The sequence below is a fragment of the Canis lupus genome, chromosome X, assembly GCF_011100685.1.
Source record: "Canis lupus familiaris isolate Mischka breed German Shepherd chromosome X, alternate assembly UU_Cfam_GSD_1.0, whole genome shotgun sequence".
Taxonomy (NCBI): domain Eukaryota; kingdom Metazoa; phylum Chordata; class Mammalia; order Carnivora; family Canidae; genus Canis; species Canis lupus.
In genome coordinates, this window is record NC_049260.1 from 44673796 (window position 1) to 44732867 (window position 59072).

A 59072-nucleotide genomic window follows, 5' to 3' on the forward strand; every position below is an offset into this window, starting at 1 on the left:
CCCAAGATTTTTTTTTACTTCAGTTCTATCTAAATTAAGATAATCTACAGACTAGCTCTTCTAGGCTTTGGCTCAAATGTTATAAACTCTGTCTGAGGGTGAGATTCTATTGATTAGTGTCTATGGACTTTGTTCATCTCAGAGGTCTTAATTAGTTCAATTAGGCTGATATCCACAGCCCCCTGTTATTACCACTAACTGAGGAAGGTTCCAACATGATACTGATTTGTTCTTAGACAAATCCAGTACCAGCAACATAGGCGGTGAGTAGGGTTCCAAGCCTTCAAGATGTGGCAAGAAAGCCTATGGACCCACGGTGTACTCTGGAGAGGTGGAGAGATGCTTGTGAGTGGGGCAGGTATGCTCAGAATACAGTTGGTTAGAATACAAGTGATTTGAGTCCAGGGCTTGCCTGTGTGAACCATCACAGCATTCTAGGGTAGCCATTGCTCAGGCAACTGCAGAAAAGCTCTAAGTTGGGCAGCTTTGCTGGAACGAGGTTCTCCTTCGGCATTCCTTCCACACACACAGCCACAGTGCTTCACGTGAAAACAAGTTATGACCCCACCCTTACACCACAGAAGCCATCACAGCAAGATGGTTGTGGAGGTCCTCTGGAAGATGGAAAATCAAAAAGTTTCTGGGTTTCGAATTGAGTGGTCTTAAGTCTCATTTCCTGGGTTCAGCTGCATCTTCATGTATTTCACGAGTGCTTCTCTACTAATTTCTTCCTTTGGTTGCTGGGTTTCTGGATAGTTAACCCATCTCCTGCCTCCATTTTTGTTCAATAGCAATTCTCGCTTTTTTACTTGGATCTTGGGGTAGAATTGTAAATCAGGTGTGCCAGTCTAGGCCTGATCATTACATTGTCAAATTGCTCTCCCAAATCGTGTGAACAAAAATGAATGGAAAATTTCGTTTTACAAATCTTACTTTTATACTTGGCCCATGGCTGAGCACTAAGGAGGCCGAGAGTACGGATGGCAGCGAGGGGTCAATCCACGCCCCGCGTTGGGTCGGCGGTGGAGGAGTCGGAAGTGGTTGGGGTTTGGGGGAGGAGATCCGCTCACACACAGGAGGAGAGGGTTGATCCGCCATATCTGCTGCTGCTGCCGCAGTTGCGAATGCAGTGTTGGGAGTTAGCTGCCGCGGCGCTGCCACTAAGGTTCGTGTAGCTCCCCCTTGGCCCTTCACTCTAGCAGCCTTACCCCCCTGCAGCGTAGCGCGCTCTTTCTGGCGTGTTAACCCCGCTCCCTCCCCGCCGCCCATCAGGTCCTCAGACCATGGATCCCGGCAGCAGCAGCAGCGACTCGGCGCCCGACTGCTGGGACCAGGTGGACATGGAAGCCCCGGGTTCGGCCCCGAGCGGAGACCGAGCTTCCTCGGTGGTGGCCGAGGCTCAGCGGGAGCATCTCAGCTCGGCCTTCAGCCGTCAGCTCAACGTCAACGCCAAACCCTTCGTGCCTAACGTACACGCCGCGGAGTTCGTGCCGTCCTTTCTGCGGGGCCCGGCTCAGCCGCAGACCCCCGCGGCCGACATCACCAGCATCGATGAAACCTGCACCGACGCAGGCGACCCTCAAGGTAAAAGGCTGGGACGGGGGGCACCTGTGGAACATTCCAAAGAGGAACAGTTAGTGTTGCGTGAAGGTTCCAATTCAGCCGTTACCATGGAACTTTCAGAACCTGTTGTAGAAAATGGAGAGGTGGAGATGATCCTAGAAGAGTCATGGGAGCACGATAAAGAAGTAAGTGAAGCTGAACCAGGGGGTAGTTCCTTGGGAGATTCGGGTCCCCCAGAAGAAAGTGGCCAGGAAATGATGGAGAAAGAGGAAGTGAGAAAATCTAAATCTGTGATGGTGCCCTCAGGTGCTCCTAAAAAAGAACACGTAAATGTGGTATTCATTGGGCACGTAGATGCTGGAAAGTCAACCATTGGAGGACAAATAATGTTTTTGACAGGAATGGTTGACAAAAGGACACTTGAGAAATATGAGAGAGAAGCTAAAGAAAAAAACAGAGAAACTTGGTATTTGTCCTGGGCCTTAGATACAAACCAGGAAGAACGAGACAAGGGTAAAACAGTAGAAGTGGGTCGTGCCTATTTTGAAACAGAAAAGAAACATTTCACCATTTTAGATGCTCCTGGCCACAAGAGTTTTGTCCCAAATATGATCGGTGGTGCTTCTCAAGCTGATCTGGCTGTACTGGTGATTTCTGCCAGGAAAGGAGAATTTGAAACTGGATTTGAGAAAGGTGGACAGACAAGAGAACATGCGATGTTGGCAAAAACAGCAGGTGTAAAACATTTAGTAGTGCTTATTAATAAGATGGATGACCCCACAGTTAATTGGAGCAGCGAGAGATATGAAGAATGTAAAGAAAAACTGGTGCCCTTTTTGAAAAAAGTTGGCTTTAGTCCCAAAAAGGACATCCACTTTATGCCCTGCTCAGGGCTTACTGGGGCAAATATTAAAGAGCAATCTGATTTTTGCCCATGGTACACTGGATTACCATTTATTCCGTATTTGGATAATATGCCAAACTTCAACAGATCAATTGATGGACCAATTAGGCTGCCAATTGTGGATAAGTACAAGGATATGGGCACTGTGGTCCTGGGAAAGCTGGAATCAGGATCCATTTTTAAGGGCCAGCAGCTTGTGATGATGCCGAACAAGCACAATGTGGAAGTTCTTGGAATTCTTTCTGATGATGCTGAAACTGATTATGTAGCCCCAGGAGAAAACCTTAAAATCAGACTGAAGGGAATTGAAGAAGAGGAGATTCTTCCAGGATTCATACTGTGTGACCCTAATAATCTGTGCCATTCTGGACGCACATTTGATGTTCAGATAGTGATTATTGAACACAAGTCCATCATTTGTCCGGGCTATAATGCGGTGCTGCACATTCATACTTGTATTGAGGAAGTTGAGATAACGGCCTTAATCTCCTTAGTAGACAAAAAGTCAGGAGAGAAAAGTAAGACACGGCCCCGCTTTGTGAAACAAGATCAAGTGTGCATTGCCCGTTTAAGGACAGCAGGAACTATCTGCCTTGAAACGTTCAAAGATTTTCCTCAGATGGGTCGTTTTACTTTAAGAGATGAGGGTAAGACCATTGCCATTGGAAAAGTTCTGAAACTGGTCCCAGAGAAAGACTAAGCAGTTTTCTTGATGGCCCTGCACAATACTGTGAGGATTGACTACAAAAGTTCATCACCTTCTCTTACTGCCCATTGACAGACTTCTCTTCATATTTTGCAGAGAAAATTCACAGCAAAAATCCATGTTTTGTCAGCTTTCTCATGTTGAGATTTCAGTTATGTCACTGTTGAATTTACCCACGACTTTCCTCCTCCTATGCCATTTTGCTTCCTTGGACAGAACCAGTAATAGCTTTGTAAGTGATGTGGGTGTAATTGTCTTTAACAATGAAAAATTAATATATTTTTTAATTTTTCATTTTCCCTTAGGATAAAGGACCCTTGTTCCACGCAGATCAATCAGAGTGTGTTGGTGTGTGTGTACATGTTAAAAAGACAACTAACATGTCAATAAAATATTCCATTTGAAACTCTTATCAGTATCCGAAATGCTTCTGAATATTTTTTAAAATTTGTACATAATAGTTCTCAATTAGCTTTTCTACTTAAGTAATTGATACATGTCATTACTCAGGCTTTTAAAGACTGTCCTCCACTCACTGTTTTAAACGAGGCATTTACAAACAGTGCACAGCTTTGTGTTAAAGGAAAATTTTTCATTTGGAAAAAAATCTTTTGGAGGGCTCTTCCCAATGAGCTTTGTTTTCTCTGTCCAATTCAAATCAATAAAGGATCTCCTCTGTTTCCCCACTTGTGATCTGAAGGAGAAAGCGTTGCCCAATTACGAATATACCTGGGTATTCAGACCATATGTTGACTAAACTCCTCCATACCCCATCGTCTAGACTCGTGATGTGGGGGACAACACAGCAAGGGGCATGATTGTTGAGAAGATAAATGCTTGCAATAAGACTGCAAGCCATTTACTGAAAAGTGAGGGTTAGTGTGGGCCCTGACTGGGAAATGAGCCCATCCCACCCTTGTATTCTTCAGTGCTTGGGGTTAGTAGGAAAGGCAGAAGGTCATTTTTCCAATCAGATCGCAACCCATTTTTGAGTCAGAGATAAGAGACTTGTTCTCTAAACAGTGTATTGAGGAAAACCCACAACTCTCCATCCTGAGGTGGCTGCTTTTATTGCCAGGACAGTGGCTTTATAACCTGCATAACTATCAACAGCTGCAAGAACTTGCAGTCTTGGTAAGTGCTTAGTGACCCAGTGTAAACACCTGCCTAGTGGTAGACAGGGCCAGTTCCTCACATTCATGGACTGCTTGAACAGGGATGGAGACTGGCTGCCAGACAACCTGGGCCCGTGTTTAGACAAAGACAGTGTTCCCTTCTCTGTGGTCCCTTGGTGGGTGTACCCATGTACCTCCAGGCTACCAGCAATAGCCACAGGTCATCTCAGAGCATCAATAGCATGGTTCTGTGAATCAACCACCATAGATCTTCAGGGGTACCCACATGGGAAACAAGAATTTGTGTTTTGTTCTTTGTCAGCTCACCTAATCCACATGGATACACCTCATATTTTCTTGGACCCCATCCTTTAATAATAGAATGTCAGTGGCAGGGGTACCTGGGTGGCTCAGTGGTTGAGCACCTGCCTTTGGCTCAGGTTGTGATCCTAGGGTCCTGGGATCAAGCCCTGCATCAGCTCCCTGCAGGGAGCCTGCTTCTCCCTCTGCCTATGTCTCTGCCTCTTGCTCTGTCTCTCATGAATAAATAAAAAGAATCTTTAAAAAAATAGAATGTCAGTGGCAAGAGTTTCATCTTTGAGATTCCTTCTCTTGCCTCTGTGCTCTGAATTTTATGCAAAATGCAGACCAATTCAGTGTCTGCCAGGAGTTTTGCCCTGCAGCCACTTAAATTATTTGTCATGCTGCATCAATCTCATTTTTTTACAGTTTTAATAATTTATTGATTGGATTATTGTAGATCTCTTTCACTAATAGGTCAAAGCTACAAGGCAGGACAGAACTTTTTCTCCATCCAACTTGGATAATTTCCCCTTCAAAAACTGGGTCCTACATACCTTTCTCGATAGCTAGTTGAATAGCAACTTCTCCACCAGGAGCTCTGAACTGTGTGTGTATGTGTGTGTACACATCTAGAGAGTTCAGGGCATAAACTTTTGGAAATAGGTTTTAGAAACTAATTCTTTTCATTTCAGTGAGAAACAGATCATCCAGGTCAATGGAGACATCAGACTCTGGATCTTTAGGAAACTGGATATAAACTCATGGTAACATTTCTTTCTAATTTCCTGAATAACTTCCTCTTTAGTTCTTAATATCTTACGGTCTCCAATGCTGCAAACTTGAGGCTGTTGACAAACACAACACTAGTTTTCCCTAGGGCATACTGAGCAGTGTCCTTTCAGAGGTTCCCTATTGTCTCCATTTCAGGCCAATTTAACTGTCTTCAGAGCTTCATCTGGCAACCAAGATAATGTAGAATCTCCCTAAATCAGGCTGCATGCTGTAGATACATTACGAACTTCCTGCTACAGGCTTTCTCAATAAATGTCTTCCCATTGGCTCTTGGCAGCTTTTCCCCCAACCCTCTTCCTTTATTTCTCTGGGCATTATGGGACAAATCTGAAATTCAGGGAAAGGGGCCAACTTACTCTGTATTTTAGCAGATACCCAAAAAAGGAAAGAAAAGGGAAAGTTTGGACTAGGTAGAAGCTAGCAGACCTCCACATAACTCTCTTGGAGCATCTTTCTCTGGTACCCTGAAAAATGGCCAGTGCTTTTAATATCTACTATGCTTACTGTTCCTGTCTTCAAAAGACAAATACTTTCTCAAAATAGACACTCCTTTCACAATATCTTGATGCCAGTTTACTACGATGCAAAAATCTGCTTTTTATAAAGTTTACTTATAAACATTTTACAGTTCAAATATTGAACTCATTTTAGTTAAAATGGACTACTTGGCAGCAGGGAGATGACTAGTCACTGTTTCATGACCGTTAAAAAGGAAACTCTCCATTGACCATGGGAATTATGCCAAAACCTGAGCATTTGAACATGTTCACAATGATCCAGATTTTATGTTGAGTAGAGTTCTTTCTATGTTTTCCATTGAGAGTGTTGGTATATTTCCATTTGTTCTAGTTTTCAGTTACAATATCTACTTTACATACCCTTAAAAATATTGTATGGTTTCTTTTATAAGTTAGTGGGTAAAAGGTTCAGGCTCTAAGAATCCAACATCAATAAAAAGGAGTTCAGCAAAGCCCCTTATTTTCTACAGATTCATATTGAGTAATCAGATCTACTGATCATTTGAAGACATTTCTCAGCCATCTCTCTTTGATTGGTGAACTTCAAAAATCTTAGCAGAGAATATTGAGACCTGTACCCCAGTTTTAGTAGGAGAGGGCAAAAACAACAACAAAAAAGACTTGTCAACAGTCAGGCTGCACACAATCAAGTCACGGTATCTCTCACTTGATATATATCCAAAAAGTAGCCACTCATAGCTCTTTTTTTACACTTGGATAATTTCACACTCAAAAACTGGCTCCTCCTAAAAACAAAAACAAAAACAACAACAAAAAACTGGCTCCTAAATGTCTTTCTCAATAGCCAGTTGAATAACAACTTCTCCAGCAGGAGCTCTGAACACTGAACAGAGACTTAGATGAATTATCTCCTCTGGAGACTGCTTTTGCTAGCTCTACCACAGACTATCAGTGACCTTTTGCCACACCAATGAATTCACAGAAGAATATATTGTCACATGGTAAGTGGCTATGAAAGACTCCAAATGGCTTCTGCAGGTTTAACGGACAGTCCCTGGATTAAAGTCTGGTGTTTTATTTCTTTTGGCACCTTGCTTTAACTGATGTTCATGTAACATATATTATTTAGCTTTCTACACTGCTTTAGCCTCTTTTGCCAGTTTGGTAGAGTATAAGTGAATGGGTGAAATAAAATGTATTAAGTATCTAAAGGCTTAGCTCTGAGTGGTGCTAAGGACAGACTGCTCTGTCCCCATCAGTGTTCCTCAGTGCATGCTAAACCAAAAAGAACTGTGGTCTGAAATAGTAGATGAGCTACAACTATGCATTTCACACATTTAAGAAGGGCACACAGAGGGTTTGAAGAACAAGAGATATATCTAAGGAGGCCCTAACCTTAAAGGACAGTGATTCTGGATGGATGAGAGGTGGCTTCACAAGATCCTGGTGGTGCATAAAACATTGCAGTGACCACAACTTAATGTAATTCAAGAAGAACTGTTTGCCTCTATGGCTGGCACACTATTCAAGGTCCGGAGGGAAGTTAGGGGCATGAAAACTCTGAGAAATTTCATAGCAGAATCTGAACTGGGCCTGCTGGTATTTGGAGGTGGGGGTTGGATGCACATCAAATTCATTCTGTAAGACAAAAAGTTCAAAACTGCTGGCAATACTGGCAGCAAGAAAGCCAACTCTGAGGATAATGACATTGCCAAGACCCCAAGGTACAAGTGTCAGTCTCCACACTATCTACCAATGCCTGACTAAGTTAGTGGGATCCAAGATAACTCATATGACCTGAATGTGCAGACTGCTAACAACAAAAATGAAGGGCAAGCTCTGCTCTAGGTCATCCTAGTGTCTCTTCCTCTGCCAGAAGACTCCATCATTAGAGAAGTGTCCAGCATCAAAATACATCTGCTTCCTACCTAGGCATTAGCGAACTTCTTTTTTTTCCCCCGTTTCTGTTTCAGAAAGTGATCTTGGTAAGCCAGAAAAGGAACTATGACCCATGGCAGAGGGGTAAAGTGATGTGCTATGGAGGCACTAATAAGACCCCCAAACAAGCCACCTCACCCTACTCCTATGAGTCTCTGTTCCCTCATGCATAGCATGGAGATAATGCTGGCTGCCTGTGTTATAGGTTTGTTGTGATGGCTGAACTCGGTAGCAGTTACAGAAGTCCTGGAAATGGTTTGTGGCTCAATGCTTATAAGTTTATTCCCCTCAGGACATTTTCAATCCTTACCCTTGACAGTGTTTTTGACCCAATTAGCTCTGCTACTCCTTCTCACTGGATTTGTTGATTGCTGACCCAATAGCTTTTTTACCAATTCCTTGTGGTAAGAAAAACTGATTTTTTTTTTTTTTAGAAAGAAGCAGTATGTCCAGTCCAGGGAGGAGACTCAGAATTTCTCCAATCAAATCATGGCTATCCATTCCCCTTTGTCAGGTGATGGTTCTTTCCAGCCTCCCTTATACCTAAGCATGGCCATGTGGTCCAGGTCTGCCCAATGAAGGATATGGGGAATGTGTAGGGGATTTATACAGAAAAGGCTGTTTCTTAATTAAAAGGATAGATGTGAGAAAAGATGATGGTACTTGGAATGAGAGAGATACCTGGAGCTGTTGTAGCCATTTTGTGATAAGCATGTGGTCATAGAGTCAACCTGCTAAAAATGGTTAAGTAGGAGGTTAGAAGCTATGGTATTATGACATCTTTGAGCAGCTGAACCAATGGAAGTGTACTTCTGTACTTCTCATTCCCGGGGGGGGGGTTGGGGAAGATAAGGCCCTGTTTATTTATACTATTGTCTCTAGACTTTATTTTTTAAATATTATTCATTTTTTAAAAGATTTTATTTATCTACTCATGAAAGACACAGAGAGAGGCAAAGACATAGGCAGAGGGAGAAGCAGTTTCCACGCAGGGAGCCAGACAAAGGACTTGATCCCAGGATCTAGGATCATGCCCTGAGGCTAAGGCAGCCACTCAACCACTGAGCCACTGAGGCATCCCATCTCTAAACTTTAGCTGCATAGTAAATTCATTGAAAGTAGCTTTTAGAAATACCAATGCCCTGGCTCCATACCCAGAAATTTGATTAATTAGTTTACATTGTGGATATATATATATATCGTCTTTATCCATTCATCCATTAATGGACACTTACGTGTCTCCAAATAGAAGCACACAGCACTACCTATGAGATATTCTTGTCAAAAAGAAGAAGGAGAAGAGAAGGAGAAGAAAGAAGAAAGAAGAAGAAGAAAGAAGAAATCTAACTTAAATCTAATAAAGGCTCTGTTTCTGATTTGAAAATCAGATTTCATAAGTCAGAGAACAACAAATACCATATGATTTCACTTGCATGTGAAATTTAAGAAACAAAACCGAGGAGGGGAAAAAGAGAAACACAAGCCAAGAAACAAACTCTTAACTATAGAGAACAAACTGATGGCTATGGGATGGGGGATGGTTGAAATAGATGACGGGGATCAAAGAGTACACTTATCTTGGTGAGCACCAGGTGATGTATAGAACGTTAGAATGAATCACTATACTGTATACCTGAAACTAATAGAACGCTATATGTTAACAATGGTGGGATTAAAATTTAAAAAGTGGGGTACCTGGGTGGCTCAGTGGTTGAGCATCTGTCTTTGGCTCTGGTTGTGATCCCGGGGTTCTGGGATTGAATTCTGCATCGACCTCCCTGCAGGGAGCTTGCTTCTCCCTCTGCCTATGTCTCTGTCTCTCCCTCTGTGTCTCTCATGAATAAATAAATAACATCTTTTTACAAATTGAAAAACTTAATAAAAAAGAAAATCAGATTTCAAATATTTATTTAAAAATATTTATTTCAACTCAAGATCCAGTTTACTCTCATGCATTATAATTTGGTAATATGCCTATTATGTCACTTTCAATCTATAGGTTGCTCCTTTCTCTCCTTTGTTTTTCTTGCAATTTATTCATTGAAGAATTTGGATCCTTTAATCTCTAGAGTTTCATAGATTTTGCTGACGTCCTCCCTTTGTCATTGTTTAACATATCCATATATCTTCTGACTTACCTGTATATTGGCTGTTAGAGACAGAGCCTTTATTAGATCCAAGTTTTTTTTTCTTTTAGCAAGAATACCTCACAGATAGTGCTGTGTATTTCCATCTGGAGACACATAATGTCTGGCTGTCTCTTTTTTTATGATGTTAGCAAACACTGATGATTATCACCTGGATCTAATATTTCATTAGATTGTAGCATGAAGATATTTTATTTATCCTTCTCATTTATTAGCTAGAATAAAGATTCTCTAAAGAGAATCTTCCTCACATAAATTATTTGATGACACAGTAGATGTACAAATGGAAGGATTATTATTTGATTTTTCCCTTCTATTTATGTTTTAAATTATGAATTTATTCCCTAGTACCTTTAAAGGTTATCACAGAGTACATTTTCAGAATCACTATGAATACAATATTTAGATCCACTTAATATGTTTAAATCTATTTAACTACGTTCTTACAGATGCTCAAATTGTTGCATTTTTAGGCATCTAGGCTCTTCAGATTAGCTCTTAAATCGTTTTTACACAATCACAATAGTCATTCCTCTGGTACATTAAGTTGTTCTAGGCTCACCTTATACATTTCCTAAAATTAGCTAATTCATCACATAATCTTGATGTATTTTTGAGTGGAAAATGCTGGTATAGAGCAAAATTATGTTGCTTGGCTGCATGTTACTGGATTCATCACAGTTTCTAGTGCTTTGTAGGGGACAGAGCTAAGAAATATGTATTTTTGAAGTAAACTATGAGTTTATACTGAGACTTCTCATTCAAATTAATGGCTTCAGGGTATTGACCTTTCATCAATGTATCCTTTCTCTGAAGACACAGTGCTGACTCCCAAGGACACCAACAAAATTATTCTTTACTGTTATGCCACAATTCACAACCAACAATGTAAAAAAAAAAAAGAACATGCCAACAATATCAATAAAAATACTGATTCTGAAAACAGTTTAAAATTTTCATCTGACTCTTGATTCTCAGGTTGTATCCCACTAGGAATTTATAGGACAAATGATTATATTTTACTATTCAAAATAGTTTCTGTGTTGTAATGCAACCAACTTCGTTCATGATAAAGTCCATTAGATTCATTCTGCTTTATATTGCTTTTATCTTATTTAGTTAGATTTTATAAATATGTAAAAGATTTGCATAATGCGAAAGTCAAACCTACTAAAGAACGTATTTTAGAAAAGTCCATCTTGTCTTCTTTTCCCTTTCAGTCTATACCTCCCATCCCATTTGTACATTTTTTTTTAGTTTTTTGATTATAATTCTACATGTATTCACACTCATCATGTGTTATATGTGATAATGTACTATACAGCTTTCCCCATCTTAATTTTTTTTCACTCATCAATATATCCTGGAGAGTTTTCCAAATCAATATGTAGAAATAGTCAATCAATTATTTTATTTTATTATATTTTATTTTATTTTATTTTATTTTTCAAGTCCTCTATTCATGGATATTTAATTATGTCAGTTTTTTGTTATAACCTATGTTGCTACAATCAACAGTAATTTCATATTTTCCCAATGTTTCTTTGATTTTGAGAATTGGGATTGGGACAACAGTTATATGCTAAATATTGCTGAATTCCCCTCCATAAAAATTTTACCATTTTGCAGAGTCTGTCTTTTTAGAAAATGTCCCAGGTGATTCTGAGGTTCCGGATGGGTTGAGAACCACTTGCTTAAGTCGTTTTAGTTGTTTTTTATTCTCATGGTTTTATTTTGTTGTTGTTGTTGTTATTATTATTATCACTGGAGCTAAATGCATAACAGTTGAATGAACAATTCATCATTGAGATGTTCCTACTAGATTCGATACTAGTAGAGATCAGGAACTGTGCTGATTATATCTCTGTATGCTTAGTAGCTTGCACACGGACAAGAACAAAGCAGGTGCTTATTAAATATGTGTTGGGTGTTAAATGAGGTAGTGAAGTATAGTGACATCATACTTGATTGCTTCCATATAAAAACATATTACGGTGCCTGCCTCTACATCAGATGTTTCATTCTCTGAAGGCACGGAGTGTATATTATTCATACATCATGTAGCAAACACTTATTTAGAGTGTACCATGTGACCGGCAGTGTTCTGGGTGGTGTAGATAGAATAGGAAACAAAACAGGTAAATGTCTGTGCCCCTATAGAGTTTATATTTTAGTGGGGAGGGAGATATTAAACAAAATAAGAACTGAATATGAGCAGAGGAGTACTAAGTGTGAAGAAGAAAATTACAGCAGTGTAACAATGAGACAGATAAGGATTTTTGCTGCGGTTAGACCTGCCTGTACCTTTTAGGCAGAAACCTGAATTAAGTGAAAGATGGCTCATCAGAGAGGGCATTTTTGAATATTTATTAACTAAATGAATGCTTATGATTGCCAAGAGAATTTTATGTCTCTGGCTGTGTAGCAGTCCCCAGATCAAAACACCCCTCCTATTCCTGTGTGCTAAGCTCCTCTTTTCATCCCTCTAAGGTGGCCCACAAAGTCTGCCTGGGAGAAACTGAACCTCATTCTACCTAATCAATAAGGTAGATCTTCTGTATATATATCAAACTTTACAACTAGATAATAGAAAAATACCATCTGAAGCATACAAGGAGATTCATAAAATTTTACTATATATGCCAGATCACAAAGACAGGATTATCAAATTCAACAAAGTAGAAATAACACAACCAGCATTCTTTTATCATAACACAATGAAGATGATTTTTTAAAAAGTCTTTCTAACAGAAAATCTTAAAACTCTATTAAGGGCAGCAGAGTTGTACAACAGAAGCATGCTGGGCCCATAAAACTCTATTAAAAGCTCTTGAATAAAAAGGAATATACAAACCAAAGTTTCAGCATTGAAAAAAATGGTAATGGAAACCCTACATATTATGAGGGACATACTTAAACAGTTATAGAGGAAATTTAATATTTGTATCAATAAAATTTTAAAATGAAATTAATTAATTGAATTTTCAACTCCTGAAGTTAGGCAAAAAAACAAAGTAAACCAAAAGAAAACACAAGACTAGTTAATGTAATAAATAAATGGGTAGAAAACACAGATACACAAAATAAGAAATTAATAGAGGAAAAAACCATTAAGACAGAAAAATTTAAAAATAATAACAAAATAATTCTTTGCACAATAAATTGAAAACCTAAATGATAAGTATGATTTCCTAGGAAAAAATAATTTGTCAAAAATAACTCCAATTGAGATGGAGATCTTAAATAAACCAATTTCCATAGAAGAAATAAGGAGACTTATTAAAGAACTACCTCACAGAAATGCATCAGGTCTTAAAATTTTCACAAAAGAATTTTACTAAAATCTTAATCACCAAATAACCACAATGCTACATAAGTCATTAATCCTAATGCTACACAATATATTCTAAACATAGAAAAGTAATAGAAATTCAAATTATTTTTATGAAATGAAAATAGCATTGATACCAAAATCTGATACAGTACAGTAAGTTATAGAACAATTTCGATTATGAATATTGATGCAAATCTCTTATATGTAATCAGTAGACAGATTCTAACACCACATTGAAAAAATAATGTACCAAAGGGCCACCTGGGTGGCTGTTGGTTGGATGTCTGACTCTTGATTAGGACTCAGGTCATGATCTCAGGGTCGTCTGATCTAGCCCCAGGTGGGCTATGCGCTCAGTGGGGAGTCTGCTTTTCTCTCTCTCCCTCAGCCCCTCCCCCTGCTTGTGTGCTTTCCCTCTCAAATAAATACATTTTTTTAAAAAAGAAAAGAATATACTATTGAGCAAATGGGTTTTACTGTAGTCAACCAGGGTTATTCAAAATGTAGGAAATATGTTAATATAATTCACCTTATGATAGCCTAAGGAGAAAAATCATATAAAAATCTCAGAAATTCTGAAAAATAATCCAATACAATCCAACACTTATTCCAAAAAAGTCAAAACAAAACAAAATAAAATTTTTATTTATTTATTTAATTTATTTTTTAAGATTTTATTTATTCATGAGAGAGAGACAGAGACATAGGAAGAGAGAGAAGCAGGATCCATGCAGGGAGCCCGATGTGGGACTCCATCCCAGGTCTCCAGGATCACGCCCTGGGCCAAAGGCAGGCACCCAACCACTCAGCCACCCAGGGGTCCCCCAAAATAAAAATTTTAAAACTCAACAAAATAGGAAATTACAGGTACTTTCTATGTATAAATATATATACATATATATTATAGAGTATATATTTGTGTGTGTACCTAGAGATCTAGATCCACAAACACACACACAAAGGAAATGTCTATTTTATATCAATACTACGTAAATACTAAAATTCATCATGGGAAACAGAAGAGAACTTCCTGCCAACGTCAAGAACAAGGAAAAAGTTATGTTTTTTTTTTATTTACTCATGAGAGACACACACACAGAGAGAGAGAGAGAGAGAGAGAGGCAGAGACACAGGCAGAGGGAGAAGCAGGCTCCATGCCGGGAGCCTGATGTGGGACTCGATCCTGGGTCTCTAGGATCAGGCCCTGGGCTAAAGGCGGCGCTAAACCGCTGAGCCACCGGGGCTGCCCAGTTATCATGTTTTTAAAAAATATTTCAGCTTTCACTATTCAAACTTGCAGTGGAGGTATTACCCAACACAATTTAGAACGAACTAAAAAAATTAAAATAGGAAAACCAATTATAGGCATATGAATTACAAAAGGAATTGAAACTCCAGATTATGATATTGGGACAAGTCAAAAAATGTAGTGATAAAATTACACAAATAATAAAAGATTTGGTAAATTTAGAGGGATATAAATTAATATACAAAAATCAATGACTTTTTATGCATATAAACAATAACCAGAAACAAAATATAATGGAAGACAAAAACCTCAATTATAATAGCAACAAAGAACATTCATAGGAATAAACTTGACAAGAAATGTGGAAAAGCCATATGAGGAAAAGTTTAGACTCCTGAAAGCTATAAAAAGTAGAAAAAATATATTTTGCTTTTGAATGGGAAGGCTCAACATCACTAAAATATAATTAGTGTCAAAATTTAATGCATTCTCAATATAAATATACCAAGAAGCTGTTGCTGTTTCCTAGAGAAAGACGAGTTTTTTCTAAAGTTTCTCTGGAGAAAAAAAATAAACAAGCAAGAATAGCTACAACACACAATGAACAAAAGTAACAATGAAGGGAGACTAAAAAAAAGACAAGCAAAGAGAAATTGAATGATCAACTGAGAGAAAATATTTTCCCCCAAATATATAAAAAGATAAAGAACTAATATTGCAAATAAATGTAATTTTTAAAGTCAAGTAAAAAAGACCATAATCCATTACAAAAATGACCCAAAAACCCAACCCAGACCAAATAGTTTAGAAAAAGAAATACAAATGGCCCTTAAATATATGAAAAGATGTCAAATCCACTGATAGTAACAGGAATGTAAATTAAAACTATTTTGAAAAACCATTTCTCACCTACCAGGTTGTCTGTTCTCTGTTCCTATCTGTTATGATTCATGCACAATTATCTCATGCATATATTATTTTGGGTTTATTATACATTGAATACCAAGCTGGTGCTAATCAAGCTACCTTTAGAAGATAAGGAGTAGAGCTTGGTAGATAGCAAATGCTCAATAAGCACTAGTTAATTTTATTTCAATTCATTAAAATCATGAATAATATATTAAATGAATGCTCCTCCATCACTTCAGAAAGCAATTGCTGTGTTTTATCCAGTATTTCACATTGCACAAATGATTTATATATGCACATACCTGCTTACAATACTAAAAATTACAGAAGCAATCATGTCCAATTATGGCCCCAAATTACTTATACAGTAGTGAATGTCATTGGAAAAATAATTCTGTTGACTCTTTTCTCACTCCATACTGACAAAGGAGATGGTGCTGGAGGCTGAGGAAAATCTGCCTTTGGTGTGTCATGTCTGAACAAGACTGGGTCAAGTGCATGGTTACCATGGCAACAACACAATCAGGATGCATCATCTCCCATAGCAACAGCATTGAGGGGGCCTAATGTCTGAGTAAAAGCTTTCTTTCCTCCTCAGGCCCGGTTTGAATCCACATCTATAGCTATACTCTGGGGTGCTAGTTACAAGAGATACAGAGAGGCCAAAAAGAGCCACAGAAGCAAGAGTTATAAGGCATTTCAGCAGCTTCATCCTTTTTCAGAAAAAAACTGCCCAATACTATTAGATTAAGGTAAAAGAGATTACTTTCAGTCATAGGTGAAACGCCTAACAGCCAAACATGGGAGTGGAAAAAGGCAAAATTTTAGGTTAAACAGAAAAAAAAAATTATCTCCAGTCTGAGGGAGCCCCCATTACCTAAAACTTCCAAAACACACTCAGAAGTTGTTTATCAAATTTTTCCAAAATTAAGGAAGGATAGAACTACAAAACAGAAGTTTACTGTAATATTCTTAATGTCAAATTTGCACACAAATTCCAAAATCTAGGATAAATGAACCCACACTCAATCATTTTCTATCAGTATCCAAATGCTACTAAAAAAATAGGTGAAGCAACCTCAACTAGAACAGAATTGCCGAATAGCCAACTGCTGGAGTAGCCCTCCCAGGAGGTAGTCAAATCTGGGGGTTAAAAGGAGAAAAAAGGATCCTTATATGCTAACACGATGGCCAACTGAATCCTGGCTATAATCCAGTGATTCATGTGTAAGTATTACTGCCGTCTCTAAGAGTACTGGGATAGGTTGAAGGTGTTGTCTAATTCCCCCACATTTAATCCAACACTTCTTATATGCAGCCTGTATTCAAGCAATTGTGGGTACCAAAAATTCACACAACCAGACGTTGTATGATTTATAATGTTCTAGCAATCTTCTGTGGAACTCATTTCACACAGACACAGGAGAGCAAGCTAGCTCTTAGCCCCATGTTAGAAATTGGAAAGTTGAAGTTTGAGGAAACGGAGGCTTGTCACCAAAGGGCCTTTGACGTGACCAAGGTCAAACACTCAGCCTTCAACATGCACAGCCATAACTGGAAAAGCCACTGGATGAAGAAGCAGAATAAAGACATTTGTTGATTTGCTGACAAACTACTTCCATAGGAGTGCTGGGACGGTAATAAGGAGGAGCTGTGTTAGGGAAAGAAGAAATCTGGGCTCTGCAGGGTTCTGGGAATTACAGCAATAGCAGATGATGGCACAGGTGAGCACGGAGAAAACAGTGTGAGTGAGGCTTAATGGCCATGTGAGGAAATGAATTTTGGAAGCCAAAAGATAATCAGATCCATGAGTTGAGGTCACTTGTCCCTGACCACGCCCCCGTCAAAGTAGAAATTTCCAATGAAGAAGAGTGAGTGATCAATTTTCTGATCCTAGGGTAGCACTACTCGAAAAACACCAAAGAGAGCAAAGGGGTCATGTCAGCCTCAAACATCTGCTGGAGGTGGCGGGCACAGTACTGTAATGTTATGACAAAACAATCAAGTATGCTATCAATACACCTCACTCAGTTGTTTGACATACTTTCAGCACACATTTACTAAGCACCTGCTGTGTGCTTGCCCCTGTGTAGGCAGATTCAGATGGAGTCTGCATCACTTAGGGACAAACTGAGTGTCAGCAAGAATAATAACTAAGATGGACCTAAACACATCAACATTGAGTCCATAGTGATTCTAAAGAAACAAAGACCTCATAGTCACCATTATTAAATGCTGGGACGTAAATTCATTATTTTGAAATTGGGTGAGCAGAGGCAAATAATGAAACAATCATCCCATGTTTGGCATATGAAGTGTAACGCTGGTTCCCAAAGAGTGGATGAGGGAAGTTGCTCATCAGAGAAGAATTCCATGTAATACATAAAGAAGAGAAGGGTACATAGAATTAAAATATCTCAATTTTAAGCCTCAAAGGGCGCCAGCGCCCCATGCTGGCATTATAAAAAGAGAGAGAGCCAACCAATCTGTGCCTCCCGAGAGAAACCTGCAACACTGCCTCTGCCTCACACTTGCCAAAATATGCAGACTAGATCAGAAGAAGGCTCTAGCTCTAAATCCCTGTCACAAATGGCAGGATTTCCTTCTTTCTGATGACTGAATTAACATCCCACTGCACATATGTCCTTCTTCTCAAGAAACAGAATCTTCCACAGAAGACACCTACATATGGCCCATCGAGTTCCGTGGGCAGAGCTGGGTCACATGGCCACCACCATTAGGTGTAGAGGAGGCTGGACGTACCATCACCCGGCAAAGGGGAATGGGATAGCCATGACTGCACTGGGATCGGGCAGGATGCATTTTTAAACAAAACCAGTTTTTCTTACAATAGGACATTGGTAGGAAAGACTGTTGGGCCAGAGATCAACAAATCCAGTGAGAAGGAGAGGCAGAGCTCCTAGGATCAAAAACACGCTCCATGGTAAGGATTGAATATGCACGGAAGGGGATAAATTCACGAAGATTAGCCACAAACTGTTTCCAGGCACTTTCATAACTGTCCTTTCATGTTCTGTCCTTCCAATAATCCTATGACACAGGTAACCAGCATCAATCTCCTTGTTATGCATGAGGGACCACAAACTCCTAGAGAAGAGGTGGAGTGGCTTGTTTGGGGTTCTGATTATTGCCTCTATGGCACATTACTTTCCCTCTATCCTGGATCATCGTTCGACCTCTGACTTACTACATTAACTAAGGGAAACATAAACAGGGGAAGGGACACACTTTTAATTCTGGCCACTTCTCTGATGATGGAAGATGGTGGCACAAATGGGGCTGACAGGGTGTCTCAGCACTGATCCTGCCTGTTTTGGGCTAAGTTGTGTGCCCTCCGAATTCCTATATTAAAACGTTTACCCCCAGGACCTCAGAATATGACTGTACTTGAAGATTGGGCTTTTGTTTTTGTTTTCTAAAGATTTTTATTTATTTATTCATGAGAGACACACAGAGAGAGAGGCAGAGACACAGGCAGAGGGAGAAGCAGGCTCCCCATAGGGAGCCCGATGCGGGACTCGATCCCGGGACATGGGACATGGGATCATGCCCTGAGCCGAAGGCAGACACTCAACCTCTGAGCCACCCAGGCATCCCAAAGATTGGGCTTTTGAATACGGGATTGGGTTAAAATGAAGCTGTTAGGGTGGCCCCTACTCCAATCTGACTGGCGTCCTTCTGAGAAGAGGAGATTAGGGCACACGCAAAAAAACAAAAAAAAAAACAAAAAAAACAAAAAAAAACAGCGGTGTGTGAACACAGAAGGACGACATGTGAAGAGGCATCTAAGAGGGTGTCCATGTGCAAGGCAAGGAGCGAGGCTTCAGGGGAACGTGAGCCATATGGGTACCTTGATCTTGGAACCTCCTAACTCTGGAACTGTGAGAAAATAAACTTATGTTCCTAAAGCCACCCAGCAGGTGACATTTTGTTGTGGCAGCTCTTGTAAACTAATACACTACCCCACACTATCCCTGCTGCCCATTCTGCACAGCCTGATCAAAGGTGATATGTGGGGTCATGTGAACTCAACCATGCACTGACACAGGAAGAGTTCGAGGCCTGCCACGCTACTAGGGAAACTGTCTTAGAGTCTTAGCAATCCTACCATACTCAGAGGTAGCTGCCACACTGGTCGTGTTGCCAGCACATCCCACCATAATTACAAAGAATGCATCTGATGTGCATTTGGTTCCACGTGCCTCTGTCATGACGTCAGAGGCCTGCCGGTGTCCTGCCGGAACATGAAAGAAAGTTCCTGGAAGGCCTTTCTCTTACACCCCACACTCCACTTCATGCCAATAATAGGTTGCCATTCACAAAAGCAAAGAATTGTTCTTTTTTTATGTCAGCTTTGCTCCCCCTACCGAGTTTTACCCCATGCCAGAGGGTTGTGACTCAGTTCTCCTCTGTCCTTAATGCCCATCCTTTCAGACTTGTGTTTCCTGAGATGAGGATCCTGCCAACCGAACACTATTCTCTAGTTAGGTAGATGCATGTGGCTCAATGCTATTTGTAGACTGACGAGTTCTTGTTGTGTGAGTCTGTTCTGAAGAGTACTGGGGAGAGGAAAATTCCCCTTATTTTTTTTAAAGATTTATTTATTTATTTATTATTCATGATAGACACACACACACACACACGGAGAGAGAGAGAGAGAGAGAGAGAGAGGCAGAGACACAGGAGGAGGGAGAAGCAGGCTCCATGCCGGGAGCCCGATGCGGGACTCCATCCCGGGACTCCAGGATCGTGCCCTGGGCCAAAGGCAGGCACCAAACCACTGAGCCACCCAGGGATCCCCAGAAATTCCCCTTATTAAAGCAACTCAGGACTTAGTCTTTGGATGTTTTAAAAATATTCCATTAAATTTCTACCAATGTTTTCATATGCCATGAGAAACTCGACTGAGACATCATAATCCTGCAGACTCACCTGTTGACATGTGACGTTTCCTCTTTTCTCTGAAAGCGTATTGTAGACTTACTCGACCCTTCCTAGAAAATCAAGGCACTGAAGGTAAGAAACATACCTGCTCATAGTAGATCCTTGTAGGCGAGTAAGAGCAAGGGCACAGGAGGATGCCTTACCATTATTAATTCTATTATTATCCTCTTGATGGTTCCATGCCTGCCTATTGGTTATAAAATCTGTCTTGCAATAGATGAAGCAAACCCCGTCAGATACCCAAATGAGAAAGGAGGAATAGTGTGGTGGCTGGGTGCTGTCTCTGTCAATTATATTGGGTGCATATCAGAAAAGAGTCACCTGGTGTGAGAGAGACAGTGAACAGGTTGTGTCCCAAACCCCGAACCTGGGAAAAAACAATGTTTGTTTGTTTGTTTGTTTGTTTGTTTTCTTTCCCATAGGAGATGGCTGAGTTCCTTTGATGAAGAGTTAGAAAAGAGCGTACAATTTCTCTGCTCTGATCTTGAAGTAATTCATCCACTAAGAAAAGAAACCTGACCATCAGATGTCTCAGAAACCAGTCTCGATAATTCCTTATTTCATCTTGAATAGAGAATGAGGGTTCTGTGATGAAAACCCCTTTTAGTTCTTTTCTGTCTCACAGAATTGAGAACATCTCACTCACTCACTTATTCCAACAATACATCTTTGACTGGCAGAGTTGTCAGGGAAGGGGACTCTTACTCGATCTTTGCCTAAACTCACCCCTAAATTATCGGAGGTGTGCCTGAAAAGGTGTGCAGTGACTTATGCACATGCCTACAGTGGGATACCAAAGGTCAGTTCCAAATCTTTCTTGCCAACCCAAAAGCAGATGGAAATCTTGTTATTTCTAACCTTTAAAGTGTCTTTAGGATACATGCTACAAGATGGTCAACCTTGAAAACATTATACTAGGTGAAATAACCCAGACACAAGCAGACACATATCTTAGGCTTTTTACACAGATTTGGAATGTGTAAAAGAGGCAAAATGATAGAAGTTGAAAGTAGGGTAGAGGATACCACGGACTAGGTGGGAAGAGTAGAGAGGGGGTTATTGATCAATGTGCACCCAGTGTCTGTTTCAGTAGTAACAAGTTTGACAAGAGTGGTGACAGTTGCACAAGACTGTGAACCTAACTAATGCCACTAAGTTGTACATTTAAAATGATGAAAGTGACCATTTCACACTCTACATATGTTTGTATAACAACAAAAAACTTTTATTTTTTTATTTTTTATTTTGTTAATAAAATAATTTTTATTGGTGTTCAATTTACCAACATACAGAATAACACCCAGTGCTCATCCCGTCAAGTGTCCCCCTCAGTGCCCGTCACACACTCACCCCCGCCCTCCTCCCCTTCCACCACCCCCAGTTCGTTTCCCAGAGTTAGGAGGCTTTATGTTCTGTCTCCCTCTCTGATATTTCCCACACATTTCTTCTCCCTTCCCCTATATTGCCTTTCACTATTATTTATATTCCCCAAATGAATGAGAACATACACTGTTTGTCCTTCTCCGATTGACTCACTTCACTCAGCATAATACCCTCCAGTTCCATCCACGTTGAAGCAAATGGCGGGTATTTGTTGTTTCTAATGGCTGAGTAATATTCCATTGTATACATAAACCACATCTTCTTTATCCATTCATCTTTCGATGGACACCGAGGCTCCTTCCACAGTTTGGCTATTGTGGCCATTGCTGCTAGAAACATCGGGGTGCAGGTGTCCCGGCGTTTCATTGCATCTGAATCTTTGGGGTAAATCCCCAACAGTGCAATTGCTGGGTCGTAGGGCAGGTCTATTTTTAACTCTTTGAGGAACCTCCACACAGTTTTCCAGAGTGGCTGCGCCAGTTCACATTCCCACCAACAGGGTAAGAGGGTTCCCTTTTCTCCGCATCCTCTCCAACATTTGTGGTTTCCTGCCTTGTTAATTTGCCCCACTCTCACCGGTGTGAGGTGGTATCCCATTGTGGTTTTGATTTGTATTCCCCTGATGGCAAGTGATGCAGAGCATTTTCTCATGTGCATGTTGGCCATGTCTACGTCTTCCTCTGTGAGATTTCTGTTCATGTCTTTTGCCCATTTCATGATTGGATTGTTTGTTTCTTTGCTGTTGAGTTGAATACGTTCTGTATAGATCTTGGAAACTAGCCCTTTATCTGATATGTCATTTGCAAATATCTTCTCCCATTCTGTCCGTTGTCTTTTAGTTTTGTTGACTGTATCCTTTGCTGTGCAAAAGCTTCTTATCTTGATGAAGTCCCAATAGTTCATTTTTGCTTCTGTTTCTTTTGCCTTCGTGGATGTATCTTGCAAGAAGTTACTGTGGCCAAGTTCAAAAAGGGTGTTGCCTGTGTTCTCCTCTAGGATTTTGATGGACTCTTGTCTCACACTTAGATCTTTCATCCATTTTGAGTTTATCTTTGTGTATGGTGAAAGAGAGTGGTCTGGTTTCATTCTTCTGCATGCGGATGTCCAATTTTCCCAGCACCATTTATTGAAGAGACTGTCTTTCTTCCAATGGATAGTCTTTCCTCCTTTATCGAATATTAGTTGGCCATAAAGTTCAGGGTCCACTTCTGGGTTCTCTATTCTGTTCCATTGATCTATGTGTCTGTTTTTGTGCCAGTACCACACCGTCTTGATGACCACAGCTTTGTAGTACAACCTGAAATCTGGCATTGTGATGCCCCCAGATATGGTTTTCTTTTTTAAAATTCCCCTGGCTATTCGGGGTCTTTTCTGATTCCACACAAATCTTAAAATAATTTGTTCTAACTCTCTGAAGAAAGTCCATGGTATTTTGATAGGGATTGCATTAAACATGTAAATTGCCCTGGGTAACATTGACATTTTCACAATATTAATTCTGCCAATCCATGAGCATGGAATATTTTTGCATCTCTTTGTGTCTTTCTCAATTTCTTTCAGAAGTGTTCTATAGTTTTTAGGGTATAGATCCTTTACTTCTTTGGTGAGGTTTATTCCTAGGTATCTTATGCTTTTGGGTGCAATTGTAAATGGGATTGACTCCTGAATTTCTCTTTCCTCAGTCTCATTGTTAGTGTATAGAAATGCCATTGATTTCTGGGCATTGATTTTGTATCCTGCCACGCTACCAAATTGCTGTATGAGTTCTATCAATCTTGGGGTGGAGGCTTTTGGGTTTTCTATGTAGAGTATCATGTCATCAGCAAAGAGGGAGAGTTTGACTTCTTCTTTGCCAATTTGAATGCCTTTAATGTCTTTTTGTTGTCTGATTGCTGAGGCTAGGACTTCCAATACTATGTTGAGTAGCAGTGGTGAGAGTGGACATCCCTGTCTTGTTCCTGATCTTAGGGGAAAGGCTCCCAGTGCTTCCCCATTGAGAATGATATTTGCTGTGGGCTTTTCGTAGATGGCTTTTAAGATGTCGAGGAAAGTTAACAAAAAACTTTTAGGGCTTTGGATCAGGAGGCAGAAGTGTCTCTTGAGGGCCAGAGGCAGCCCTCTAGAAGGGATACCTAAGTCTGTCTCTGGATAATGATTGCAGAGCCCAGACAGAGTGTCCAGTATCCAGCAAGGGCGCCATAGGTAAAAGCTGCTGCTTAAACCATCGCCTGTCCTTTTCCTTCTATGCACGAGTTGTGTCTCTGAGGTCCCACGGACAAACCTATGCACCTGTCGGCCTTCTGCTTGCCCTTTCCCTGAACTTTTCTCTCTCCTCTCCCTCCATTCTGCTGGTTCCGATATGCTGTTACACTCAACTGTAGAATTCGTAATGTCAGCAATTGTATTTTCTAGCTTTCCATTTTTCAGTGTATCCATTTGATTGATTTTGAAATTCTAGCGTTCCGATGAAATCTCAAGTTTGCAATCCATAGTCTTGAACATATTAATCATAATGATTTCACAGCCCGCATCTAATAAGTATGCCATTGGGGGTATTCTGGGGATGTTTTTCTCTTCCTCTTTCTCTTCATCTGGTTCTTGATATGTCTGGTGGTTTAATGAAGTGTCAGGCATTCTTTATGGAAAAGTTGATGCTTGTCCCTCCATAGAAGTTTCACCTTCTCCCTGGCAAGCATCCAGTGTAGAGGCAATGACATCAATCCAGACAGTGGCTGAGCTGACTCACAGGTGCTCAGGGCTTTATATGATTTAGACTACCTCAGGTATTCCCCCCTCCCAGATGGCAGCACTTGAGGGGTCCCAGGAACTGGGGTGTTCCTGAGGGCGCTGGTAAGTTCTGCACTCATCTTTTTTACTTCCCTAAACCCTGGGACTGCTGAGAAATCTGTTGAGACTTTTAACAGCTGTCTGCTCAGCTTCAGAGTCGCATGCCCTATGCAGCTTTGGTACAGACAAATGCCTCCAGGGAGAAAACCACCCAATGCAGGCATCACATCTGGCTGCCTTTCTTCTTCTTAAGGTCTTGACTTCTCAAATATTGACTGCTTTGTAAGTTGAACTCCAAGTTTTGTCTCCCTAGCCCCATGAGTTTTCTGAGGAGCTGCTGTCTTCTCTCACTTAGTGGCTGCTTTGTCTATAGAATGATGCCCTGTCACTCAGGGTAGTGCGGCCTTCAGGCCTTCTCCCCGAGGGAGAAAAGGAGCACAAGATTGTTGCATTCCCCTGCACAGCTTCCCTACTCTCCAGATTCCTGTACCCTGATGTGCTGGGCAGAGAAGACGTTCTCTGATGCCTTCAAGCAAGGTCTGGTTCCCCCTCTCCCTGCCTTTACCCAGATTTTGGTTTTTCTCTGTGAGGTAATAGGACTGCAACAAGCTCTTTCTTCAGGACCATAGGTGGAAGCGGAAATGATCCAAAGATGATTTTTAAGTTTATTTCCAGTCGTTTTTTAAAGTCTAAAATAAATATGCAAATCCAGCTCTAAACTACATTCCAAAAGGATATTAATATCAGAGGCTTGTCCCACCAGGTATCAGTAGAATGCTGGGGTTTGAAAGATACATTTTGGCAAAGCAAAACTACAAAATCATCAAGGAAAAAAGTGTGACCTAACAATTTTTTCTACAATCAATCTGTCATTGAAGTTTAAAAACAATAGGCAGAAGATTGTAAGCATGTGCTAGTGCTAATTCAGGGATGTTTATTCTAAGTTTATTCTCTGCCTTCAGGAATTTGGTATGGTATGAACTCAGTCAATAATAAAATAGAAAACCTGAGGCAAATTGGGGCTGTTATTGATAAGTAAATCTTCATAGAACTAACAAATCAAGTGAAATTGATGTGAATAAAACTAACATTTTTAAGGCAAACATGGAGGGATGGAAAGAGGGGGGAAGGATTTTCTGTTTCTTTGATCATAGCCAGGCATTAATAAAGAACGTCTAAAGGACAGGAGATTAGGAGCATTGCAGAGAATCCTACTTATAAAAATACCAAAAGAACTTTTGGTTTGTGGGGATGATAGAATAGACTCACTTCTTCCTGCTCCTACCCTCCAAATTAAAATGATTTCCTTGGAAATATTTCAACAAATCATTACAAAAAGGCTGTAACCGGTGGAAAGGAAAAGGTGGTCTAGCTAGGAACCTAAGGATTTGAATATCTACGCTGTGGTGGATTCCCTGACCTTTGTTTTTACCGCTGTCTAGTCTTGACTCAAGTTCCAGTGATGTGCAACAAAGAAATGCCAATTCTCATGGAAAAGCAGAGGAAGACAGTAGAAACAATTAAAGTACATAGACACACACACAAAAGCAGAGCCTGCTTTCAATGGGTGAACATCAGGAAAAATGGGAGCTCGACTGTGACATAAAGGAGAGATGGACACACAATAGAAGCACCAAGAGGAACTATCTACAGCATTTGCAAGAGCTAGTCCTCGCCTTGGGGGTGGGGCACGTCAACCCACTCTGCCCCCCAAAATGAAGGGGACAGCAGGATCCACCTTCCCAAAGCAGCACCTATAGCTGCTTCTCAGAGGCCTTATCCGTCCCCCTCCCCCCCCCACACACACTTCTCAAGATTACTGCAGGTGTGCCTCAGCACCTGCACAGGGGACTCCAGTAGGCTCCATGTCTCCTAGGTGTCTATTCAATGGTGGAAGGTGATCCAAGGCCAGCATCTCCCTATACTCCAGTCAACAGAAAGTTTCCAACTAGTTATGGTGGCTCATGGCATTCTGCCCTGCTAAACAACACCAGGTCAGGCACTTGCAGTTCCTCCACTCATTGGCAGAAAGCAACTAGGTCTGGTATTTGCACCAGAGGTGAACTAGTTTGGGGGTGCCTCCACACTCCACCCAGCAGCAGATGACCTGGCAGATGCCTCCCTCCCCAGGGTATACTGGCAGATACAGAGTAGGAAAGCCAGTGGTACTGGGTGACTGAAAAACAGGCAAGGGGGAAATGCTCTACATCCCTTAGATCCTGAATCCCATATCCCCCTCTAATGACACCCTATGGCCCACGGAAGCATTTTCTGCTACCACGGGCATCTCTGGCAATCACCCATCAGAAAAGCAGGTGGACTCAGATCAGTGTGGTTCAGAATGCATTGCAAGAGCTCATGAAACTAAGTGACTATGGAATTACAGCCCACCAAAGTAGGCCAGAACAGACAGGCCAAACCTTAAAACAGGGCAACTTACTATGAAAGGATCAAGAGTCTTTTTGTGGCATATCCAATATGTGCAGGTCAATGATAAAAAAAATCATTCTCCCTGTGTAGAACCAGTGAAGTCAAGACTTAAATGAGAAAAGACAATCCCCGACAACCATAGAGATGAATCAGATGTGGGGACTAGTTTGCAACGATTTTAAAGTAGCCAATATAAAATTTCTTGAAGGAGTAATTATGGATTACTGTGAAATTAAAAAAAAAAAGATAGCAAACCTTTGCCAAGTCACAGAAATGTTATAAAATGTACCAAATGGGAATTAAATATTTAAAAAATAGAATAAGGAAAATAAAAAACTTGCTGGTTGGAATCCATTGTGGAATGTAGATATGACAGAAGATGAAATCAGTGAACTTGAGGACAGATCAACAGAACATAGTATTCAGGAAAACGGTACAACAAGCAAACAAACATGAACAGAGAGTTTGGGAGCTATGGGACTAAAGCTGAAGGGCCAACATTTGAATCATCTGAGTTCCAGAAAGAACAAACAGTCAAAGCAATATAGATCCAATTCAGATATGACATAGCAGCTGGAATGATCAGACAGGGAAGATAAGCAACTAAGATAAATATGTTAAGATTTCTAATGGGAAAAGTAGACAACATGCAATAATAGATAGGTAATGGAGGTAGATAGATGGAAACTGTAAAAGTGAACAAATAAGGAATGCCAGGATTCATACTACTGCAATAGCTGTGAAAAATGTCTTTGATGGGATCCTCAGTAGTTGTGACCTGCCCAAGTAAAGAATCCGTGACCTTGAAGAATGGCCAACAAGGACCTCCCAAAGTGAAACGCAAATAGAAAAAAAGATGAAAAAATGCAGAGTAGAAGAACATCCAATATCTGTGGAACAATTTCAAAATATATGACATACACATAATTCGAGTACCAGAAGTGGAAGCAAGAGAAAAAGAGAACAGGAAAAAAATTGAAAAATGATGACTGTGCAATTTCCAAATTACTGATAGGCACTGAATCAGATCCCCAGAAAGCTCACAGGACAGCAAGTTATTAAAACCAGAAAGGCTACCTCATGGACTATAAATTTGAATTAAAGAAAAGGCAAAGAAGGAATCTTGAAGAAAAGAAGACCAAGACACACACACACACACACACTCTCTCCCTCTCTCTCTCTCTCTCTCTCTCTCTCTCTCCCTCTCTGTCTCTCTCTCTCTCTCTCTCTCTCTCTCTCAAGAACAACAGGAACAACAACTAGGAAACTTCATTACCCCTAGAGGAACAAGAAAATTACAATGAAGTCCTGTGAGTGATCATGCAAGCAAGAAGAGAGTATAAGGGGACAGTTTAATGTGCCAAAAGAAAAATAATTCACCATCCTAGGATCATTATATATATAGTAAAATATATTCTGTAAAAACGGCAGAGTAAAGAAAAACTTTTTCTCTCAGACAGAAAAATAGAGGAAATTGTCACCATTTATACTGCAAAAAAAAAAAAATGGAAAAGATTTTATTCAGGAAGAAGAAAAATGGTAAAGGTAAAAAAATTGGATTTTAAAAAAATTTACATTAAAAAGGAAGTGCACCAGAGAAGAAACACAGAAAGGCAAATAAAGTTAATTTTTCATGTTCTTAATAGATTGAAAAGTAACTCGTTTAAATAATAAAATTTATTTTATTCTTGATAAATGGCAAAAAAAAAAAAAAGTTTAAATAATGAGACTTAAGCATAGCCGGTGAGTATTGCAAGGAGTAAGTGAAAAGAATGACAGTCATGTAAAAAAAGGGCAGAAGTATTGTTAAGTTACCTGCTCAGTTTGTCAATAGTGTCATCTGAAGCTGGCCTTACATTAGTTTGCAATGTATATGTAACCTCTAAGGGAAGTTCTAAAATGTTTTTAAACACCTATAATCTATACACTAAGAGGTGCAAAAAAACCTGGCTTTATATAAAACATGCTCAATTAAAACCAGAGAAGGCAGGAAAGTGAGCCTCTTGTAATGAATAGAAAACAGCTACAAACATGGTTGATATCGATGCAAGTATATCAGTATCCACTTTAAATAGGAATGGCGTATAGGGATCCCTGGGTGGCGCAGCGGTTTAGCGCCTGCCTTTGGCCCAGGGCGCGATCCTGGAGACGCGGGATCGAATCCCACGTCGGGCTCCCGGTGCATGGAGCCTGCTTCTCCCTCTGCCTGTGTCTCTGCCTCTCTCTCTCTCTCTGTGTGTGTGACTATCATAAATAAATAAAAATTAAAAAAAAAAAAAAGGAATGGCGTATAAATAGCAATCCAAAGTCAGAGTGGATTTTAGAAATTCACCAGTGTATATTGTCTGCAAGCACCTATTTTTAAGAGAGTGATTCCGAGAGGCTAAATAAAGTAAAGGGATGAAGAAAGACATACCATGCTAACAGTAAGCTAAAGACCTGTGGAGTATTTCTATTAATTTCAAACTGTCAGGGGCATGAAACTCAACAGAAATGACAGAACTGTCACAACTGCGGAAGCCTAAGAAGGTATAAGTACTAAATAGGAGTTAGTATCCTGGATGGGATCTTGGAACTTGAAAAGGCCATTCGAGAAAAGCTGAGACAGTCTGAATAAAGTGTAGTCTTTGGTTAATGATAACACATCAATATCAGTTCATTAATGTTACAGTTGTGCCACATCAACATTAAATGATCGTAATAGGGAATGTGATTGTCGGGTATATGGGAACTGTCTTTACTCTCTTCATAGTAATTCTCTAAGCCTGAAACTGCTTTAAAAAGTAAGATTTCCTTTCAAGAAGCACATTGCTACCATGTTGCAGGAGTTGCAGTCATCTTGAGGCTGTCTGGACAGATGTTTTTAGACATAAAGTGTCAGTGTTTTACAAAGTATACTCAACCCTACTACCACAACAAGGCTGTGGCCAGCAGCAGCCGAATAACTCAAGTGTGGATGGATGAACTTAAAGAGCTTAACGACCATCACAACCCCCACACCCGCGTGGAACCCTTTGGGGATGTGACAGAGAGGAGGCAGCTCCATGCAAAGCTCCAGCGGAAGGATTTCAGGTGTTCTTGGAGAACGTGTACCCAGAATTGCACGTGCCTGATGACAGGCCTGCCTTCTTTGGGATGCTCTGGAACAGAGGACTGAAAGATTACTGCTTTGACTCTAACCCTCCCAGTGAAAACCAAATCGTGGGACGCCAGGTCCTTCTAACCTCTATCATGGAATAGGTCAGAACCAGTTTTTGAATACACGTCCCAGAATGAAATACACTGTGACACCCACCAGCCAGAGGTCTGCATAGCTGTGGACGCAGGAACGGATCTTCTCATCATGCATCTCTGCCAGGAAACTGCCACAGGGAATCAGAAGTTCATCTTGCAGGAGGATGGTTCTTTATTTCACATACAGTCCAATGAATTCGTTCAGGCTGAGAGGAAGGCATTCAGTGACAGTTTCATACCATCCTTATGGGACTGCACGGATTTGGAACATTAGAAATGGCTCTTCAGGGAACACATGTAATAAAGCGTCACTGTACCAACGAGCTCATGGAGGGAGCGGGATGCCCCTGGACTCTGTGTCCAACACAGACTTAGCTGAGTACAGTGAGAGACCTCACCCCAGTGAGAGAGCCCATCCTGGCTGCTCCACTTTTATAAGGAAGTCATTTTGCAGTCTGTGAAAGTGATGTTGGATTTGACAAGCTTTGTACGGATTTTGAAAACTTCAAAATTGCTCCCAAGTACTCTATTCTCAAAGGGTAATCATAAAATGTTAACTCTTGGAACTCCTGGATGGCTCAGCTGTTAAGCCTCTGCCTTTGGCCTGGGGCGTTATCCTAGAGTCCTGGGATCTAGTCCCACATCAGGCTCCCTGCACGGAGCCTGCTTCTCCCTCTGTCTATGTCCCTGCCTTTGTCTCTCTCTCTCTCTCTCTCTCTCCCTCCAATAAATAAATAAAATCTTTAAAATAAATAAATAAAATATTAACTCTTGCTTTTCAGAGAATTAAACCTTTAAGTATTTTTGTATTGTACAAAGAAGGTCAATCTGGTCCAGTATGCCATTCTTAGACATTGTGTTCTTGTTGATGCTGTGTTATGATGATCTATCCTTTGATGTAAGTGGAATGCTAATGTCCCTACTGTCATAACAGTATTTTATCCACTCGTTCCTTTGTGTTTGTCATTAATTGTTTTATATATTTGGCTGTTCCTATGTTGGGTGCGTAAATATTTACAGTTTTTACATCTTCTTTTTTGTCTCCTTTATTATGACATAGTAGCCTTCTTCATCCGTTTTTACAGTCTCTGGTTTGAAATTTAGTTTGTCTGATATAAGAATGGCTATTCCAGCTTTCTTTTGATATCCATTAATATGATAGATGTTTCCTCATCCCCTCACTTTCAATCTGCACGTGTCTTTAGATCTAAAATGCATCTCTTGTAGGCAGCATATAGATAGGTTTTGTTTTTTATCCATTCTGATATCCTATATCTTTTTATTAGAGCATTTAGTCCATTTTCTTTCAAAGTAATTATTAATAGATATGTATTTAGTGACATTTTATTACTGGTTCTGTTAAAGTTTCTAGTGATCTCTCTGATCCTTTCTTGTCTTTGTCACTTCTGATCTGTTCTTCCCACCCAGAGAGTCCCCTTTAATATTTCTTGCAGGGCTGCTTTAGCGGTCATGAACTCCTTTAGTTTTTGTTTGTCTGGAAACTCTATCTCTCCTTCTGTTCTTAATAATTGCCCTGCTGGATAGAGTGTTCTTGTCTGAAGATTTTTCCCATTCAGCACTTTAAATATATTTAAATATATTATGCCACTCTTTTCTGTCTTGCCAAGTTTCTGTGGAGAGATCTGAGGCTAACCTTATGGGTCTTCCTTTATAAGGTAAGTACTTCTTTTTATGTTGCTGGTTTTAAGATTTTTTTCTTTATCACTATTTTTGCAAATTTAATTACAATGTGTCTTGGTGTTGGCCTGTTTTTATTGATTTTTATAGGGGTTCCTGTGCTGCCTTGGTCTGGATATCAGTTTCCTTCAAGATTAGGGAAGTTTTCAGCTATTATTTCCTCAAATAAATTTTCTGCTCCCCTTTTCTCTTTTCTTCCTCATTTCACACTTCAGGGAATGTCTCTGGTGTGTGCAGTGTGTTCTCTATTGTTGTGTTGTGACTGTTCTATCCTTCATGCTAGTCATCTGAGGAGGCTGTCCTTGCCTATTGTAGACAGTGTTTGGTCCTTGGCCAGAGTGTGGTGACTTTTAACATGTGCTACGGGTCTACTTGTGAAATGAGACCTGCCACTATCTCCACCAGAATAGAGGCCCTGTAGAACTCTCTGTTTGGTGATGTGGTATGGGCAGTGGTTTGTGCTTGTCTTCTGGGGAGGAGACTCACCGTGCTGAGACTGAGGCATGCATGACTGAGAAGGGTAGTACTACCAGATCATAGGGTGGTAGGGCTTGATGTAATCAAGTTGGGCATCCAGTGTTGGTGTCTCCATGAATGCTACCTTTCAGGGATACACTGTGAGGGGAGCAAATAATCTCATTGTGTGCCTCAGACATTCTTCAGACTACTGTTTCCATGCTGTCTGATCCTGTGTAGTTTTCCTGCCTTCTCTCCGGGAGCAGCACTGTGCCCGCAGCCTCTATCCCAGCCAAACTCAATGACCTTTGAAATTCCAGGATTTAAGCCCTGCTGGTTTAAGAGCTCATGAAATTCAGCCCTTCTCATTCTCCAAGGCAATGACTTTGGGGAAATGTTCTCTTTGTGCCTTCTCTCATGTGCTTATTTCTCCCCTTCTTTCCCTTCTCCACTAGGGCTGCCTCCCCCTGTAGCACCCACAGTATATTTCTCTCCTAAATCAGATCTCCATACTTCCTACCTTCTTTGATGTGAACTCTTTTCTGTTTAGTTGTAGAGTTTTTTCTGTCAGTTTTCTGGTTGATTTCTGGGATATTTAGGATGATTTGATAGCTATCTAGTTGTGTTCATGTGATGAGGTAAACTTCTACTCTACCACCATCTTCCTGTGTCCAGAGAAGATTCTTTTGTATGGTACATGGGTAATCCACATAACCTATCTTCTGGATCATAATACATTGGAGCCATTAATCTTATCTACATTAGCAATGCAAGTAACTTAAGGCCAAAGGCTGAGTTCTTCTTTTGTCATGAGTGCAGGGATGCGGAAGTATTTCCTTACAAATTAATGATCAGCAAGATATAGTAGAATAAGTAAATGTGTTGAGCTAAGCTCTAAAACCTACAGTACCAAAGCAGTCAGATTCACAGTGTCACTCTGATAACCTAAGTTATGGGAAGAAGCAAGCATGTTAGAAAACTGGCATTGGTGGTATATCCATCATCACTCCAACTCATAAGAAGTAAATGAACGTGGTGAAAGTATTGACAAATAATTTGAAATTATCATGAAGCCATCTTCTTTACCCCCTAAACCTCTTTCAGATAGTGCAGTTATCAAATCTGGATATTGTGTTAAGCAATGGATGGTGATGAAGTAACTGGAAGAGAAGATATTTTTTCAATTGGATAAAAATACAATAGGCTACTTCACATCTGAACTGGAAAAGGAACTTCTCCAGATAATACCACTTAAAGAAGATCATGGAGTACAGGAGTGTAGACAGAGCAATGTAATGATAAGGGACATTCTCTTTGAAATTGTAACATTGTTTTGAACTTTCTATGTGCAGGCTGATAGCCCTGAAGCAATGCACAACTGGACTAAAGAAATCTGTGGAGTTTACTAAAAGAAACCAAGTCCCAGGACTTACTCAATACTTACAACTGATGATAGAAAGTTGAGTTAACCAAACTGCCTTTTACAATTACAGTATCTGACTTTGTCAACACTAATGCAAACTATTTCTCTATAGTCATCAGGGTGTGTAAGTATATTTTTAAATGATAAATTATGAAAAAAGGAACTTTACTAATTGAAAAAAATCACATTAAACTATCTTCTAAAAGTTAATTTACTGAATTGGCTCTAGAGTTCCAATTTCTATGTTTTATGTATTTAAAAAATTTTGACCACACCACTTGAAATGCATAATTGTTTTAAGAGTATGTGCAAATTCATACATGTGTATGCACTGGATAAACTCTACATTACCATAGATTACATAGAATTTTAAATCTCAGATGAAATTTAGTCACCTTATAGGAATCTATAGTGTTTTGTTAATTTGTACCACTTTGTTTTAAAAAAAAATTTGTACCACTTTGTTTTCAAAGTGACTAGTGTCATAAATAAACACAATATACTAGGAACTATATGGCAGCTCATTTGCAATGGTCACATTTAAGGATATATTTACATTTGACTTAGTTGGAAGCAAATTGAAATCAATATTTACTACTGGTAATTCTTTCACTACAGTTTTTTATTACAGTGAAATTCAGGGAAGAAAACTGAATTTGTCAGACTGCCAGACAAAATAAAAGGCTTGAAAAATGTTGAGTTCTGCTAATTAAAGAAATATAAAGAAACATGACCTTTTATTTTTCTTTTCTGCATTTTCATTTTTTGTCCCAAAATATGTGAGATAATTCCTACTGCTGATTAGGAAAATACACTGAAAAAAAAAGTTAAAACTAGTAGGCTCCCTTTTATTTTTTTTAAGATTTTATTTATTTATTCATGATAGAGAGGTGGGGGGGAAGGCAGGCTCCACGCAGGGAGCCCAACACAGGACTCGATCTTGCCTGGGACTCCAGGATCACACTCGGGGCCGAAGGCAGGTGCTAAACCACTGAGCCACCCAGGGATCCCTGGTAGGCTCCCTTTTAAACAAGTTAGTTGCGACCAGAATGCTGCATTCTAGTTTAGGCTGACTGAATCTTCAGGTGGCAAAGCTGCCAAATTTGGCTTTGGTGACAGAACTGGTTTCTGATTAGAAATGACTGTTGAGTGTCATTGCTTTAAACTCACTCCTAAAAATGCATTGCCTTGGATTGAGAAAGACAAATATGGGATGCGTGGATGGCTCAGCGGTTTAAGTGTCTGCCTTCAGCTCAGGGCGTGATCCTGGAGTCCTGGGATTGAGTCCCACATTGGGCTTTCTGCATGAGCCGGCTTCTCCCTCTGCCTATGTCTCTGCCTCTCTCTGTGTGTGTCTCTCATGAATAAATAAATAACATCTTAAAAAAAAGAGAAAGACAAGTACCATATGATTTCACTCATATGAGGAATCTAAAAAGGGCAAATGAGTAAAGAAACAAAAAGCAGAATCAGACTATAAATACAGAGAGCAAAGTAATGGTTGCCAGGGTAGAGAGGGGTGAGGGGAATGGGCAAAATGGGTGAAGGGGAGTGGAGGATAAATATTTCCACTTATTGAATGAATAAGTCATGGCAATAAGAGGCACAGCCTAAGGAATATAGTTAATGATATTGTAATGGCATTGTATGGTGAGACGGTAGCTACACTTGTGGTGAACATAGCATAATATATAAACTTTTCAAATCACTATGTTCTGCACCTGAAACTAATGTAATGGTATGTGTCAACTATACTCAAAAAACTTAAAAAGAAATGAATTTAAAATGCATTCTCTTAGGAAGGAACTTGTACATGTATGCTGCATGGCTCATGCTTCTGTGTTTTGTTGTTTTTTTAGAGAATAAAGTCTCACACTGAGCTACTAAAAAAATTGTGGAATCATAATAACGATTCAAAGAACACAAAACTGTAGCCTAAGTGTTGTTTAATTTATTAGGCTGGATGGTGGGTGCATGGACTACATTGTACAACTCTGTATATATTTTTTAAAATTAAATTTATTTTAATGAAGTTGAATGAAGGCTTCCTTTTCTGTTAGTATAAATATTCAAGCATCAGCATCTTTATTTCTGTTGCACAGTTCAGGTAACAAAGAAATTATTATGAGCAATGGGCTAGACATTGTGCTAGGTGCTTGGGGTACAAAAGTGAAGACAAACACAGTCCCAACCTTTTCTAACAATCTAGTGAAACAACTGAAATAGTTCACATTGACTGTATGCTTATGTAGTATTTATGAGTGATAGAAGTATTTTAAATGTATCTTATTTAATTTTCACAATAGTGCTATGAAGTAGGTATTAATTTTATACTGTTTCTGAGACTTACATAAATTAAAAAGCCCAAGATCACCCAGCTATTAAATAGCAGAGCTGGAATTTAAAAGGATGTCAGCCTGGTTCAGTATGATGTTAGTTAACCTCCCAAAACATATCATTTCCATATAAGCAAGGAATTCCCATATAATGTAGGAAGTGATACTACCTAGCAAGCTGCATAGATGCTGTGGGTGCCAGAGGACAGGCACTGTGCCCAAGCATCCAGGTATGATGTCAGGAGACACTGCTAAGGAGACATGTGATGAACAAAATATCCCTATACTTCCTTTAAAAGATCAAAACCTGGTGAGGTAGTTCTGACTTACAGATTTACAGCAATAATTTCAAAAAATACCAAGAATTCTCACAGAGAAGATCCTAAAGAAGGAGACTTCATGCCTGTTCAACACAGACTCAGGAATCTCAACAGTGTATCTTCAAGTGCCATGGCAGCAGTATGGAAAGTACAATGTCTTCATCTTGAGCCTAGCTGGACTTGCACCTGATTTTTTCTCCCTCCTCAAAACTGAAGAACTTTATTGAAAACAATGACTGATAGAAACTCCAGATTTTTGCTTTAAAGTCAACTGACAACATCTTTCAGATTTTCCTAGTACTGCACATTCTTGTCACTATTTAAAAAACTCTGAGTTCCGGGCAGCCCGGGTGACTCAGCGGTTTAGCGCCGCCTTCAGCCCAGGGTGTGATCCTGGAGACCAGGATCGGGATCAAGTCCCACGTCGGGCTCCCTGCATGGAGCCTGCTTCTCCCTTTGCCTGTGTCTCTGCCTCTGTGTGTGTGTGTGTGCGTTTGTGTATCTCATGAATAAATAAAAATAAAATAAAAACTCTGAGTTCCAAAATCAAATTAACAAAAACTTTGCTGGCAAAGATTCTGCTCAAATATCTAGCCCTCACGCTACTTATTTTTCTAGATTGCACATATGTACCTTTGTTTGTTACTATATTCCCTATGCTGTACATTATATCATTGTGTGTTATTTATTTTGTAACTGGAAAACTGTACCTTACCGCTTAATCCCCTTCACCTATTTCATCTATCCCTCCACCTCCTCCACTCCGGCATCCATTAGATTGTTTTCTGTAGCTATCTATGTTCCCTGTACTATGAACAAAGCTCATAAATAGTTGGTAAATTTGTTAGATTGTTAGTTTGTCTTGTATTTTAGATTCTTCATATAAGTGAAGTCATACAGTATTTGTCTTTCTCTGTCTGGTTTATTTCACTCAGCATAATACCCTCTAGGTCCATCCATGTTGTCACAAATAGGAAGATTTCATTCCTTTTTATGACTAATATTCCATTGTATGTATATATGATCTTTCTCATCCACCCATTTATCAGTGGACACTTAGGTGGCTCTCATATTTTAGCTATTGTAAATAATGTTGTAACGAACATAAGGGTACATATGTCTTTTCAAATTAATGTTTTCATTTTCTTTGGGTAAATACCTAGAAGTGGAATTGCTGGATCATAATGTAGTTCTACTTTAAATCTTTTGAGGAACCATCATACTGTTTTCCATAGTGACTGCACCAATTTACATTCCCACCAACACTATATGAAGGTTCTCTTTTCTCTGCATCCTCCTAAACACTCGTTATTTCTTGTCTTTTTTTTTTTTAAAGATTTTATTTATTTATTCATGATAGTTACACAGAGAGAGACAGAGAGGCAGAGACACAGGTAGAGGGAGAAGCAGGCTCCATGCAGGGAGCCCGACGTGGGATTCGATCCTGGGTCTCCAGGATCGTGCCTCAGGCCAAAGGCAGGCGCCAAACCGCTGCGCCACCCAGGGATCCCTTTCTTGTCTTTTTTATAATAGCCATGTTGACAGGTGTGAGGTAAAATATCAAACTGTTGTTTTGATTTGCATTTCCCTGATAGTGATGTTGAGTATCTCTTCATGTGCCTGTTGACCATCTGTATATTTTCTTCGGAAAAATATCTATTCAGGTCCTCTGTCCATTTTTTAACCAGTTTATTTTTGATACCGAGTTTTATGAGTTCTTTATAAATTTTGGATGTTAACCCCTTATCAGCTATATCATTTGCAAATATCCTTTCCCATTCAGTATGTTGCTTTGTTTTATTGCTGATTTTCTACACTGTGCAAAAGCTTTTTAGTTTGATATAGTTCCATTTGCTTATTTTTGCTCTTGTTGACCTTGCCCAGTGGTAAAAACGCAAGATGGTTTCTAGCCATTGAGAGATCATTGAAGCTGGGAAGTTGGCAGAGATGGTGCAGCACACACCATAGATGATATTGGTTCACAGTGAAGGTACAGTTCCACAGGGTTTGGAAGCTTCTGAAGAAGGTTTTCCAGAAAGTTCAGATATCATGGTTGAACATACCCCATCAGGTACACTACAGCACTACATCTTGTCAAAATTGGTCCATTTCTCAGTGCTAGTGGAGCCAGTGCTCCAGATGCAGGTGACACTGGATACCAAGCCCTCTGTATACATTTTTATGTATTTAACATGTTATAATATTTAAATTACTGATCATAAGAACTTATATAATTTAGTCATCTTTCTAAATTTATAAAGTCATTTTATAATGCCCTTAACATATGTTAAGTTCGCTTTAACAATTTTATTATGTATTATTCAGATATAAGGTGCTCTTACATAGCATACCATGATTTATCATGCATACTATATTTATATTCGTGTTTCCAAATTAGTATCTGAGGTAATTTAGCAATACATAGGTCTATATAAATGACAACAGTGAAATATTAAAAGAGTAGAATAGAATCCAAGAAATTTGAAACCCAAAACTATATTGGGCACAGACTGTAGAAAAATTAATAAGCAGAGGGGGAATGAGCTGTCAGTATGGAATCCAGAAAGTGGTGCATTAAGAAGAAAATTTGAACATTTAATGCCTTTTTGTAGGAGTGATGAATATGTTAAGGTCATTCACACAACCATGAAAATCATAACTCATAAGAGCTATGACTTACTGTGCACCAAGGAATCTTATCATTAGGATTTTATCCAGTGTAGATAGGAAAAGAACATGCAGACACAAAGATACAAATCATTGGTCTACTTGCAAACTAAAATTCTTATTAAAAATCACCTGTTGGAAAAAAAAATCACCTGTTGGTTTATGGTTCTGGTACAAGATAAATTCTTCCCACCAAGTACAACTAAAAACTTTACACATGATACATAAAAATGGATTTAAAAAGACCCTGGAAGGTGGAGAGAATGTCTTACGACTCTCCCCTCCAACTCAACAAAATAAAGCAACCCAGGTCTGACAATTTCCAAAGCCCAAACTATCAGTAGCAGACAACCCAGATAGGTTCATTTCTCCCTTGAATTGAAGTATTATCACCAATATCAATGAGCCAGGTGGCAATGGCCAGGAAGATCTATCAGGAGACCTGCAGATAAGCAGCCAGGGGAAGTGCTTTTCTTCCCTGCTAGGCTACCTTCCCTTGTCAGAGACAAGGGGCAAAAGTAGCTCCACCCAGGAAGCTTCTTCATCCCCAGGGTCTGAGACATCATCCATACTAAAAGTTTTAAAGCAACCATTATAAAAATACTTCAACAAACAATTTAGAATTCTCTTAAATGAAGAAAAATAGAAATCTTCAGTAAAAAATAATACAACTGAAATAAGAAAACTTTGCTTAAGTAGGCTCAATAGTAGAATGGAGAAGACAAAGCATAGAGTCAATGAACTGAGGATATATCCATAGCATTTATTCAATGTGGACATAGAAACAGAGTAGAAGCAAACAAAACAGAGCCTGAAGAACCTGTGACAAAATAACAACAACAACAAAATCTAACTGCATTCGGCTGTTTACAAGAAACTTCAAATTCAATGACATAGATTATAGTGAAAACTGGAAAAAAATATACAATGCAAGTACTAACAAAAGGAAATTTTTTGAGGAAAAGATCGATAACATTGATAAACCTTTTGCTAGAAGAGCAAAAATAGAATGAGAGAATACACAAATCATGATACCAAGAATGAAATTGGGGATCTCATTATAGATCCTACATAATTAAAAACATAACAGGGAATATTACAAACAACTTTATACTCATAAATTTGACAATTTTTTCTTTTTTTTTTAATTTGACTATTTAAAAGAAAAAGAAATATTCCTCAAAAATTACAACTTACCAAAACTCAACCAAGATAATATACATAATCTGATCATCTGATTAGTCCTATAACCATGAAAGATTTTGAATTGGTAATAAAAAAGTTCCAGAAAGAGGAATCTCTATGCCAAGATGGTTTCACTGGACAAGTCTATCAAACACTTAAAGAAAAATTAACACTAATTTACACAATCTCTTCTAGAAGATAAAAGGGAGGGGAACACTTCCTATAATCATTTTATGATTTAACTATTAATCCAATTCCAAAATAAGATAAAAGCAGTACAAAAAAAGAAAACTACAGAGCATTATTTCTCATGAGCATAAATGAAATAAAACAGTAAACTATCAAACTATTAAAACTAAAATCCAAAAATGCAAAAAAGAATTATTTTGACTTATTAATGTACATATGCCTATTCCCACTCTGCACAATGACTGGAACATACCCAATAATACTACAAATAATATTTACCGAAAAGGTAAATGCACCAATTAAAGACAAGCTACCACCATCCAACCACCTAAGCCCCAAATCAAAGGCTGTACAAAATGGTAAATGGCATACATTTTGGACTCAAATAAAATTGCATTCAAATTAAGGTTTGATATTTACCAAATGTGTGAACAGAAACAATTTTTTTAACTCCTCTGAGCTTCCAAAGAACTTTTTCTCACCATTTACTCTCTGACTGCTAAGTCAATGCCATATATTTTAGGGTTTCATGGGTTTTGTTTCTGTAACATTCCACTTCCAGTACCAGTAGCTATTTCAGTCAGGCTAAGCAAGATTAAGTTGTTGTAATAAAATACACCAAACTCTCAGTGATTTGACACTTATTTTTTGCTCACTGTACATGTTTTTCATGGATCAGCTGGGGTATTTTCTCTATATTATCCTTTCTTGGGAACATAGGGTAATGGAGGCTACAACCTCTGAATCTTCACCAGTTACAGCAGCAAGAAGAAGAAAGCATGGAGAAACATTCATCAATTCTTAACTGCTCCCAAAATAAGTGACACTTTTTACTTCCTTTTTAAAAAATATTTTATTTATTTATTTATTCATGAGAGACAGAGAGAGAGGCAGAGACATAGGCAGAGGGAGAAGCAGGCTCCTCACAGGGAGCCTGATGCGGGACTCAATTCTGGAACCCCGGGATCATGCCCTGAGCCAAAGACCAGTGTTCAACCGCTGAGCCACTCAGGTGTCCCTTTTACTTCCTTTTATATTTCATTTATCAGAGAAAGGAACATAGCTATGCCTAACTTCAAGAGAGCAAGGAAATGTGACACTTATCATTGCACAGCATTTCCCAGATTTAAAATTGGTAAGGAATAGTAATATTTACTGCATATTTAATTAAAATAAATATTAATAAGTATTTGCCTCACATGGCATATATGACCCATCGGCAAACCCTGTCAACTCTACCGTCAAAAATGTATCCTGAATATGTCCATTTCTCATCTCCTGCGATATAAACCTCTATCACAGATTGAGATTTTCAGAAAACAGATGCTGACGTGAAGTTGAGTGCAAAAATTATATTGCAGATTATAGTATATTTGTAAGTGTTCAAGCAACAGAACCAGAGATTGCTTAAAAGGAATTGGCTTACAGACACTGGCTGCCTAACTTGCTTATACCAAGCCCCATACTCCTGTGCTCTGTCCCAACTGCCCTTTTTGGCCACACTTACCTCAGTCCAGTGAGGCAGGCCCCTCCCCTCGAAGACGAGCACAAGGACTTGTCCACACCACATCCCTAAAGCCTAGAGTTTTAAACGTTAACAGGCTTGGCTGGGATAGAGCCTAGAGGGCACTGTGTTGCTCCTGGAGAAAAGGCAGGCAAACAACCTGAAGGCAGACAGTGTACAAGCAGTGATCTGAGAAACAATTGAGACACACAGGGGGAGAATATTCCATCTTCTAAGATTGCTTCCCTGAGAGGCAGCATTCATAGAGATGCCTCTCTGGAGACAAAAAGAGCTGTCTGGCATCATTTTCCTCTCCTGCCCTTTAGTATAAACACAGAGCCACCTGCAGTAAACAGCACAGCTCCAACACTGGCTGCCTAACTTGTTTACACCAAGTTCCACAACCTTGTGCTCTGACAGGACTGTCCTTTTCAGCCAAGCTTGCCTCAGTCTTAGAGAGGTGGGCCCCTGCCACAGAAGACCAGTATAAACTCCTGCACATACCATGTCTCTTCACCAGAGAATTCTGCAGGGCTTCAATTCTAGTGGAGGTAGTACCAGATTTCATTTAATAAGCATACCAGAGCACACCTAGTTAACAATCACCATCCTCTGGCCAAGGACCAAACATTGCCCACAGCAGGCAAGTAGAGGCTCTGCAGATAATGGCCCTGAAGGACAGAGCAGCCAAAACACAACAGCAGAGAGCATGCAGCATGCACTAGAGACACTCCCTGAGCAGCAGGTCCTGAACACACATGGCTTCTTCTTTATAAAGCCATTTCTTTCAAGAGCAGGATACACAAATGGCTTTTTTAAACATATTCAGAAAGGCAGGGACTTAGACAAAATACTAAAATGGAAGAATTCATCCCAAATGAAAGACCAAGATAAGACTAGGCCAAAGATCTAAGAGAAACAGACAAAAGTAAAATACCTGATGGAGAATTTAAAGGGAAAATCACTCAGCATAATACCCTCCAGTTCCATCCACGTCGAAGCAAATGGTGGGTATTTGTCATTTCTAATAGCTGAGTAATATAAAAAAATAAAAAATAAAGGGAAAATCATAAGGATACTCACTGGGCTTGAAAAAGAATGGAAGACATCAATGAGAACCTTACCACAGAGATAAATGAGTTAAAAAATTAGTCAGAAATGAAGAACATTATAACTGAGGTTGAAAACAGGCTAGATGTAATGAACAGCAGGCTGGAAGAAGCAGAGGAACAAGTAAGTGATATAGAAGACAAGACAATAAACCTGGACAAAAGAGAGAAAGAGGAATTATGGAACATAAGAATAGACATAATGAACTCAGTGACTCCATCAAACTTAATAACATTTGTATTAAGAAGTCCCAGAAGGAGAAGAGAGAAAAAGAGGGCAGAAAACTTATTTGAGGAAATAATAGCTGAAACTTCCTTAATCTTGAATGAAACTGATATCCAGACAAGGAGGCACAGAGAACCCCCATCAAAATCAATAAAAGCAGGCCAACATCAAGACACATTGTAATTAAATTTGCAAAAATAGTGATAAAGAAAAAAAATCTTAAAACCAGCAACATAAAAAGAAGTCCTTAACTTATAAGGGAAGACCCATAAGGTTAGCTTCAGATCTCTCCACAGAAACTTGGCAAGACAGAAAAGAGTGGCATAATATATTTGAAGTGCTGAATGGAAAAAATCTTCAGACAAGAACACTCTATCCAGCAGGGCTATCATTAAGAACAGAAGGATAGATAGAGTTTCCAGACAAACAAAAACTAAAGGAGTTCATGACCACTAAAGCAGCCCTGCAAGAAATATTAAAGGGGACTCTCTGGGTGGGAAGAACAGATCAGAAGTGACAAAGACAAGAAAGGATCAGAGAAATCACTAGAAACTTTAACAGAACCAGTAATAAAATGTCACTAAATACATATCTATTAATAATTACTTTGAAAGAAAATGGACTAAATGCTCTAATAAAAAGATATAGGATATCAGGATGGATAAAAAAAAAGACAAAACCTATCTATATGCTGCCTACAAGAGACTCATTTTAGATCTAAAGACTTGCAGATTGAAAGTAAGGGGATTGGGAAACACTTATCAAACAAATGGATGTCAAAAGAAAGCCAGAGTAGCAAAACTTTTTTCAGAAAAAGTAGACTTTAAAACAAAGCCTAACAGGAGATAAAGAAGGATATATATAATCATAAAGGGGACAATGCAACAAGAAGATAAAATAATTGTAAATATTTATGCATCCAACATGCAAATATATAAAACAATTAAATGCAAACATAAAGAAACTAATTGATAATAATACAATAATAGTAAGGGACTTTACACCCCACTTACATCAATTGACAGATTATCGTAACACAACATCAACAAGGAAACAATGGCTTTGAATGACACACTGGACCAGATTGACTTAGTTATATTCAGAACATTCCATCCTAAAGCAGCAGAACACACATTTTTTTTGAGTGCACATGAGATATTCTCCAGAATAGATCACATACTAGGTCATAGAATAAGTGTCAACAGATACAAAGAGATTGACATCACACCATTCACCATTTTGGACCATAACATTAAGAAACTAGAAATCAACCCAAAGAAAGATTTTGGAAAGACCACAAATACATGGAAGTTAAACAACATGCCACCAAACAATGAATAGACCAATGAGGAACTAAAGAAGAAATAAAAAATACATGGAAACAAATGAAATTAAAACACAATGGTCCAAAACCTTTGGGAGGCAGCAAAAGTGGTCCTAACAGGGAAGTATATAGAAATAGAGGCCTACCTGAAGAAGCAAGTAAAATCTCAACTAAACAACTTAAGCTTACATCTGAAGGAGCTAAAAAAAGAACAACAAAGCCTAAATCCAGCAGAAGGAAGGAAGTATTAAAGATCAAAGCAGAAATAAATGATATAGAAACTAAAAACCAATATAGCAGATCAATGAAACTAGGAGCTGAGTCTTTGAAAAAACTTAATAATATTGATAAACCTCTAGCTAGACTTATCAAAAAGAAAAGAGAAAGGACCCAAATAAATAAAATCACAAATGAGAGAGGAGAGATCACAATCAATATCACAGACATACAAAGAATTTTAACAGAATATTATGAAAAACTATATGCCAACAAATTGGGCCACCTGGAAGAAAGGAACAAATTCCTAGACACATGTAAACTACCAAATCTGAAGCAGGAAGAAAAGAAAACTTGAACAGACTGATAACCAGCAAATAAATTGAATAAGTTATGAAAATTTTCCAACCAACAAAGGTCCAGGGCCAGATGGCTTCACAGGCAAATTCTACCAAAAACTTAAGGAAGAGTTAATATCTCTTCTTATGAAACTATTCCAAAAAATAGAAGAGGAAGGAAAACTTCCAAATACGTTCTATGAGACCAGCATTACCCTGATACCAAAATCATATAAAAGCTCCACTAAAAAAAAAGAGAACCCTAGGCAAACATCTCTGATGAATATGGATGCAAAAATTCTCAATAAAATACTAGCAAATTGAATGCAACAACACATGACAAGAATCACACACCACAATCAAGTGGCATTTATTCCTGGGTTTCAAGGGTGTTTCAATATTTGCAAATCAATCAATGTGATATACCACAATAATAAAAGAAAAGATAAGAACTCTGATCCTCTGGGACACCTGGGTGGCTCAGTGGTTGAGCATCTGCCTTCGGCTCAGGGCGTGATCCCAGGATTGGGAATCAAGTCCCACATCGGACTCCCTGCGAGGAGCCTGCATCTCCCTCTGCCGGTGTCTCTGCCTCTCTTTCTGTATATCTCATGAATAAATAAATAAAACCTTAAAAAAAGAACTATATGATCCTCTCAATAGATGCAGAAAAATCATTTCACAAAGTGCAACATCTATTCATGATAAAAAAAAACCCTCAACAAAGTGTAGTTAGAGGGAACACACCTCAACATAATAAAGAATGTATCTAAAAAACCCACGGCAAATATCATATATGGAGAAAAACTGAGAACTTTTCCTCTATGGTCAGGAACATGACAGGGATGCCACTCTCACTACTATTATTTAACATAGTACTGGAAGTCCTAGCCAGAAAAGTAGACAAGAAAAAGAAATAAAAGCCATCCAAATTGGCAAGGAAGAAGTAAAATTGTCATGATTTGTAGATAATATGATATTCTATATGGAAAACCCTAAAGACCACCAAAAAAAAAACTGCTAGAACTGGTACATGAATTCAGTAAAGTTGCAGGGTACAAGATCAAGGTACAAAAATGTGTTGCATTTCTATACACCAATAATGAAGCAGTAGAAAGAGAAATCAAGGAGTCAACCTCATTTATAATTATACCCAAAACCATAAGATACCTATGAATAAACCTAATCTAAGAAGTGAAAGACCTGTATTCTGAGAACTATAAAACATAGATGAGAGACATTGAAGAGGACACAAAGAAATGGGAAGACATTCCATGCTCATGGATTGGAAAAACAAATATTGTTAAAATGTCTGTATTGCCTAAGGCAATCTACACATTCAATGAATTCCCTATCAAAATACCAGCAGTATTTTTCACAGAGCTAGAACAAAAATCCTAAAATTTGTACGGAACCACAGAAGACTCCAAATAGCCAAAGCAACTTTGAAGAAGAGAAGCAAAGCTGAAGTCATCAAAACAGTATGTGTTGGCACAAAAATAGACACTTTGATCAATAGGACAGAATAGAAAACCTAGAAATAAACCCACAACTATATGGTCAATTAATCTTCAACAAAGCAGGAAACATTGTTCAAAGGGAAAAGGGACGATCATGAAATGTCCCTTTCCACATGAAAGGGAAAAGGACGATCTCTTGAACAAATGATGTTTGGAAAACTGGACAGCACCATGCAAAAGAGTGAAAATGGACCACCTTCTTACACCATGCACAGAAATAAATTCAAAATGGACTGAGACCTAAATATGAGACCTGAAACCATGAAAATTTTAGAAAAGAACATAGGCAGTGACCTTTTGGCATTGGCTATAGCTACTTCTTTCTAGATATATCTCCTGAGGCACGGGAAACAAAAGCAAAAATAAACTATTGGGACTTTGTAAAAATAAAAAGCTTCTGCACAGTGAGAGAAATAACCAAGAAAACTCAAAGGTAACTTAGAGAATTGGTGAAGATACTTGCAATCCAATAAAGGATTTGTATCCAAAATATATAAGGAAATTATAAAACACAACTCCCAAAAACCAAATAATCCAATTAAAAAATGGGCAGAAAACATGAAGAGACATTTTTCCAAAGAAGACATATAGATGACCAACAGACACATGAAGAAATACTCATCACTGACCATCAGGGAAATACAAATAAAAACTATAATAAGATATCATCTCTGGGGATCCCTGGGTGGCTCAGCAGTTTGGCTCCTGCCTTTGGCCCAGGGCATGATCCTGGAGTCCCGGGATCAAGTCCCACGTCGGGCTCCCTGCACGGAGCCTGCTTCTCCCTCTGCCTGTGTCTCTCCCTCTCTCTGTGTGTGTGTTTCTCTCATGAATAAATAAATAAAATAAAAAAAGAGGTATCATTTCACACCTGTCAGAATGGCTAAAATCAACAACACAATAAACAACAGGTGTTGGTGAGGATGTGGAGAAAGGGGAACTCTCTTGCACTATTGGTGAGAATGCAAACTGGTGCCCCCACTGTGGAAAACAGTATGGAGATTTCTCAGAAAGTTAAAAATAGAAGTATCCCAAGATTCAGCAATTGCACTGCTGGGTAGTTAACCAATGAAAACAAAAATACTAATTCAAATGAATATATGCACTTCTATGTTCATAGCAGTATTACTTTTAATAGTCCAATTATGGAAACAGCCCAAGTGTCCACTGGATGGTGAATGGATACAGAACATGTGGTACATACCCACTATATTAGCCATAATAATGAATGAAATCTTACTATATGCAATGACATGAGTGGAGATAGAGTATTATGTTAAGTGAAATAAGTCAGAGAAAGACAAATACCATATGATCTCACTCATGTGCAGGATTGAAGAAACAAAAGAAATGAGCAAAAGCAAAAGAGAGAGAGAAAGAGAGAGAGAGAGAGAGAGAAGCAAACCAAGAGACAGACTCTTAACTATAGTGAACAAACTGATGGTTACCAGAGGGGAGGTGGGTCGGGGGTGGGTTAAAAAGATGATGGGGATTAAGGAGTGCACTTGTGATGAGCACAGGGTGTTGTATGGAACTGTTGAATTACTATATTGGACACCCAAAACAATTACACTGTATGTTAATTAACCAGAATTTTAATAAAAACTTAAAAAATAACTATCTTCTCTGGTATCCAGTGTGAAGTACCTTCAAAGAAGTTTCCCACTGTTTTCATTTTCCTCAAAGTCATAAAATCACAAATCCAACTGTGGCATTTCCCACAGGTATTCCTGAGCCTGAACATTACACTGAGTGCCCTTGGGTAAGTCACTTTCAACCCTGGCACCAGTTAACTACACCCTCAAAGTGTGAACATAAAGCATGATTCTATGGCACAGAGCAGAATCCACTTCTGACTCCGGGAATCCAGTGCTCACCAGCCCCTCGGCAGACTGGCATGTCAGGTGATGCCTTTCAATGAGAGATGAAATGATTACTCAGAGTCCAATATCTTGGAACAAAGAGAGGCCTGAAGGGGCTACACCATCAGGCACCATCAAGAAGTGCAGGTGCCGAGATGAAGCCCGGAGTTTAGGTTGGCTCTCAGTGTTATTATTGTAGAATGTAAAGTATGTGGAAACAAGGAAGGGAAAAAAACTCATGAAACCAATCATGTGAGGGGCAGCAGGAAACTGCGGAGGTGACTGAACTGTACAGGTCTCAGAGGAGCATTAACTAGGGGGCTGTGGGGGATGGGAGAACTGACCTCAGCAGAACTGGTTATCTATCCACCATCATTGCTGTTTTCAGCATGTACTGTTTTCAGTACAGACTGATGGCAGGAATAATTGGCTTTTGCTATATGCATAAAGCTGTTGCCATTTATGCATATATTTTTTTCTTATTGTTTCTTTCACCCACTGCGGTCTTGCTCTCCCACACCAGCAGATGCCTCACACCTTGCCAAGCTGCTCTTCAAACCATACTGCACTGCAATACTCCACCCATCTATGGCCTTCCACCCATGCAGCCCCCATGCCATTGTGGTTTGGTTTTCACAGGCATGAACTGTTGGCACTATACACGTATTCCTGCACTGTCTCAGCCTCCACATGGTTGGTTGGTGGTGGAGATTCCAGAGCCCACACTCCCAGTCCATGGAGACTCATGGTCCTGGAAATTTTGAGTACAGCATAACAATCATGGGTATTGATGTCAGGCCTAGGTTCTAGTCCAAGTTTTAACTGAACCAGACAAGTCATATAACCTCTTTGAGACTCTGTTTCCTCATCTGTAATACTGTGATAAGGATACCACCCATTGCACAAGGTAGTTGTGATACTTAAGTGAGATCATTTTGTTGATTAAGATACTTTATCACAATGCCTGGCACCCAGTAAATGTAGTTTCCATTGTCATTTTTGTGTCATCCCAAGCAGTCTAAGGGAAACAGAAATGAGTAAGCCATGGTTCTTGTTTCCAAGGAGCTTGTCAAAAAATAAGGATAAAGTATACATAGCTACTGTAAGAACTATAATAAAATAAATGTCATAAGGGTAGGGTTACCAAAATGCTGTGAGGTCCAACGAAAGATGAATGGATAAAGAAGATGTGGTTTATGTATACAATGGAATATTACTCAGCCATTAGAAATGACAAATACCCACCATTTGCTTCAACGTGGATGGAACTGGAGGGTATTATGCTGAGGGAAGTAAGTCAGTCGGAGAAGGACAAACATTATATGTTCTCATTCATTTGGGGAATATAAATAATAGTGAAAGGGAATATAAGGGAAGGGAGAAGAAATGTGTGGGAAATATCAGAAAGGGAGACAGAACGTAAAGACTGCTAACTCTGGGAAACGAACTAGGGGTGGTAGAAGGGGAGGAGGGCGGGGGGTGGGAGTGAATGGGTGACGGGCACTGGGGGTTATTCTGTATGTTAGTAAATTGAACACCAATAAAAAAAAAAAAGGAAAAAGGAATTTACAAGGGTTTTAGGAGCTCTGCTCCAGACACTGGAGGTTGAGACTAATATATGTTTGTTCTATTATGTTACAACTGTGGGATGCCTGGGTGGCTCAGTGGTTAAGCATCTGCCTTCTGCTCAGGTGTGATCCTGGAGTCCTGGGATCAAGTCCCATCTAGGGCTCCCTGCATGGAGCCTGCTTCTCCCTCTGCCTATGTCTCTGCCTCTCTCTGTGAATAAATAAATAAAATCTAAAAAAAAACAAATAAATTAATTTTTATTAATTTAAATACCATTGTAAGTAAAAGTTGAGAACTGAGATACTTCATTTCTTACAGAAAATTACTATAAATTAATTCTAGCTATAATGTTGAATTTTTGTGTAATTAGATAATTTAATACACTTGCATCTTGTTTTGTCTAGTCTCAATCCCATAGCTCTCAATCTTGGCAGCATAAATTACCTGGGGAGCTTTTATTATTTATTCGTTTGTTTATAAATTTAAATTCAATTAATTAACATATAGTGTATTATAAGTTTAGTGATTCATCAGTTGCAAGTAACACCAGTGCTCATCACCTCAAGTGCCCTGACCCGGGGAGCTCTTATATATATGAAAGACTAGGTATACCTGACTGGCTCAGTCAGTAGACTGTGCCACTCTTGATCTCAGGGTTATATATTCAAGCCCCTCGTTGGGTATAGAGATTACTTAGAAATATAAACCTTGAAAAAAGTTTAAGAAATATTGAAGACTATATCACGCTTCCAGAGATTCTAATTTGATTTGTCTGAGAGGCCCTGGGGTAATTGGATTTTTTCAGAAGTATGCAGGTGTTTCTCACTTGTAGACAAAGCAACTTTGGCATAGACCGAGATAGGAATGATTGCTTAGTAGGGCAAATTACCTATTGAATACAGAGGAAATGGATGATATGATTTGCTCAATGGATACTCAATTTTTCTTACTTCTCTAGTCCCAATCTAATCTCTTTTAGGGTGGTTTTTCAACTTCATCTCATATAAGTTGTCTACATTCACGTGCTCAATGATCACCAAACGTTCCTTCATTCATTCGTTTATTCATTCAATACTTTGTATGCTGCATTCAAATCTTGGGATTCAAAGAAAATAAGGCATAATTCCTTGGCTTTTACATGCCACAATCTAGTTAAGGGAGTGAACATGTTAACAAATCTTCCTTGTTATAATCCACTGTGTTCTAAGTGATTGTTCTTCATCATGCAGTCAGTTCTTGTTTTCCACACAATTTCTACCATCATCATGGGGCAACTTCAAGATTTCTTTAGATTGTCCATCAAATTTAGCTTCAAATCTCCTGCCCACAATTCAACAACCATTAATTCTATCCACTTCAAGCTCAAACTATGACTTTTACTATGAATCATACATTACAACTTAATATAATTTATCTCTCAACATTTACCAGTAATAATTTTCTTCAAAATTGATACCTTTCTATCTCTTTTACCCCTACTATTAGGTACTGTTAGCTTATGCCCCTTTCTTCTTGATGTCCTCCCAGGAATATCATACTTTAGGTGCCATACTCTATTTCAAGGACAAATTCAATTAATCAGTATTGATGCCTGAAGCAGTATATCAAAAATTTTAAGGCCATATCTCAGATCGAGTAGTAGTGTCTGCCAATAGATATAGGAAACGGGGTGTCAGCATACTTGCCCTCCTACCTTTAACATTGTATTCCCAGACATCAGCATTAACAAAATCACACATGTAACTATTAGATACAAAATTCTTTTTTTTTAAATAATAAATTTATTTTTTATTGGTGTTCAATTTGCAAACATACAGAATAACACCCAGTGCTCATCCCATCAAGTGCCCCCCTCAGTGCCTGTCGCCCATTCACGCCCACCCCCCGTCCTCCTCCCCTTCCACCACCCCTAGTTCGTTTCTCAGAGTTAGGAGTCTTTATGTTCTGTCTCCCTTTCTGATATTTCCCACACATTTCTTCTCCCTTCCCTTCTATTCCCTTTCACTATTATTTATATTCCCCAAATGAATGAGAACATATAATGTTTCTCCTTCTCCGATTGACTCACTTCACTCAGCATAATACCCTCCAGTTCCATCCACGTTGAAGCAAATGGCGGGTATTTGTTGTTTCTAATGGCTGAGTAATATTCCATTGTATACATAAACCACATCTTCTTTATCCATTCATCTTTTGATGGACACCGAGGCTCCTTCCACAGTTCGGCTATTGTGGACATTGCTGCTAGAAATATCGGGGTGCAGGTGTCCCGGCGTTTCATTGCATCTGAATCTTTGGGGTAAATCCCCAACAGTGCAATTGCTGGGTCGTAGGGCAGATCTATTTTTAACTCTTTGAGGAACCTCCACACAGTTTTCCAGAGTGGCTGCACCAGTTCACATTCCCACCAACAGGGTAAGAGGGTTCCCTTTTCTCCGCATCCTCTCCAACATTTGTGGTTTCCTGCCTTGTTAATTTTCCCCATTCTCACTGGCTTGAGGTGGTATCACATCGTGGTTTTGATTTGTATTTCCCTGATGGCAAGTGATGCAGAGCATTTTCCCATGTGCATGTTGGCCATGTCTAGGTCTTCCTCTGTGAGATTTCTCTTCATGTCTTTTGCCCATTTCATGATTGGATTGTTTGTTTCTTTGCTGTTGAGTTCAAGAAGTACTTTATAGATCTTGGAAACTTAGCCCTTTATCTGATACGTCATTTGCAAATATCTTCTCCCATTCTGTAGGTTGTCTTTTAGTTCTGTTGACTGTATCCTTTGCTGTACAAAAGCTTCTCATCTTGATGAAGTCCCAATAGTTCATTTTTGCTTTTGTTTCTTTTGCCTTCCTGGATGTATCTTGCAAGAAGTTACTCTGGCCGAGTTCAAAAAGGGTGTTGCCTGTGTTCTTCTCTAGGATTTTGATGGACTCTTGTCTCACACTAAGATCTTTCTTCCATTTTGAGTTTATCTTTGTGTATGGTGAAAGAGAGTGGTCTGGTTTCATTCTTCTGCATGTGGATGTCCAATTTTCCCAGCACCATTTATTGAAGAGACTGTCTTTCTTCCAGTGGATAGTCTTTCCTCCTTTATCGAATATTAGTTGCCCATAAAGTTCAGGGTCCACTTCTGGATTCTCTATTCTGTTCCACTGATCTATGTGTCTGTTTTTGTGCCAGTACCACACTGTCTTCATGACCACAGCTTTGTAGTACAACCTGAAATCTGGCATTGTGATGCCCCCAGATATGGTTTTCTTTTTTAAAATTCCCCTGGCTATTCGGGGTCTTTTCTGATTCCACACAAATCTTAAAATAATTTGTTCTAACTCTCTGAAGAAAGTCCATGGTATTTTGATAGGGATTGCATTAAACGTGTATATTGCCCTGGGTAACGTTGACATTTTCACAATATTAATTCTGCCAATCCATGAGCATGGAATATTTTTCCATCTCTTTGTGTCTTCCTCAATTTCTTTCAGAAGTGTTCTATAGTTTTGAGGGTATAGATCCTTTACCTCTTTGGTTAGGTTTATTCCTAGGTATCTTATGCTTTTGGGTGCAATTGTAAATGGGATTGGCTCCTTAATTTCTCTTTCTTCAGTCTCATTGTTAGTGTATAGAAATGCCACTGACTACTGGGCATTGATTTTGTATCCTGCCACGCTGCCAAATTGCTGTATGAGTTCTAGCAATCTTGGGGTGGAGACTTTTGGGTTTTCTATGTAGAGTATCATGTCATCGGCGAAGAGGGAGAGTTTGACTTCTTTGATAATTTGAATGCCTTTAATGTCTTTTTGTTGTCTGATTGCTGAGGCTAGGACTTCCAATACTATGTTGAATAGCAGTGGTGAGAGTGGACATCCCTGTCTTGTTCCTGATCTTAGGGGAAAGGCTCCCAGTGCTTCCCCATTGAGAATGATATTTGCTGTGGGCTTTAAGTAGATGGCTTTTAAGATGTCGAAGAATGTTCCCTCTATCCCTACGCTCTGAAGAGTTTTGATCAGGAATGGATGCTGTATTTTGTCAAATGCTTTCTCTGCATCTAATGAGAGGATCATATGGTTCTTGGTTTTTCTCTTGCTGATATGATGAATCACATTGATTGTTTTACGGGTGTTTAACCAGCCTTGTGTCCCGGGGATAAATCCTACTTGGTCATGGTGAATAATTTTCTTAATGTACTGTTGGATCCTATTGTTCAGTATCTTGTTGAGAATTTTTGCATCCATGTTCATCAGGGATATTGGTCTGTAATTCTCCATTTGGGTGGGGTCTTTGTCTGGTTTTGGAATTAAGGTGATGCTGGCCTCATAGAACGAATTTGGAAGTACTCCATCTCTTTCTATCTTTCCTAACAACTTTACGAGAATAGGTATGGTTTTTTCTTTAAACGTTTAATAGAATTCCCCTGGGAAGCCATCTGGCCCTAGACTCTTGTGTTTTGGGAGGTTTTTGATGACTGCTTCAATTTCCTCCCTGGTTATTGGCCTGTTCAGGTTTTCTATTTCTTCCTGTTCCAGTTTTGGTAGTTTGTGGCTTTCCAGGAATGCGTCCATTTCTTCTAGATTGCCTAATTTCTTGGCGTATAGCTGTTCATAATATGTTTTTAAAATCGTTTGTATTTCCTTGGTGTTGGTAGTGATCTCTCCTTTCTCATTCATGATTTTATTGATTTGAGTCTTCTCTCTCTTCTTTTTAATAAGGCTGGCTAATGGTTTATCTATCTTATTAATTCTTTCAAAGAACCAACTCCTGGTTCTGTTGATCTGTTCCACAGTTCTTCTGGTCTCGATTTCATTGAGTTGTGCTCGAATCTTTATTAACTCTCTTCTTCTCCTGGGTGTAGGATCTATTTGCTGTTTTTTCTCTAGCTCCTTTATGTGTAAGGTTAGCTTTTGTATTTGAGTTTTTTCCAGTTTTTGAATGGATGCTTGTATTGCGATGTATTTCCCCCTTAGCACTGCTTTTGCTGTGTCCCAAAGATTTTGAACGGTTGTATCTTCATTCTCATTAGTTTCCATGAATCTTTTTAATTCTTCCTTAATTTCCTGGTTGACCCTTTCATCTTTTAGCAGGATGGTCCTTAACCTCCACGTGTTTGAGGTCCTTCCAAACTTCTTGTTGTGATTTAGTTCTAATTTCAAGGCATTATGGTCTGAGAATATGCAGGGGACGATCCCAATCTTTTGGTATCGATTCAGACCCGATTTGTTGACCCAGTATGTGGTCTATTCTGGAGAAAGTTCCATGTGCCCTTGAGAAGAATGTGTATTCAGTTGAGTTTGGATGTAAAGTTCTGTAGATATCTGTGAAATCCATCTGGTCCAGTGTATCATTTAAAGTTCTCGTTTCTTTGGAGATGTTGTGCTTAGAAGACCTATCGAGGGTAGAAAGAGCTAGATTGAAGTCACCAAGTATAAGTGTATTATTATCTAAGTATTTCTTCACTTTGGTTAATAATTGATTGATATATTTGGCAGCTCCCACCTTCGGGGCATATATATTGAGGATTGTTAAGTCCTCTTGTTGGATAGATCCTTTAAGTATGAGATAGTGTCCCTCTTCATCTCTTACTACAGTCTTCGGGGTAAATTTTAGTTTATCTGATATAAGGATGGCTACCCCTGCTTTCTTTTGAGGACCATTCGAATGGTAAATGGTTCTCCAACCTTTTATTTTCAGGCTGTAGGTGTCCTTCTATCTAAAATGAGTCTCTTGTAGACAGCAAATAGATGGGTCCTGCTTTTTTATCCAGTCTGAAACCCTGCGCCTTTTGATGGGGTCATTAAGCCCTTTCACGTTCAGAGTTACTATTGAGAGATATGAGTTTAGTGTCATTATGATATGTATTCAGTCCTTGTTTTTGTGGATTGTTCCACTGAACTTCTTCTTAAAGGGGAATTTTATGAGTCACCCTTAAAATTTCTTGCAGAGCTGGTTTGGAGGTCACATATTCTTTCAGTTGCTGCCTGTCTTGGAAGCTCTTTATCTCTCCTTCCATTTTGAATGAGAGCCTTGCTGGATAAAGTATTCTTGGTTGCATGTTCTTCTCATTTAGGACCCTGAATACATCCTGCCAGCCCTTTCTGGCCTGCCTGGTCTCTGTGGAGAGGTCTGCTGTTACCCTAATACTCCTCCCCATAAAAGTCAGGGATTTCTTGTCTCTTGCTGCTTTCAGGATCTTCTCTTTATCTTTGGAATTTGCAAGCTTCACTATTAAATGTCGAGGTGTTGAACGGTTTTTATTGATTTTAGGGGGGGAGCTCTCTATTTCCTGGATCTGAATGCCTGTTTCCCTTCCCAGATTAGGAAAGTTTTCAGCTAGAATTTGTTCAAATACATATTCTGGCCCTCTGTCCCTTTCGGCACCCTCGGGAACCCCAATTAAACGTAAGTTTTTCTTCCTCAGGCTGTTGTTTATTTCCCTTAATCTATCTTCATGGTCTTTTAATTGTTTGTCTCTTTTTTCCTCAGTTTCCCTCTTTGCTATCAACTTGTCTTCTATGTCACTCACTCGTTCTTCCACCTCGTTAACCCTCGTTGTTAGGACGTCTAGTTTGGATTGCATCTCATTCAATTGATTTTTAATTTCTGCCTGATTAGCTCTAAATTCTGCAGTCATGAAGTCTCTTGAGTCCTTTATGCTTTTTTCTAGAGCCACCAGTAGCTGTATAATAGTGCTTCTGAATTGGCTTTCTGACATTGAATTGTAATCCAGATTTTGTAACTGTGTGGGAGAGAGGACTGTTTCTGATTCTTTCTTTTGAGGTGAGGTTTTCCTTCTAGTCATTTTGCTCAGTGCAGAGTGGCCAAAAGCAAGTTGTATTGGGAAAAGGAGAAAAAGAGAGGAGAGAAAGAAGGAAAGAAAAGAGAAAGAGGGAAAAAAAAGGAAGAAAAAAACGAAAAAAAAGAAGAAAAAGAGAAAGAAAAAGAAAGAAAGGAAAAAAGGGGGGTGCGGGAAGGAAACAAATCAAAAAGCAAAACAAAACAAAACAAAACAACAACAAAAAAAATAAGAAAAAAAGAACCACGGGGGAGTATCTTCTGATTCTGTGTACTTTAAGTCCCTTGGCTTCCCCTGGAAATTGTCCGTCTAGCTGGTCTTCTGGGGGAGGGGCCTGTTGTGCTGATTTTCAGGTGTTAGCAGTTGGGGGAGCTGCTGTGCCCCTGCCTGGTGCAGGGCTCAATGGGGGTTTTTTACCCCGTGAGGCCCCAGGAGCAACAGCCCCAGTTGCGGGGCCAGGTCTGGAGCCCTGGAGTCAGCTCCGGCAGTAGCTCCGGAGCTCTCCGTCTGCAAGGCCTGGAGGCTCCGGGGCGGGGCCGCTGATCTGCTCAGCTCGGGGCAGGAGCGTCCTTGCTGTTCTCGGCCCTCCAGGCCTCTGTCTGTCCCGGGGGAGGCCGGATCCTGGGCTGTGTCCGGGCGCCCTGTGCTCCAGGGCCTGCGCTGTTGGATTCGCGCTCCCGCCCGCAGTCCCCTCCGCGGAGCCCCCGCCCGAGCCCCTACGAGCTGCTCCGGGTCCCGCCGTGCGCGCTGCAGCCCTTAGGGAGCTCGGCGCACTCTCCTGGGCGCGCAGTTGCTCTGTTACTGTCCTAGGGAGCCCGAGGGCATCCCCGCCCTCCTGGGGTCCTGCTCCAACTCCCTGCGAGCCCCTTTCCGCCCGGGAAGGTTGGTGCAGCTCCTGCTTCTCCGGGACGGGGCTCTCCTGTCCTGGGGACACTCGCCCCGGCCTCAGCCTGGCTCCTCGCGGGGCCCCTCCCCCTTGGAGGCCTTTTGTTTCTTTATTTCTTTTTTCCCCGTCTTCCTACCTTGATAGAAGCGCGAACTCTTCTCACTGTAGCATTCCAGGTGTTCTCTCTTTAATTCTCAGGCCGAATTCGTAGATTTTCAGGATAATTTGAAGGTTTTCTAGGTAATTTGGTGGGGACAGGTGATTTGGAGACCCTACTCTTCCGGCATCTTGCCCCTCCTCCCCTTGTAAATTCCTAAGTGATAAAAAGCACCAGGAGCATCTTCTGTTACAATATTTGCTCTTTGACCCAGATTCCAGACCCAGGGCTCCTGAAACTTATGCAAATTCCCAAGTGATAAAAGGACTAGTGATGTGGGAAACAAAGGCAAAAATGTAGATTAAATTAAAATATCCTGGGATACCTGGGTGCCTCAGTGGTTGAGCATCAGCCTTCAGCTCAGGGCATGACCCCAGGATCCGGGATCAAGTCCCACATTGGGCACCTTGCAGGAGGCCTGCTTCTCCCTCTGCCTGTGTCTCTGCCTCTCTCTCTATCTCTCATGAATAAATAAATAAAATCTTTTTAAAAAAATCTCCTTACAGCTTGCAGACTTCTGAGAAACACCTGAAACATGCAGAGTGTGACGTTCCTCAAGGAACTCTTGGCTGCCTTTGTGACTTACTGTTTAAAAGGGACTTTATCCTGGCAACAGCTGGCCTCTCAAGGTCCTGATAGCCTTGCTTCCAGATTTCTGAGAGACTTGCACTATCCCCAATCCCCACTAATTAAAATGTATACACTCCTCACAATCCCAGTGTAGCTCTTTCTGTCCACAGGTCCTGTCTTATGTATAGGGAAGGAGTTAAGGTATAGGTAGGAGAGATAGGAGGCCCCTGACTCCCCTGACTAGGCTCTGAAACTATTCCTGGCAGATGTAGATGCTGTGACAGAGCTGAACAAGAGATAAGGGAACAAACTAAGATGGCACAAGAATCTCAAGGCCATGAGCTTCCTAGTCGGATATCAATAAAAGATTGCCACTAAAATCCCTCAGTGGGAACCCTTTGAGGACCCCTCTGATTTTGGAGAGCTTTTTTCTTTCCTTTCTGCTCTCATCTTCACTTAATAAACTTTCACTTCACTTCACCCTTTTGTATCCACAAG

At 39.6% G+C, this 59072-nt stretch overlaps 1 protein-coding gene, 1 long non-coding RNA gene and 2 pseudogenes across 3 annotated transcripts; all 4 read left to right on the forward strand.

The window, feature by feature from the left end:
- Window positions 1-1026: 1026 nt before the first annotated feature.
- Window positions 1027-3596, forward strand: GSPT2 (G1 to S phase transition 2). 2 transcript variants are annotated; one of them, XM_038587469.1, is made up of 3 exons: window positions 1027-1165; window positions 1273-3114; window positions 3479-3596. In XM_038587469.1, exons 2-3 carry the CDS (start codon window positions 1284-1286, stop codon window positions 3481-3483), a joined length of 1836 nt encoding a protein of 611 aa, XP_038443397.1. In that variant the 5' UTR covers window positions 1027-1165; window positions 1273-1283; the 3' UTR covers window positions 3484-3596. The 2 variants fall into 2 exon arrangements, with proteins under 2 accessions (XP_038443397.1, XP_038443396.1); XM_038587468.1 differs by having other exon boundaries at window positions 1273-3591.
- Window positions 3597-5283: 1687 nt separating this feature from the next.
- On the forward strand, window positions 5284-10875 carry LOC119868440. Its single transcript, XR_005386275.1, has 3 exons — window positions 5284-5355; window positions 8235-8314; window positions 10727-10875. It is a non-coding gene; the product is annotated as an uncharacterized LOC119868440 (long non-coding RNA).
- Window positions 10876-29761: 18886 nt separating this feature from the next.
- On the forward strand, window positions 29762-30539 carry LOC119868284 (annotated as a pseudogene).
- Window positions 30540-30579: 40 nt separating this feature from the next.
- LOC119868285 lies at window positions 30580-33801 on the forward strand (annotated as a pseudogene).
- Window positions 33802-59072: the final 25271 nt, after the last annotated feature.

Coding starts and splice junctions, on each gene's coding strand:
- GSPT2 (XM_038587468.1), top strand. CDS start 1,284: ATGGATCCCGGCAGCAGCAGCAGCGACTCGGCGCCCGACTGCTGGGAC.